This window comes from Peromyscus eremicus, chromosome 7, assembly GCF_949786415.1.
Source record: "Peromyscus eremicus chromosome 7, PerEre_H2_v1, whole genome shotgun sequence".
NCBI classification, from domain to species: domain Eukaryota; kingdom Metazoa; phylum Chordata; class Mammalia; order Rodentia; family Cricetidae; genus Peromyscus; species Peromyscus eremicus.
This window is the reverse complement of record NC_081422.1, coordinates 111,966,080-112,038,168: the sequence shown is the minus strand read 5'-3', so window position 1 is coordinate 112,038,168 and position 72,089 is coordinate 111,966,080. Positions and strand designations below refer to the sequence as shown.

At 43.3% G+C, this 72,089-nt stretch overlaps 1 long non-coding RNA gene across 1 annotated transcript; it reads right to left on the bottom strand.

Annotated features, from left to right (window-relative positions):
* Nucleotides 1–40,388: 40,388 nt before the first annotated feature.
* On the bottom strand, nucleotides 40,389–44,116 carry LOC131914533 (uncharacterized). Its single transcript, XR_009380156.1, has 3 exons — nucleotides 44,000–44,116; nucleotides 41,379–41,475; nucleotides 40,389–40,804 (listed from the first exon to the last, which is right to left on the bottom strand). It is a non-coding gene; the product is annotated as an uncharacterized LOC131914533 (long non-coding RNA).
* Nucleotides 44,117–72,089: the final 27,973 nt, after the last annotated feature.

Here is a 72,089-nt window from a genome sequence, read left to right as displayed (position 1 = left end):
CTCACACATGCTAAAATTTGAGAGGTATTGGGTAATACCCCACAACCACATTTACCCCTCTCACAGCAGAAATACCTTCTTTATGAATCTCTATAAAACAATTAGCTCTTAAGGCAGTGGCTGCGGGACACATGTGGCTACTGAGCACTGCACGTGTGGTAGGTCCAAATAAAAATGTGCTGGGATTTGATACACTCAGGCTTTAAATATATAAGAAAGAAATGTTGGGTTTGAAAAGATGGCTCAGCAATTAGCAGCATGGGCTGCTTTTGCAGAGGACCAGAGTTCAAACCCTAGCACCCATGTCAAGCGGCTCAAACCAACTGTAACTCCAGCTCCGGGGTTCTGATGCCCTCTTCTGGTACCAGTAGAAACTGCACCCAAGAGTACCCAGCATGGCAGCACCAAATCTTTTTTTAAAAGGGCATGAAGAAGGGCATATAAAATACAGTGTACCTTGTAACACTTTTTGTGTTGGCTAGATGTTAAAACATTATCATATATATTGGAGTAGGGGGAATATATTACTTAATTTCAGCACAGTTGTCTTACTTTTTGTGTGTACGTGGTGTTTGTATGTGTCCATGTGCATGTGGAGGTCAGAGGTCAATGAGCATCACTGTCCACTGCTCTCCACTTGTTGTATGAGACAAAGTCTCTTTCTGAACTCACCAACTTGTCTAGATGAGCTGCCCAGAGGCACTGGAGTGTCTTTCTTACCCCTGCTTCCTCTATTAATGTTGTCTGTAAACACCCTCCCAGACACACCCAAAGGTGAGCCTCACCAATATCCTAGGCACTTCTTAATTCGGGCAGGGTCACAATCAAACACCATAGTTATATTAAGCTTTGTCAGTTCACTATTAAAATTTTTGGCTAATTGTACTAACGAAAAATTGATGTCCTATAGATCTGTCACCTGCAACCTACTTCAGTTGGCCACTGACAAGTGATGACAGGTGTTCCCAACCTTACTGGAGTTTACACAAAGATTGGGGATGATCCCTGTGGCTTTGGAGTCAAGTCTCCTCGAGTTTCAGAATCAACTGGATCTTTCCCATCAACGGTGTTACAATAACGGACATCTACAATAATGGGCAATAAGACTTCGTCCACAGAGACTTCTGGGTGGAATCTGCCTTACAATGTTAGTTCCAACCACAAAATTCTCAGGGTTCAACTTCATAAGGGAGGTATTTAAAAACCACGGGAAAATTTCTAGAGATCTTCCAAACAGGGCTGGACATGGACGTGGGAAACAACAGCTGCTTGCACATAAAGTACTTTTGCAGCGTTCCCTCAGGTGACGTCATGGAGGATACTGCCCGTGGGCCTTTATCATCTCTTTAATTCATCAACTCTTCAGGAAAGCCAGTTTCAGTTGACACCGAAGAGTTCCCAGGACTTGAAGGTGCCTGTCTCTGTATTTCCATAGCTTACTTAGAATCTCACCTGACAGGAAATGAAAAGACCTGATGTCTAATGATCGTCTTTTCTACCCAGGACACACTAGCTTAGAAGGTTTAAGCTGAAGAGAGAAAAAACCTTCCTCTTAGTAGTAGAAATAATGTAGGGAGATGACACCCCAACCCCCAAGCCTAGCCAGCAGCCAAAAGCATCTACATGGCTCTAGTCTCAGACCCAAATTAAAAGCATCAGCTCAGCCTGCCCGTGATAAGATTTCACTACAGTAAATGTGTGGTAGCCGCATGCAGGTAATGCGAGTTGACAGTGCTGCTGTCACCATGGAACTGTCGTGTCTGAGCTGGTTTCTTAACTCCTCAATGATGTCCACTATGACTCTTCACTCTGGGTCACACTGATTGTGATGGTAATGATATACATAACAACAGATGATACAAAACACAGGCAGCAAATTCTTATCTGAGTGTGCACTGTGGATCTGCCACAGAGACCCTGTGACTCCCAGTCCCCGTGGCTCACACTTTGGTGTGTTGTCTTCCTTGACTGTGTGCACAACCTGTGACTTGTGCCCAATCAATGCAGTGTGTCAAGAGTGATGGGATGCCACTTCCTCCCTCAGGCTACCTTACGGGGCAAGAGGGACAGTCACCCAGCGATGACACTGTTACAGAAACTTGTTCTTAGCAAAGGTGTTCCTTGTTTGTTGACCCTCCATGATGAGACACGCCAGGTAAGGAGTGTTCTGTGTCATGTTCCAGGGATTTCCCAGGGGACAGAGGCTCAGGTTTGCACAGTGAAATCTGCTCCCTTAACACACCTGTAATGGTCTTTTTTCTTTTCTAGGTTACCTCCCAAATTCATCAGTGATTCCTAGCATTTCCTCCCAAATAAATGACCTTTTTCCCCCTCAGGGTCTGCTTATGGATGAAACCTGCCAATGGAGGAGACATTGTCCATATTAGATGGACGCAGAAACTAACCAAGAAGGACAGAAACAATCACAGAGATTGGCCTTTAATTTCTTAAAATTGAAATGTATTTTTAAAATATGTGTGTGTGTGTGTGTGTGTGTGTGTGTGTGTGTGTATTGGATCTCCTGAGCTAGGGTTCCAGGCAGCTGTGAGCTACCCAGTTAGAATCAAACCCCAGTCCTCTGCAAGAGCAGCAAGTGCTCTTCATTCCAGAGTCATCTCTCCAGCCCTGTAGCCACAAAGATCAACCACAGCCAGGTTTTGGCTGCAGCAATGAGGAAGGGAGGGAGGGAGGGAGGGAGGGGAAAGAAAATCTACACCTGTAAGAGCAGCTTTGTCTATGTGAAGTGTTTTTTCTTTGTCCTGTCTGCAGGCAAAGCTTGATGAAGGTGTCAGGAAACTCTTGGGAGGCGAGCTGCCAAATACTGCACATTTTGGCTCACAGCGTGAGGTGGTACGCGGTCTATCACAGCGGGGAAGTTGTGGCAGAATTCCCGAGTGCACGCAGCTGGGAGGATAAGAGCGCACACTGTTCTTACAGAGGCCTGGGGTGCAGTTCCTAGCACCTACCTTGGGGGACTCAGAATAGCCTACAAATCCAGCTGCAGGGCTCTGATGCCCTCTTTTGGCCTCTGAAGGCTCCTGCATACACACACACACACACACACACACTCGCACACACAAATAAAAAAATAAATCTCATAAAATGTGATATTCAACAAAACTATAGAAGTTCAAGGTGGGAAAATGGTATTTAACATTAAATATATGATGCTTAAAGTCTCATTCAAGCTGGGCCGTGGTGATGTACACCTTTTTATCCCAGTGCTTGGGAGGCAGAGCCAGAACTCTGTGAGTTCAAGGCCAGTCTGGTTTACAGAGAGAGTTCCAGGACAGCCAGAGCTACACAGAGAAACTCTGTTTTGAAAAAACAAAAACAAAAACAAGAAGACATAGCAAAACAAAAAGTCTCGTTTACTATCATTTTGAATGTATCTCTTTGGAATAGGTATTTTACATACCACACCCTATTTGGTCCTTACTATTGCCTTGTAAAGCATTATGACCTACATTTTTCTTTTTCTTTTTCTTGAAAATATGTTGTTTTGAAACGTGCTACAAACCACAGACCCAGAAAAGGTAAGTAGCAAGGAGGGCTCAAGGGGGGAACGCATGAATCTCACTGCGAAGGGGAAATAGAATAGACATTGCCGATGGATGGGGGAGGGGTCTGGAAGGGGGACAGGGGATGGGAACAGAGGGATCGGATGGGGGAGGATGGAGGGAGAGAGCACTGGGAGAGACAACTGAAATCAGGGGTATCTGCCAGATGAGCTAGAAACCTAGAGCAACAGAAACTCCTAGGAATCTGTGAGGGTGACCCTAGCTAAGACTCCTAGCAATGGGGAACATGGAGCCTGAACTGGCCATCTCCTGTAACCAGGCAAGACTTCCAGTGGAGGGTCTGGGACACCAACCCGGCCACAAACCCTTCAATCTATAATTTGTCTTGCCTACGAGATGCGCTGGGGTAAAGATGGCACAGAAATTGTGGGAGTGACCTGTAGATGTAACCGTCTTTTTAAATAAGAAACACAGAGCCAATTCAGAGATGAAAGCCAAGAGGTCAGAGCAGTAGCTAAGAGCTGAGATTAAAAACCTTACCCTTCACTGCCGCTGTTGTCCTACCTCTCCGCAAGAGAGCTATTTCCTGTGCGTTTGTGCTTTTTATTGACTTTCTATTCTGCCTTCTCATTGGTTGTAAACCCAACCACATGACCTCCTCATCACTGCCCATCTGTACAGACCTCCAGGTCTTCTATGGTTGGTATTGAGATTAAAGGTGTGTGTCTCCATGCTGGCTGTATCCTTGAACACACAGAGATCCACCTAGTTCTGCCTCCCAAGAGCTGGGATTAAAGGCGTGTGCCACCACCGCCTAGTTTCTGCTACGGCTTGCTATTAGCTCTGACCCCCAGGCAACTTTATTTATTAACATACAAATAAAATCACATTTCAGTACAATTAAAATATCACAACAGTGACCAGTTGATGACTGGCACAGATGGAGACCCATACTCTGAGAGGAAGCTCACCCCTGAGGGCCAGGACCCAGAAACAGGATACCCCAGTGACCTAGGACAGAACCAAACACAAGTGGGAAAAAAAAGGTCAATGAAATGATTCCTAATGATGATCTGCTGTACTCATAGATTGGTGCCTAGCCCAGCTGTCATCAGAGAAGCTTCACTCAACAGCAGAAGGAAACAGATGCAGAGATTCACAGCCCAACATTAGGCGGAGCTCAGGGAATCCTGAAGAGGGGGAGGAAGGATTGTAGGAACCAATTGTGTCAAGAGCACCACAAGAAAACCCACAGAACCAACTAACCTGGGCTCATGGGGTTCACAGAGACTGAAATGACAACTAGAGAGCCTGCATGGGACTAACCTAGGCCCTCTGCACATATGTTACAGTTGTTTAACTTGATCTTTGTGTGGACTCCTGGCAGTGAGAGGGGGGGTGGGATGTCTCTGACTCTTGCCTGATTTTGGGACCCATTCCTCCTGCTGGATTGCCTCATCCAACCTTAGTGGAGGTGTGTGTGTGTGTGTGTGTGTGTGTGCCTGGTCTCAGTGCAGCTTGATATACCATAGCTGACTGATACTCATGCCTGCCTATATCTGAAGAGAAACAGTGGAGGAGGAGTGGATGGGAGGAGCTGAGGGGAAATGAGGGGAGAAATTGGGAGGAAGGGAGGGAGAGAAAACTTTGGTTGGGATATAAAAACAAATAATTAAACAAACGAAAAGAAAAAATATTTTTTCACACAATATATTCTGATCAGTTTCCTCTCACCTAACTCCTCCCAGATTTTTCTCACCTCCCTGTCCACTCAAATCCACAGCCTTTTCTTTCTCTCTCATTAGAAAACAGGCATTAATAAAATAAATAAATAAAAACAAACCAGAATAGGACAAAATAGATAAAAAATAAAAAAGAGCCAAAGAAAAGCACAAGAAACACATACAAATGCAGAGATACACACATTTGCACACACAGAAATCACATAAAAACATGAAACTGCAACTGTAATATATAAGCAAAAGATCTGTAAGATAAAAAAAACCAAAAAAAAAAAAAAAAACCAAAAAAAGGACATTCCAGACAAAGCATTATGAGACAAACAAAACAAAAACAAAAAACCTTTCAAAAATACCATTGGTTTGTTTCGTGTTGGCCATCTACTGCTGAGCACGGGGCCTCCATTAGGTGTGGTTTATAGATCCAGTGAGATGCCGTTGGAGAAGGTCAATTCTTCCTTTGCAGTGGTTATCAACTGGAGATAGCTTCTGGGTTAGGGCTGGAAGTTGTTCACTTCCCCTCTCAGTGCTGGTCCCCATCTGGCTTAGACTGGTGTGGGCCCTGTGCATGCTGCTACAGTCTGAGTTCTTGTGTGTCAGTGTTGTGTCTAGAAGGACTTGTTGCCTTGGTGTCCTCTGTCTCCACAGGCTCTTACAATCTTCCCACCTCGTCTGCAGAGTTCCCTGAACCCTGAGGGGAGGGATTTGATAGAGGCATCCCATTTGGGAATGAGTGTTCCAAGGTATGACTTCATTTTTTAAGATAAGAAAATAAACTGGGTGGTGGTGGTGCACTCCTTTAATCCCAGCACTCAGGAGGCTGAGGCAGGTGGAGCTCTGTGAGTCTGAGGCCAGCCTGGTCTACAGAGATAGTTCCAGGACAGCCAAGACTACACAGAGAAATCCTGTTTCAAAACCAAAAACTAAAAACCAACAACAAACAAACCCCAAAACAAAAAAACAAAGAGAGAGAGAGAGAGAAAATAAAGTTAGAGTCAGGTGACCTCCTCAGTGTCACAGCTATGATATCAACAGGGTAAGATTTAGAATTCATTCCTGCAAGTTCCACTTGTCTTTTTATTTCTTTGAGCAGCCACACTGTTCTAGTTCACTTTCCTGTTGCTGTGATAACCACTCTGACCAAAAGCAGCTCAGGAGAGGACAAGGTTTATTTCAGCTTACACTTCCTGGTCATAGGCCATCACTGAGGGAGTCAGGACAGGAGTTCAAGCAGGGAGGAATGCTGGTTACTTGCCACTCACCGGCTGGTGCTCAACCATTCTCAGACCTCCCCACCTAGGGATGATGCCGCCCAGTGGAATGAGTCATCCCACATCAACTGTCTGTTAAACAACTGGCCACAGACACGGCTACAAGGCCGATCTGATGGAGGCAAGTCTTCAGTTGAGGTTCTTTCTTCCTAGGTGTATCAACTACTTATTTATTTGCTTATTAATTAATTAATTAAATGCTGTAGTAAAACACCATGACCAAAAGCAACTTACAGAAGAAAAGTGGTTTTGGCTTACAGTTCCAGAGGGATGAGAGTCCCTTGTGGCAAGGAGATGACGGCCGTTAGCGGGCATGGTAGCAGGAGCAGGGAGCTGAGCAATTACATCTTGAACTGCAAGAACAAAGTAGAGAGAGTGAACTGGGATTGGTGCAAGACTAGAATCTCTCAAAGCCTGCCCTCCAGTGAAGCACTTCCTTCAGGAGGACACCAGTACCTCCTCAAACAGCACGACCAACCGGGGACCAAGTGTTCAAATGCCTGAGCCTGTGGGGACATTTCTCATTGAAACCATTATACCAGGTGATGTCAGATTGTGTCAAGTTGACAGTAAGACCAAACAGGACACTGTGGTTAATATATATATATATTTAACTCTTTGGGCCCACCTCCAAAAAATAAATACATGGAGACTTTATTCTTACTTGTAATGCCTGGCCTTAGCTTGGCTTGTTTCTAGTCAGCTTTTCTAACTTAAATTATCCTGTTTCTCTTTAACTACATTTTGCCTCTGGGCTTTTTACCTTTCTTTATTCTATATCTCTTTCTTTCCTTCTTACTCCGTGGGTGGTTGGGTGGCTGGGTGGCTGGGTGGCTGGGTGGCTGGGTGGCTGGGTGGCTGGGTGGCTGGGTGGCTGGGTGGCTGGGTGGCTGGGTGGCTGGTCTCTGCCTCTCCTTCTTTTCTCGGTCCTCCTCTCTCTCTTCTTCTATTTATTCTCTCTGCCTGCCAGCCCTGCCTATCCCTGTCCTGATTCACTATTGGCCATTCAGCTCTTTATTAGACCAATCAGGTGTTTTAGAAGCAAAGTAACACAGCTTCACAGAGTTAAACAAATGCAACATAAAAGAATGTAACACATCTTTGCATCATTAAACAAATATTCCACAGCATGGATGAATGTAACACATCTTAAACTAATATTCCATAACAGGACACTATCCCCCAAATAACTTGGAGGTAAAAAAGGTAATGCCTGATCTCCTCTGGGATTCCTTCTGGAATTGTTGGGGGTGACTTCTTTTCTTTTTCCATAGTGTGTCTGTTGGGATTGAGTTCTGTGGTAGGATGGCTCACTGGACTTGAACAAGGTGTAGCTCTAGTTGATTTTGAACAAAACTAGAACTGAGGTCCAGCGGCTGTGAGGACCTCCCAGAGGAGCTCAGGAGTTGTGTGTCTTACATGGAGTTATTTGTTCTATATTTTCTGGGCCATAAACTTCTGCCATACAGTTTGTGGGTAAAGTTACTTGAACAAAGAAAGACACCAAGAAGCAACTGGTGCCACATTGAAGTAATGACCTAGCCTTCCTAGTTCAGGGATTACAGACGTGTACTACCATGCCTCCTCCCAAGCCATTTTCTTTTAATCCCTGCTTCCTACCTGATGTCTAAATAAGTTCAGCAAGAGAACACAGGTATTTCTTTGGACCATTATTTACTGTCTGTCTACTATTCCCAGTACTTGGTATTGAGGATCTTAGACCCTTAACTTTCAAGGCATCTGTCTACACACTCACCCAACCCGAAATATACTAAAAAACCTCCCAATGGGTTATAGACAAAGGGCAGTCAGGCACTGCCTGACAGACCCCCTCCAAGCCCTGCATATCTTGTCACCACTGACCAGCAGGATGCCAGTGTGTCACACATCATTCTGGGAGCAGAGCAAGACCCCTCAGGTTGGTGGGTAATCAAGAAACAGTGTTATGAGAGCTGACATCTTATGAATAATTATTTTAAAAATCTGTTCCCTGCTCTTCCTTCACCTCCAGATGGGCGAGTTGTTTCTATCAAGCTGCACAAGCTGCGATGAGTTTGAACAAGGCGCCAGTTACCTCATGCTTTAGTATGGACTGTATGGTGCAGTTTATGGCCCAAAGAGTGCACAACTCGGTGTAAGACAGGTGACTCTTGTCCTCTCTGGGAGTTCCCAGAGTCTCGGGGCCTCAGTTCTTTTTCTGATTTGCGGCAGCGTCTGTTGGCATTACGTTTGGTGCCTAGGATGCTATGCTGATTGGTGTTGGCCATCTTGACACAAGTTGTCATCATCTGGTGGATGGAACCTCAACTGAGGAGCCGCTTCGATCAGACTGGCCCATAGACATGTCTGTGCAGCATTGTCTCGGCTTTTGGTTGATGTAGAAGAGCCAAACCCACTGTGGGCAGGCGAGCCTGGGAGGTATAAGAAAGGTGGGTGAAGGTGAGCCCGAGAGCAAGCAAGCTCGTGAGCAGAGCTTCTTCATGGTCTCTCCAGAGATCTTCGCAGAGATGGTGGTTAAATCATAAGGAAGATGTTGATCTCCTGAATATTATTCTCTTTATTCAGCATATGATATGCAAGGAATTAAGGGGCAGCCGGGGAAGAAAGCAGAAACAGCACCATAAAAATACATACATTGCGTATAGCATTCATGTTTATTCAGAAATAAATGTGAAAAATTCAATAAATCTGTATAGTACAGTAGATCTCAATATGTTGCCCGAAGATCATTGGCACAAACAGATCCCTGGTCCCCACTGCAGAATTGGAGGGAGTGAGGACGGGAGGGAGAGAGAGAGAGTATGTGAGTGCATGTGCATGTATGCACGCTCGGGCATGTTTAGGACCCAGTCCCAGGAGCTGGAGCTTGAGGCGAATTGAGCTGTTTTCCAAATGGATTCTACACAGGTGATAATGGTTCAAAATAAACAAAAATCAATAAAACGCACAACTGAAGGGGGCACGTGGCAAGCATGTGGCTTGCAGGTGGTTCTATGATCAGCCCCCGGCTGAGTGTTGTGATTCCCAAACTCATGGTGTGATGGGAACACCTCCCAGAGTCGACAGTGCAGCTGGAGTTGAAGCAGCCTGTCACTGGAGGGGGGATTCCTCCCTACCCACAATGCCCCCAACGCTGCCATCTGTCCTCCTGTGTTTCAGTGTCCTCTTGGGCCATCCGAAGATCCCTACAGTGACAGGGCAGTGTCATGATGGGATCTGAGAGACTCAACATCGAGTCACACAGTGGCTCAAGAGAGGCTTTACTCAGGCTTTAAACCCAGGGCCTGGGGCTGTGTCCTCAGAATGGTTATAAAGTCTGTGAGTGACTCAGGCCTTCTCCGGGAGGCTAAGAGACTTTCGAGTCCAGGGTGCTCAGCTGTTCTGCTTGATCTGGGACATGAGACCCTCAGGGTATTTAAAAACTCTTTAGCCTGGTGTACACATTAATTATTTTATCAGGGCATCTTCACATGTGTGTCATTATCCTTGGCTCTCGTTCACGCTTCTCTCTCACTGCCCTCCCCGTGTATGCGCCCCTTGCCCCTCACCAGCTGGTTCCCTTTCTTCTCCCGGTTAGCCCCAACTTCTGCTTGTGTGTGTGTGTGTGTAGGCTTATGTGTGTATGTGTTCCTGTGTGTACAGAGAGATGTGTGTGTGTGTGTGTGTGTGTGTGTGTGTGTGTGTGTGTGTTCATCTCTGTGAATATACTATGCACGTGCATATGTGTGCATGTAGGGACCAGAGGACAATGTCAGGTGTGTTTCTCAGGTGCTGTCCACCATGTTTGTTGACATAGGGTCTCTTCCTGGCCAGGAGGCTGGCTGGCTAGTGAGCTCTAGAGATCCGCCCTTCTCAGCCTTCTAAGGGCTGAGATTGCAGGCATGTGACGTCATGCCTGGATTTTTAAAAAATGGGTTCTGGGGATCAAACTCTGATCTCATTCTTGCAAGACCAGCCCTTTACTGTCTGAGCTGCCTCCCTAGCCCCTTCTGCTTCCTCGTTACTCACACTCCATTTCCTTCAAGACTTTTCAGCTTCAAGTCCAGGAAACTCTGGCAAATGAGGACAGGTTGAACACTGTAGTCGCTTATCGGGCTTTCCGCTGTGGTTGCAGAATCAAATCACCTGCATATTTTGAAAATATGATGCTTCAGCCCCACCCCAGCAAACTGAATCTGGGAGTGTCTATATTCTCAGAGTATATTCCACACTGTTTCCGTGCAGAATGCAGCGTTGGCAGCCTCCTCCCTTCAGCAGGCCACAGAAAGGTCATAAACTTGTTTATCACTGACAGCTATAAGGAAAAATAGCTGAAGAAAGTCATCCTGAAAGGTGGGTTGGAGAAGGTTGCTTTCCTCGGGGATGGAACAGCTGGAGTGAAGGCAAACAGTTGCGAGGTGGTGGGGCTCCGCGGACCAGCATGCCAGCACAGCCCCAGGACCTGTTTGGGGAGACAGATGCTGCTCCCAGAAACCATTTCCACAGATCAGCATCCAGTCCCCACGGCTCCTCTGAAGGAGGAGGCAGAGTGTGCCAAATATGGTGTGATGAGAGCAAATCTCTGTGGAATCAGGTCTTCCTTCGAGCTGCTGGATAGAGTTAGTGCATTCTTGGAGGTTTAGCAGGGCCTCACTTGCCTATTCAAAGAACTGAAGATTTGGAAAAACTAGGAGAAAGAAAACAATGCCTGAATTAATGTTCAGAAGAAACAAAGAATGTGGTTTAGTGGTGACAGGATCCGGTGTTTCTTCACCCTCTGAGAATGGATCAAAACTGACAGTAATTCTCACTAGTGTTTGAGAACTGCACATTAGAGTTCTTCCATGACGTGCTTTTCTCACATCCATCTACAGTGGCCAACAATCACTCAAAGCAGGAAAAATATGTGTGTGTGTATAATATATATATATATATATATATATATATATATATATATATATATATATCTCTAAAACCACTATGGGATTTTTTTTTGTAGTTGAAAAAAACAATAGTACTGAATACATTTTGTGAAAAAAATCTGCTATTCCTAAACAATTTTCACTTTTTATTTCCACCTTGATTTAAGTTTCTAAGGACAGGCACCGGTGTGAAGACATCTGGTCCATGTTTACAAGGCAAGCACTTTGAGCCAACTGAGCCTTGGAGTATCTGATTTGAGGTGTAAATCTCTCTGAACACATTTGATGTCATGCACGTGGGTATGTATGAGACACAAGCAACTAAAACTTAGAATTCTGCACCACTTTGCTTTTGTGGGTCAAAGTAAAAATGGACATTTTTACTTTTGCAGGTAGGAAGATTCAAACTGGCTTTACTCATTCATGCAGCCTGTGAGAACCTAGAGGCAGAAGAGCTGCTGCCACCTGTTTGGGCCAGTTTGGGATGTGTGGAGATATGGGGTGGGGACCAATGTTCTGGTATCTAATTCTGTTGTAGTTGTCAGGAGACATTTGGGCTCCAGTGCTGGGGGAGCTTCAGTGACTAAAAAAAAAAAAAGATTTTATTTTTATTTTTAATTATTTGCATATGTCTGAGGGTGGGTTTGTGCACAAGAGTGAAGGTACCTTCAGAGGCCAGAAGAGGGCATTGGATCCCCCAGAGCCAAAGTTACAAGTGGTTGTGAGCCACTCAGTGTAGGTGCTCCAAACCAAACTTTGGTTCTCTTCAAGTGTAGTATATGCTCTTACCCACTGAGCCATCTCTCCAGCCTCATCCTTGTTTCTAGACACAGGGTCTCTCACTGACCTGGAACTGGCCAAGTAGGCTAGGCTGGCTGGCCAGCGAGCCTCAGGGTCCACCTGGCCCTACCTCCACAGCACTGCGATTACAAAGCACTTGCCACTGTACTTAGCATTTTACTTGAGCTCTGGGTATCAAACTCACATTTTCATGCTTGCAAAGCTAGCACTTGACTCAGAACCTCATCCCCCCACAAGTCCTAGTAGGAGCTTTCTGTGGCTAGTCCCAGATAAGGATACTGTGCTGTAGGATGGTCTGTATGTCAAATGTGTTGCTCTGATTGGTCAATAAATAAAACACTGATTGGCCAGTAGCCAGGCAGGAAGTACAGGCAGGACTAACAGAGAGGAGAACTGAGAGAATAGGAAGGCAGAGGGAGACACTGCCAGCCGCTGCCATGACAAGCAGCATGTAAAGACGCCAGTAAGCCACAAGCCACATGGCAAGGTATAGATTTATTGAAAAGGATTAATTTAAGATATAAGAACAGTTATCAAGAAGCCTGCCACGGCCGTACAGTTTGTAAGCAATATAAGTCTCTGTGTTTACTTGGTTGGGTCTGAGCGGCTGTGGGACTGGCGGGTGACAGAGATTTGTCCTGACTGTGGGCCAGGCATGAAAACTCTAGCTACTGTACTGTCTCCCAGCAATAAACATAAGTGACTCAAAAAAGGCTCCAGTTAGAAGGGCAAGGATCCTAAGAGTCAGGGTTAGGGTTAGGGTCATAGCTCTTCACATACACCCATGGTCTCTCTGGCATGTTCCTGCTTTGATTCCAAAATCTATCTGCAGAGACAGTGAGCACTGATCTCTTCCCCAAGAACTCATTCTAAGGTTTTTGGAAAGGGATGCAAACGTAGCCATATACTATGGAGTATTTTGAAAATGTCATGTTTTTCAAAGAGATACTAGTATAAAATTTCTTGTGATTTCTAAGCCTGGTTACCAGCTTACCACGATGGTGACCTGTCACAGGCTGTGATGTTTAAGGTTGTCCAGGAGAAAGACGTCTGGAACCAGAAAGACTGACATCCAGATGCTTCGGAAAGGTTCTGGGGAGACTAAAGCTGGCTAAAGAGCAATAAAAACAAAAGCACAAACAGAAAATGGATGGAGAGTGTTCCGTGCTGACAAATTGGTGTGAAACCCTGAAGGTGAGGGGGCTGAAGATAAACCGGGCTCAGCTCACACCAACAAAGGTGTTATAGCCAGAGGAGGCTTCACCCTGGGTAAATACCAGATGAACTAAAGGCCACTGCCAGCGGCTGTGAAGAATGTCACCAGGATGCTGTCTGATGGACCAATGAGTCCTATGAGTGAATGGTGTCCGAGGGAAGGTCAGCCACATTACAATGGTTCACCTGCGGGATGTGGCTGGAGGCACCCACACATGCGCAGGTGCGGGGAAATGTCTCTTCCCTTGCCGTATGCACCAGGACAGCTACCTCCACGCTGTCACGACAAGTGTTACACAGACAGCCTGGACCATGCCGGGAAAAGACAGGGAACTGGGGCAGGCAGTAGTGCGTTCTGCAGAGAGAAGGGTACTGTGCGCACGGACTTGTTTTTATTTTACCCTTTTCTGTTCTTGTTCCCAAGACAGGACAGCCTATCCTGTCACCCTGCCAACTAATTTTATTCTGTACTTTGTTTACTTATTTTTTCTTTTTAGACAGGTTTCTCTGTGTAGCCCTGGCTGTTCTGGAACCCAGTCTGTAGACCAGGCTGGCCTTGGACTCAACAAAGATCCATCTGTCTCTTCTTCCTGAGTTCTGGGATTAAAGGCATGTGCCACTACACCTGGCTTATGTTTTATTTTTAAATTTTAATCCGTGAGTTTTGTCCTTTGACAATTTCATACATGTACACACTGTGTTTTGGTTACTTTGTCTCCCTCACCTTGTGTTATCTCCATTCCTACCAGTCCCTTTTCCCGATTCACGGCTTTTGGTTTGGTTTTGTGACCCACTAGGTTTAGTTCTTTTTGAGACATGGTCTCACAGAGTCCAGGCTGGCTTCAAACTCTCTGCGTACAAGGACAATCTTAAACTTCTGCCTCTTCTGCCTCCACTTCCCAAGCACTGGGATTGCACACATGTGCCAGCACGTCTACCTGGTCCTGGGGGTGGACGTTAGGTCTCTGCAGGCTAGGTACTCGCTCTACACGCTGAGCTACATTCCCGTCTCCTATTCTAAACATTACTAAGAAGAACATCACCGGCTCATTCAAGTGGATTTCCTATTTGGTCTTGGAACCCTGTTGGAGGCTGGCCTGGTGCAGTGCCTCTGCTGACCTCCTCAGGCATCAGGCACACCTGACTCTCCAGTGGGGAAGTCAGGCTGACTGGACCCCTTTGTTCCTCTTTGTTCTCACTGTTGGATTTCTTTCTTGTTAGACATGGATTCAGAGTGTACGTGGCACCCCCACGATGTGACAGGAAAGCAACCCATCGCCATTTCATGGGTGCTTTTCTGTAGTGAGAGCCACTGTTTCCTGATAAAGTTGAAAATGTTAGCTGTTAAGAGGTGATCCCTTTGTTCAGAACAAACCACCAAGCAAACTGACCACGGGGCTAGAGCTTCTCATCTCCAGGCTTATAGGGACCTCCTGTGAGTTGTTAAGCTGTGGAAGGCTGAGGCCTGAGGCTCTGCCTTTATAATTTGGTTCCAGGAGAACTTCTTCTGGTTTTTTTTTTTTTTTTTGACACATAGTTTCTCTGTGTAGCCCTGGCTGTTCTAGATCTCACTCTGTAGCCCAGGCTAGCCTCGAACTCAGAGATCCACCTGCCTCTGTCTGAATGCTGGGATTAAAGGCATGTACTATCACCACTGGGCAGGAGGGTTCTACCTTAAGAGACAAAGACCACAGGGCTTCAGAGACAGATCAATGGTTAGAGTAGAGTACTGACTGCCTCCCAGAGGACCTGCTTAGATTCCCAGCACCCATCTGGTGGCTCACACCCATTTGTAACTCCAGTTCCAGGGGATCCCTCTTCTGACCTCCTCAGGCACCAGGCACACATATGGTGTACGTGCATATAAGCAAGCAAACACTTATGCACATTTAATAAATAAATCTCAAAAAAATTTTGAAAAAGAGAAAAGAACCTATATAACCTTTCTGAGTAAATATCTCTAGAATATTCCCTTGAAAATGTAAATAGGCTAGAATATCCAAGACACAAACTCACCTATTAGATACCACATTATAAAGGAAAAATTCAGAAATAAGATAGTGTAATAATGAAATAAAAACCAAAACCAGTCAGTGGAGAACAGAGAAGCGAGGATCTTACTCACAGGCAGTGAGAACCAAGTGCCTATTAACATGGAGGACGATCAGACAGTTTAGTCAGAATATTGCTAGGACGCCTAATTATACGGCCAGAAAAATGTTGTCACAAAGACACAAAAAAGTCCAGATATCTATTAGACCCAATTGTAAGTAATGAGCATGTGATACTAACAAGAGAGAAAAAAAAAAAAAATCAAGATGCCTGGTGCTTCTAGCTCTGTGCTGTCTAAATACTGTATTTACATGTCCATTTCTCATAAACAAATGATCACTAAAGGTATGATATATAGATTGTAGCTGAAATGCCCCATTGAGAAAAGCAAAAAAAAAAAAAAAAAATCTGATCCCCCCCCCATTCCTTCTCTTCCTCTTCTTTTATTGAGACAAATCCTCACTCAGCTCAGGCTGGTCTCAGATTTGTGGCCTTCCTCCTGCCTCTGCCTCCCAAGTGCTGGGATTAAGGAGTGTATCACCAAACCCATGCTTCCTTTTTAAAAATCAGACTATATGTTTGGGACAATTTTAATTTTCACAGGCAGATACTACCCTCCTCACATGTAACCTTGTTGTGGAATACGTTTGTTTGTGCTGTGAAATATTTGTTTAATGATGCAAAGATGTGTTGCATTCTTTTATGTTGCATTTGTTTGACTCTGTGAAGCTGTGTTACTTTGCCTGTCTAAAACACCTGATTGGTCTAATAAAAAGCTAAACGGCCAATAGCTGAACCCAGGAGAAAGGATAGGTGGGGCTGGCAGGCAGAGAGAATAAATAGGAGGAGAAATCTAGGCTCAAAAAAAAAAAAAAAAAAAAAAAGAAGAAGAAGAAGAAGGGGGAGGCCAGGGCCCAGCCACACAGCCAGCCACAGAGTAAGAAGAAAAGAAAGACATATAGAATAAAGAAAGATAAAAAGCCCAGAGGCAAAATGTAGTTAAAGAGAAACAGGATAATTTAAGTTAAAAAAGCTGGTTAGAAACAAGCCAAGCTAAGGCAGGGCATTCATAAGTAAAAATAAGTCTCCATGTATTTATTTGGGAACTGGGTGGCAGGCCCCCAAAGAGAAAAAAAAACCCAACTTATAGCCTTCAGAGTTCCACAGTTCCCCACCGAGGAGGAGCTTGCACTGACATGGTCTTAGCATTTGTTAGTTTACTTTAGGGGCCACCGTGGATTGTGTATAACTTTATATGATGCTGCCTATCACTGTCACAGCATACAGTCTCTGTGCAGCACCTGTAACACTTCCTTGCACTCTGCTTCTTCACGCCCCCCCCCATTCCCCATCCCCTGCCCCTGGGGACACTAGGCTCCTCGTCATCTCAGCTTTGACTTCTCTAGAATGTCGAAGTGTTGGCTCCCCATGTGTATGAGTGGTTCAGGCTGGCAGTTCTCTCCCTGTCCCCTGGTCACTCTGCTGCAGGGTGCATTTCTGCACTAGCTAACCACTCTGAAGTCGTGCCCTTTAAAGGCCTCAGGAGATGTCAGGCTGTTATCTGCCATTGGCCTGGAGTTAGTGTGTGCCTGACCCCTCTGCAGAATCCCTTCCACTTCAGACCCAGGCAGGCTGAGATGTGTACCTTACTAAAGACTGACAGACTGCACAGCCACATCCCGGAGTGTGAGAACGCATCACTTCCACGTGCTCCTGAGTGTGGGGGTATTTTTCCCAGCTGTTTTTCTTTACAACAGACAGCCTTGGGAAAGTGGAGCCCACTAAGGAATGGGTGGTGCAGGTAGGCACAGCTCAACACTGCATTAGCACAAAGTGGTTCTTCGTTCTTCCCTACCTCTGGGCTCTACATAGCTTATATACCCTTAGTCGAAGGAGCTTGCAGTCTTTGGGGGTAACTCTTGCTGATTTACACCCCATCCCATTTTCTTGCAGAAAATAGGACCAAGAGCCCAGGAATCCTCAAGGAGAAACAGAATTTTACTTGTGTCAGTAGTTAACACTCTCTTTCCTTCTCTTTCTTTTCAGCTACAGAGAGAGAGAGAGAGAGAGAGAGAGAGAGAGAGAGAGAGAGAGAGAGAGAGAGAGAGGAAGGGAAGGGAAGGGAAGGAAAGAGAGAAAGAGAGAAAGGAAGGAAGGAAGAAAGAAAGAAAGGAAGGAAGAAGTGAAGGAAGGAAGAAAGAAAGAGAGAAAGGAAGGAAGGAATGAAGAAAGAAAGAAAGGAAGGAAGGAAAGAAGAAAGAAAGAAAGGAAGAAAGAAAGAAAGACAGAAAGAAGTATTGAGAGAAACTTCTTGTTGCCCAACTCCCTTGTTAATGCCAACGGCATCACTGTTTCCACGTGGGTGGCACCTTTTCCAGTTCTAACCAGAAGTCGAGTGTGGCTACTTCCACACCTCCTTGGGAAGTTCTTAGATGAGTGCGCCATATCCTGGCCATCGTGGCTTCTCTGGCCAGAAGCTCCTTTTCCTAAGCAATTTAATTTTTTTTTCTTAAAAGCATGTTTTAATGAGTGACAGTACAAGATGCAGTATGGGCTCCAATTAGCTTCTAACTGAACCTGGGGTAGACTCTACTGAGCATTGTTTGAGGGTGAGGCTGGTGCCTCTGAGAAGGACAACACAGACTTCAGTGTGAGCTGCTAACAGACAGCTGCTGGCTAGTCTATGGTAGAAAACCTCAAAGCAGAGAAGATTGGCACATACAAGGAAGAGCATCTGTGGGAACTGGGGCTGTGTTCACAGAAACAGCTCCCTCCCCCGCATCCCTCCCCCCAGCTCTCTCCTGTCTGTTGTTCCTTCGGTCTGTGGAGCCCACGACTTGCTATGTGTCCAAGCTCTTCTTGATTCTGGCCCCAGTCTTCTGAGCTCTGAGATTACAGGCGTGCACCACTCTTCTGGACATCTCAGAGAACCACTTCTAAAGCTTGGTGTATTAACTGAGAAACCCTTGTCTTATGATCACCTGTCCTTTTGCTCAACACCATAAACATGGAGGGATCGACGCACACATGTGTTCTTTCCTTACCCACAGGAAATTATAACGTCAGAGCTCCCCATCCCAAACTCAGACCACAGTTCTAGAATTAATACAGATAAAGAATAAAAGAGGCCAAGAAGTTCTGTGTAAGGCAGAGTGTAGTTCACATCTCTGTGAAATGCTATGTTAATAGCTGTCCCACCACAGACTGAGGAGGAAGCCAGGTTCAAGGCTAATGGTAGGGCTGGAGCCATGGTTCAGTGGTAGTTGTACCAGCTGCTCTTTCAGAGGACCCGTGTTGGAATTCCAGCACCCACGGCAGTTAACAATTGGCTGTGTAAATCCAGTTGCAGGGGATCTGATGCCCTCTTCTGGCTGCAGAAGATGCTGCATGCATGTCCTGCAGATATTCACGCAGGACTAACAGCCATACACATAAAAGAAACAAATAAACCCTAAAACAACAACAACGACAACAAAAATCAGGACCTGACATGAACAGATACACTGGGCTGTGGATGTAGCGCAGGTGCTAGAGTGCCCACCTTGTATACGGAAAGCCTTGGCCTGAACTTCCAGCTTGGCAGAAAAATCAAGCATGGGAGGGAGGGAGCCCCGTAAAGCCAACACCCAGTAAGATATAGAAGGAGGAGGATCAGAAGTTCAAGGTATTTCATGGCTACATAGGGAGTTTGAGGACATGGGCTACATGAGACCATGCCTAAGGAAACAACTGATTCCCCCTTTCCTTCATCTTCAGTCTTCAATACTGGTTCTTCCGTAACGTTGTCATTCTTGTTTTTGTTTTTTCTGTTGTTTTTCTTTCCCCTAAATTTCCCTAAGAGATAAATCAATGGAAAATACACAAAGACCTTACAGTGAAAGCCAGGGAACCGTCTTGGACCTTGAAGTAGATTATTGATTGAACCAGAGGAGGGTGTTCAGGACACAGTGGGCTTTCTGGGAGAATCAATAACGATGGCAGAGCTTGCTGGGGCTGGGGTTTTGCTAATAAAATGTTCCCTTTCCGTAGCCACAGGGGGACAATGAATTGGAAAGGGTACCTCACCATAGACTCCTCTATTCTAAACATCTTTCTTAATCAGTCTCTGAAAGAAGGGATGTCCTTTTGCATGGTCCTTACCCCACCAGAGTCAGGGTGACGGGCTAATTGCCTCCCAGTCTCATGACAGCCATCTGAGACCCTCATTTGTGTCTAAGTTTGGCTTTAGGGGCATGAAGAAAGCACAGGAGGTGCTACCTAGGTGGGAGGGCTGGACATTTTCTGTCACAAACAGCGTTTGTTTCCTCCAGAGTGTGGGTGGTAGTGGTAGAGAAATAAGCATTAGTGGAGAGGGAAAGGCTGTGAACCCAGGCTCCCTGACCAGGTGTGAGAAGAGTCGAGCTTGAGAAACATCTCGTTATTAGTTGAGTGTTTTTGTTTAACCTGAAGTCATTTAACAAATGGAACATATCCTAACCCATCCTTGAGTTCCTTTCTAGCATCTTCTCATTTGTTCATTTACTATTTCAATTCTCTAAAAGAGTTCTCTGTGTGTAGGTGCATATGTACTTGCGCCCATGCCTATGAAATGGGAGGAGGGCACAGCAGGTGTCCGAAATTTCCCTCTGTGCTCCCTGCCTACTCCTTTGACACTGATTCTTGAGCTTGAATCCAGCCATCTTGGCTAGCTGGCTGGTCACCAAGCGACCAGGATCTACCTGTCTCTGTCCCCAATGCTGGGTTTACAAGCACATGTAGCCATGCCTGGCTTAGTATATATATATATAATATATATATATATATATTATATAATATATTAGTATATATATATATATATATGGGGGAGACTGGGTCTCACTGTGTAGCCCCAGCTGGCTTGGAACTCATTATGTAGCCATGTAGACCAGGGTGGTCTTGAACTCACAGAGATCCAACTGGCTCTGCCACTTGAGTGCTGACTTCTAAGCACTTTTAACTGTGTATGAGTGTTGATTTCTTAGTACTTTTAACTGCATGTCCTTAACCACTGCCAAGCATTACTGTTACATTGTACATTTACTGGTCAATTGTATTTAATGTTTTGTGAACTGTCTATTCAGATTTATTAATCAATTTTTGTTAGATCTACATTTTCATATTAATTTACATAAAAGTCTTATTTCAAATATTAAATACTTGGTTTATTTATTTATTTGTTTTATATTTATTTGTTTTTTAATTTCAGGTTTCCCTGTCTGGGTAACAACAGCCTTGGCTGTCCCGGAACTTGCTTTGTAGACCAGGCTAGCCTTGAACTCAGAGATCCACCTACCTCTGCCTCCTGAGTGCTGGGATTAAAGACATGTGCCACCGCCACCCAGCTAAAATTTTATTTGTAATATATTGTATTTTCTCTTTATTTGCCCCTGTGACTTTCTTGCCTTGTGGTGGTGGGGTTGAGCCAGAGCCTTGTATTTACCAGGTAAATGCTCTACCACTCTAATAGTTTAGTTTTGCATAAAGTTAGTTTTAAAAATATTTAGACAGATATAACTACCAAGTTTGTATTGGGATTTTATATTTTAAGTTTTTCTAGTTCCAAGCCTCTTCCACACATTTAGTTCTGATTCTTAGCTTTCATTTTTATCTTGTTTCTACATTTCGATCTCTAGTTCAGACAGGCTCATTCATGTATGAGAAACACACATCTTTGCATAGGGGGTCCAGTTGCCTTCACGCAGCTTGCTTCTGTTCCCTTCTTGACGTGAGAATATTACATTCCCACGTACTCATTTCCAAAGTTCTTGTCTCCAGCCCCACTTCTGGAATTAGTTTGTCAGTGTTAATCTTGGTGGCTTCTTCAACTATCCTGGCTGCTTTTACATATTGTCTCAGATGGACCTCAAGTCAGTATGTCGAGTAAAAATTAGATGCACATACGAAACAACTGATGTCTGTTGAATTACCTTGAATGTCATATTAGTTCTTCCCATTTTCAGAATACAGCATGTCTCAGTTCAGACATCATCTCATGCTCTTCTGCGGAATCTCGAGGTTCCCTAGATGTCATAATGTTTTCGTTGGCTTTGTTGGCATTGTTTCTTAGCAATGACTTCTCATTTAAAATACTACAGAACTAAAAATGTGTTAATGAGTTTTCAAAAAGTGAAACATTCTTTTTAAAAAATCAATTGCTTTATTTATGTATTTTAATGGTTCTTGCTTCTTTAATACCAGAAAATTGAATTCACTTATTCACCATGAAAAGAGAAAGAAAAAATGAAGATGGATTGGAAGTAGAAAAACAAAATTAGCTTTTTATCATCTTTCACTCTTGGAAATGAGATATTCCATAATATTAATTTTTTTCTGCATCTGATTCATTGAGGTTTGGTTTAGGAATGTTTTAAATGTACATTGGCGAGTGATGATTCACGAAGTCTGTTCTCTGAGTATCATTACTATCACTTTTGATCTGAGTGCCAAGCTGGCTCTGAGGGAATAACCTGATATCGCCTGTGTCTAGAGTGGGCTGTGTGCCCTGAGCCTGGCAGGCTTTAACAAAGTCCTCAGGGCACACAGGGCATCTTCAACAAAATCCTCAGGATTCTCCTTGGATTTTGGTCTATTTGGCATTTTTATATCTTTTTCCTTTTTTTTAAATGGGCATTTAATTTTTCAGACAGGGCCATAGTGTCTTATGTACCCAAACTGGCCTTGAACTCTTATATAGGTGAGACTGACTTTGACCATCCTGTGTCTACCTTCTAAGTGCTGGGGCTGTAGGTGTAAATCACCAAATCCATCCCTATACTCTTTTAAAAAATTGTATTATATTTTATTTACATGTGTTTGTGGGCACATGCACACAAGGGTGTGGAGGTCAAGAATAATTTGCAGCTGGTTCTTTCCATGCACCATGTGGGACCTGGGATCAAACTCAGGCCATCAGGCTTGGCTGCATGTGCCTTTACCTACTGAGGAGCTGCATCACTGGGCTCCTAGGTTTTCTTGAGCATCTCCTCCACTTACCTTCGACTATAATAATGCATTTAGTTTCTAAGTACTTACTAAAATAGGGGAATGTAATAATTACTTAGGCTTCTTGGCTCCTCTCACACCTTGTATACTAGTTGTCCCTTGCAGCTGCTTGGTCCTGCTCTTACTAGAGTGTGAGGGGCTGAGGGGCTGAGGGGCTGAGGGCCTGAGGGGCTGAGGGGCTGAGGGGCTGAGGGACTGAGGGGCTGAGGGGCTGAGGGGCTGAGGGGCTGAGGGACTGAGGGGCTGAGGGGCTGAGGGACTGAGGGGCTGAGGGGCTGAGGGACTGAGGGGCTGAGGGGCTGAGGGGCTGAGGGGCTGAGGGGCTGAGGGGCTGAGGGGCTGAGGGACTGAGGGGCTAAGGGCTGAGGGACTTGCCCATTATGTTCAAGTATTTAAAAGAAATTTAGCTTTCTAAATCAAGCTAACCAATTATTTCTTTTCTTTATTTTATTAATTTTAACTTTAAACTTGCTTTGAAGTTATCTGTTTATTTTGTTGAATTTTACTTCAGCTGTTTTTCTCAGAACGTGAGTCTGCTTTTGTTGAGTGATGTGCTCCCTGTGCCTACTGTGATGCTGGAGTTTTAAAACTACAAGTGTGGTAAGTTACTGATATGTGTGTCTCTGTGTGGGTGTGTGCATGTGTGTGCAGGTGCCTATGGAGGACAGAGGCATCAATCGGATCTCCTAGAACTGGAGTTCCGGGCAGTGGAGAGCCACTTGACGTGAGCTCATGGAACTGAGCTCCAGTCCTCTGCAAGCGCTGCACGTGTTCCTAATGCCTGAACCATCTCTCCAGTCCCATTGCTGAGTTTTAAATGTTAAACAAACATTGAAACCCTGGGATTGGCTGAGGAATGGCTATGTTATATTTTACTTTAAAATGTTTTAACTAAATATTTTAAATACATCAATATATTCAATTTTTTTTTTAAAAAATAGCCTTTCCCTCTGGAGACAGGAGTAGTAGTTTCTTTTTCCTATAAATGTGTGTCTGGTAGCACACTGATGCTCGCTTCATAGAGTGAATTGGTAAATAAATTCTCCCTTTGAAACTCTTAGAAAAATTTGGAAAGGATTGATGATACTTCATCTTTAAAAGTCGGGAAGAATTTGCTAAGATGTCATTCGGCCCAAATTTTATGAAATTGATGCTATGACTCTTCTCAGTTGTAGATGAAGTAAAAGGTTAGGGTTAGTCCAGCGAGGGTCCATTACATATCCACCAAGGAATGAAGGCGTGATGCTTATGTCTTTCCTTCTCTGGTCTCTGCGTCTTTTAACCACAGACTGGCTGTGTTATCCTATTAATCAGTGTAGGAAGCTTAGTTCTAATTCATTCATTTATCCATTCACACAAAAAATTGTTTATTTGTGTGCGTGTGTCAGCAAGAGCCAGAACAAGGCATCAGATCCCTTAGAGCTGGAGTTACAGGTAGTTGTGAACAGCCAGACATAAATGCTGGGAACCAAACCCCAATCTTTTTCCATAACAACAAACTATAACCACTGAGAGATCTCTCTATCTCCTCATCCAGTCATTCTTCTCTTCCTTCCTTCCTTCCTTCCTTCCTTCCTTCCTTCCTTCCTTCCTTCCTTCCTTTCTTGAGACAGGGTTCTACTATGTAGCTCTGGCTGGCCTAGAACTCACCATGTGGAACAGACTGGCCTCAAACTTATGGAGATCTACTTGCCTCTGCCTCCCAAGTTTTGGAATTAAAGGGATAGGTCACTGTTGTAGAATATTATTTTAAGATGTGTTACATTTGTTTATGCTGTGGAACATTTGTTTAATGATACAAAGATGTGTTGCATTCTTTTATGTTGTACTTGTTTAACTCTGTGCCTGTCTAAAACACCTGATGGTCTAATAAAGAGCTGAATGGCTAATAGCAAGGCAGAAGAAAGGATAGATGAGGCTGGCAAGCAGAGAGAATAAATAGGAGGAGAAATCTGGGAGGAGGAGAAGAAGAAGAAAGAGCAAGAGAACAAGGAGTGAGAAAAGAGGGTCAGCCACACAGCCACACAGCCAGCCATGGAGTAAGGGTGAAAGTAAGATTACAGAAGAAAAAAAAGGAAAAAGCCCAGAGGCAGAGGTAGATGGAATAATTCAAGAAAACCTGTCTAGAAACCAGCCAAGCTAAGGCCGGACATTTATAACTAAGAATAAGCCTCCATGTGTGATTTATTTGGTAGCTGAGTGGTGGACCACTCAAAAGAGCAAAAGAGTAAAAACATCCAACAGGCCACCATACCTGGCTGCATCCTTTCTCTTATTTAACAGGAACATTTACTATGAGGGTCTACCATGGCTTTGTAGCCTACATGGCCTAGGCTCTGTGTATGCAGAGCCTAGTTAAAGACTGAATATAAAAGATAAGTTATTGAAGATGAGTACATGTCTCCCAGGTGAATTCGGTGAGAGATTTCTTCTCTGTATAGAAACCCTATCTTGCCCAGCATGGCAGCAATTTTGAAGAATCTTTCTGCAAACAAGCCCCCTTAGCACACCTTCCCACTCAAGATCACATGGTCTAATGCTGTCAAGTGCTCAAGAGACCTGCTCCCTGATATAATTCACTTGGTGCTGCTGCAGTTGGCGGCTCCTTAAGAAGTCTACATGGCCGGGCGGTGGTGCCGCACACCTTTAATCCCAGCACTCGGGAGGCAGAGACAGGCGGATCCCTGTGAGTTCGAGGCCAGCCTGGGCTACAGAGTGAGTTCCAGGAAAGGCGCAAAGCTACACAGAGAAACCCTGTCTCGAAAAACCAAAAAAAAAAAAAAAAAAAAAAAAAAAGTCTACATGAGCAGGAGACAACTTTGGCCTCAACCTCGGCCCCCATATGCCAGCTGCCCCACAAGGCAAGCCAAAATGCCCTGGTGTGGAATTTTCAAGAAAATATTGAAATTAAATTCACATGACTTCATTAGCAACTAAAAAGGCAATATCCATTCCCCAATCCTGTCCATCCAGTGCCTTTTGGTTCCTCATCAACCGTCCTGAATGATCACACACAACTTTGCAAGTGTCCCAGCATTTACATGTTTATATGACAGCTAGAGACACCATGAAGTCATCTTTGTCCTTAAAAGATTTTCAATTATATTTTCCTTTTTTTTTGTTTGAAAGCATTTTTTTTTCTTCTCTGAATATTTTTTGGTTGGGTTAAAAGGAGGCAAGAGTTGAAAATGTTCTTAGACTTATAAAGAATAGTTTTTTTGCCTTGAAGGTTTTTCCCAGTTTGAGAAATAATGTGTTGTGTCTCCAAATAAACAAATGTGTCACAAGAACTGGTAGGCAAGAGGCTAAAAACATCAAGACAGAAGAAACACAGCCCTAACACCTGCTGAGAGGTAGGTCAGGGCTTGGTGGAAGCCGAAGGCCCCATTTGAAGTGGCTGTATAGACTCCTACAGCAAGACAGGCTTCATAGGTCTGGCTAGGAAGCAAGACCGAGGAAGAGTCGGTGTTGACTGTGAGCCAGTGATGGTAGGAATTGTCAGATACTTGGTGTGAAGTCTCAAAACCTACTCTCAAATCAGACTAAACTATCTATTATCAGATGATGGCCCATGCATTCTAAAGTAATTAATTTGGTTGATAGCTGGCTGCTTGGTTTGGGCAGAATTCAGAACAGACCCCTAGTACTCATGATCAGGAGAACATATATATATATATATATATATATATATATATACACATACATACATACATATATACATATATATGTATATATATGTATATATATGTCTATGTGTATATATATATATATATCTCCTCACATTATGTGGCTTTTATACAGATAAATATTTATAAAGACCAAAGCTTGAAAAGAACTCACTGATAGAATAGGGAAGAGGAAGCTGAAATCCCACAGGAAAGGGGCAGAGTGAGGAAGGCAGGTTAGCAGAATTCTCCTCTTTCCTATTAAGAACAAAAACTAGGGGTTGCGGATTTAGCTCAATCGTAGAGCACTTGCCTAGCAAGTGCAAGGCCCTGGGTTCGGTCCTCAGCTCTGGAAAAAAAAAAGAAAGAAAGAAAGAAAAGAACAAAAACTACTTACTTCCAGACTGGAAGTATAGTCCGGGAGTAAGTGTTGGAGCCTGTACATCCCATGTTCTATGAAACCATAAGGAGACAACAGAGAGAAAATATTCTCTGCTGTGCCCATGTGTTGGAGTCAACACGGCAGTCAACATGTATTTCCAACTCACACAGCTGTGAGTCAGGTTACTGTCCCTTGGCTCATAGCCACTCGGCTGATCTGCCTGCAGTAAACCACAAACTCCACTTCTGTACGATAGGCGATTACTGAACCCACACAAAGGACCTGTGAACATGTGACACATACATTTGGATCTGGGCCTACATATGGCCCCCAACATCAGGGAGTTATTTCAGGCACTCCCCTCAAAGACCCATCATAACCTGGCTTTCATGGACTGAAATGGGGCCTTAACAGGACAACCCAGTTCTCTGTCTCTCTGTCTCTGTCTCTGTCTGTCTGTCTGTCTCTCTGTTGATGAGTGTTTTGTCAACTTGATAGAAGCTAGGAAGAGGGAACATTAACTGAGAAGACACCTCCAGGAGACTGCTTGTGTACATGTCTATGAGGCACTTTCTTTTATCAATTAATGATTGATGTGGGAGGGCCCAGCCCACCATGGGTGGTGCTACCCTTGGGCAGGAGATCCTGGGAGCCATAAGAAAACAGGCTGAGTGAGCCATGAGGAGCAAGCCAGGAAGCAGCACCCTCCATGGCCTCTGCATCAGCTCCTGCCTCCAGGTCCCTGCCCAGTTTGAGTTCCAGTCCTGATATCCTTGGATGATGAACAGTGATGTGGAAGCATAAGCCAGATAAAAACTCTTTCCTCTTCAAGATGCTTTGGGCCATGGTATTTTATTACAGCAAAAGAAAAATAAGCTAAGGCATAAATATTTATTTTTATTTATGTGCATCTGTGTGAGTGAGTGTCTGGTATGTGTGTTTGGGTCCTGTGGAGACCAGGAGTGGGGATAGGATTCCCTGGAGCTAGAGTTATGGATGGATGTAAGCCACCTGTCATGGGTACAGGGAATCGAACTCAGGTCCTCTGCAAGAGTGCAAGTGGTTTTACCCACTGAGCCATCTCCCAGCCTTTTACATGTTCTTCTTAAAGTTTATTCTTCTAAGTATTTCATTTCATTTTGAGTGGTTCTCAACTGGTGTACTATGTTCTACATTTTGTTGTTATTTTTTCAGACAGGTCTCACTATGTAGCTCTGGGGATCCTGGAATTCACCATGTAGACCAGGCTGGCCTTGAACTCACAGAGCTCCACCTGCCCCTGCCTCCCAAACGCTGGGATTAAAGCAGTGTGCCACCGTGCCAGCTATACTTTCTTTACTACATGTTTGCTGTTGGTATAAAAAGTCAATTGATGCACTGATATCTGAAGAAGATGATATTTTAACATATTCATCAGAATCTTATTTTGTCTACACTGCATCATATCTTGGGGAACACTGAAGTGTTATCAGTACTTACATTTTAACAATGTTCATAGCTTGAATTGACCTCTAGACAAGGTTTAAGAAGTGAAAAATATATTATTTTAGTTCATGGATTATATAAGCTATACCACATATTTGAAGCACTAATGAGATGTTTTGCAAAGCAACCAGGAGAAACTATTTGGTAGAATGAATTTGAAGACTACATAATGGAAATGTCCCAGACCTAGGATTTGATGTCCTCTGACCTCTGCTTGTTCACCAGATATTTTCTGTGGCTTAGGAAGCTCTTGAGGGACTTCCTCACTTGCAAATGGTTCATATCACATAAGTGCCTTTTATTTCCTGCAACCATTTTTAGAATTCATAACATAATAATTCAAAGTGAAGCAGACATACTATACCAACATAAGGTTACAAGAGTTTCTCTCTTTCTGTGTTTTATATACTTAAGACCCATTTTCAACTTGGAAAATGCTTTTAGATTTTTAGCATCAAGGTGAGATGTGTATTGTCGAGGTAACTCTCTAGCCACGATTCTGGCGAACAGGAGTTAATTATGTCACACCATGCAGGAGTGAGTGGCCCTTCCATCCAGGCCAACTGGGCATTATTACAAGAACAAGTAATTGCCCTGCCTTTCATCAGTCGCCTAAATCATTAGAACACAAGATTATTAAACTAAGACCCTACCAATTTAACTGCTCAATGATGGAGCCTATTAGGCCATCTGCTGCCTTATCAACAGCAGGCACGCAGGTCCAGGCAACTGTATACCCAATGTGCGGCATCGGACTGCTCCCAACTGGTCCATATACCATTCTTAAGTGATTGGTATTTAATTGCTGGGACTAACAAGCAACCCAACAATTGCTCCTCAGCTGTTAGTAAGACTTGCCAAAAATGAACTGTTTGGTTTAGAAAGAGCCACCTCACACTGCCAGGTTATTTCAAATCATGTTGTGCAGGTCAGATTCTGGGACAGATCTTCGCCCCCCCCCCCAACCTCTCAGGAAAACATGATTCTTAAAAACACAGGACTATGACCTCATTCTCTTATCTGCTCAAGTTTTCTCAGCAAGTGAAATTTAGTTAATTTGATGAATAACTGAAGAGAAATGTGGAACACAGAAAATACATGCCTTTATATTTATTTATTCTCTCCAGGCCCTTCCTTTCCACTTATTTTTTTAAAAAACTCTCCAAGATGGCATAAGTAATTTTTAAACATTTATCTTTTTGTGTATGTGTGTGTCTGTGTACCTGCAGAGGCCAGGAGAGGGCGCTGGATCTCCTGGAGCTGGAGTTACAGGTGCTTGTGAGCTGCCTGATGTGGATGCTGAGAATTGAACTCAGGTCCTCTGAGGGAGCAGTGCTTACCTGCTGAGCCAGAAGTGACTTTTGTATTGTCCACTATATAGCCAGCACCTAACAGGTACTTAACAAATGTTTTGTAACCAAAGGAAAGGAGTTTTGCCTTAGAGATGGATATAAATACTTGTATACACATATGGAGAGAGGGCTTGGCAAGGAAGTATGCCCAGAGTTTCATAGGAGAACAAGACTGGCGGGTCCTTCCAGCATTTCATCATGCACACACTTATGAGAGTCACCCAGGGTAGCCCATCCCTGGAGCACGAGGCAGGGGCTTGAAGGTGAAACGGGGGGGGGGGGGCACTGTTTACGGGCTTGCCCCTGTGCTTCCTCAGCTACCTGCACTTTCTTTTCTTGCTTTTAAAAAAGATTTTTTGAAGCTGGATGATGGTGGCTCATGCTTTTAATTCCAGCACTAGGGAGGCAGAGGCAGGTGGATCTTTGTGAGTTTGAGGCCAGCCTGGTCTACAGAGCAAGTTCCAGGACAGCCAGGACTACACAGAGAAACACTGTCTTGAGAAACAAAACAAAACACACACATGCGCACACACAAGGATTTTGAAAACTTATGTGTATAAATATTTTCCCTGCATGTATGTATGCATGTGCACCCTAGTACCTCCGGGGTCAGAGTCCCTGGAACTGGAGTTATGATTGTTTGTGAGGTGTCATATGGGTGCTGGGAACCTAACCCAGGACCTCTGCAAGAGCAGAATACCACTCTTACTCACTGGGCCATCTCTATAGCTCCTCAGCTACCTTTTTTTACAGACCAGGCCCACTACCAAGGGAATGGTGCTGCCCACAGTGGACTGGGCCTTCCTCTATTGATTACCAATCAAGAAAATGCCCCATCCCCCCCCCACATGCTCAAAGGCCAATCTGATGTCAAGTTGACAACTGATGTTAACTATGACAACTCATTAAAAGATTTTTCCCCCTAATATAACTAATCAGATTGCTTAAGAATACAAAATTTATCTGAAACATTTGAAACATATTAGTGATATAATAGAAAGGATATTCTTTGGAATTAGACAAACATGTTAAATATGGTTTCATTCTATAAAACCCATGAGAACAAATGCAAACAAAAGTTTTGTGTTTTGGAGAGCTGGTTTGGTAGCTAAGAGCACTGACTGCTCTTCCAGAGGACCCAGATTTGATTCCCAGCACCCACATGGTGGCTTACAACCGTCTGTAACTCCAGTACTTGGGGACCTTATACCTGCTTCTGGCCTCATGAGCATCAGTCACACAGGTAGAGCACAGGCATACATGCACAAAATAATAATTTAATAAAAAGTCTTGCTTTTACCTCTGTAAAAGTGTTGATGAGGTGATTGTGAGAAGGTAATATCTTTAAGACAGAGGTGACACTTTGGTGAGTGTGGAAAATAGAGGCAATTATCAGCTATGTTCAGCCTCTTAGATGCTTGTCATGACCCATGACTACCTCAACATGGTGGTCATATGAGTTTTATTAAAAAACAGCCCCAAATTTCAGAAAAGATTTCAGCTTGGGCTGAAAACGTTCATTTAGAACTAACCACTAGATCTGAGGAAGCTGTGTTCACTCCATCCAGGTCTTAGGGTAGTCTGGAGGAACAGTTTGAGAGGCAATGTGAGAAAATGATTGGTAAACACTACCGTCAGGAGCTACCCAGTGAGCATTGCTGCTGTCAGCTAAGTCTCCTCACAGTGGCCAAGCACCAGACATCACATCAAATACTGGACAGGCAAGGTTCCTCAGCACCTGTACTGCAGCTCCCACCCACACAGTTCCCACTCACACAGTTCCCACCCACACAGCTCCCACCCACACAGTTTCCACCCACACAGTTCCCACCCACAGCTCCCACCTACAGAGCTCCTATCCACACAGCTCCCACCCACACAGTTCCCACTCACACAGCTCCCACCTACAGAGCTCCTATCCACACAGCTCCCACCCACACAGTTCCCACTCACACAGTTCTCACCCACACAGTTCCCACCCACACAGTTCCCACCCACAGCTCCCACCTACAGAGCTCTTATCCACACAGTTCCCACCCAAACAGTTCCCACCCACACAGCTCCCACCCACACAGCTCCCACCCATAGTTCCCACCCACAGCTCCCACCTACAGAGCTCCTATCCACACAGCTCCCACCCACACAGTTCCCACCCACACAGTTCCCACCCACAGCTCCCACCTACAGAGCTCCTATCCACACAGCTCCCACCCACACAGTTCCCACCCACACAGCTCCCACCCACACAGTTCCCACTCACACAGTTCCCACCCACACAGTTCCCACCCACACAGTTCCCACCCACAGCTCCCACCTACAGAGCTCCTATCCACACAGCTCCCACCCACACAGTTCCCACTCACACAGTTCCCACCCACACAGTTCCCACCCACACAGCTCCCACCCACACAATTCCCACTCACACAGTTCTCACCCACACAGTTCCCACCCACACAGTTCCCACCCACACAGTTCCCACCCACAGCTCCCACCTACAGAGCTCTTATCCACACAGTTCCCACCCAAACAGTTCCCACCCACACAGCTCCCACCCACACAGTTCCCACCTACAGCTCCCACCCACACAGCTCCCACCCACACAGTTCCCACCCACACAGCTCCCACCCATAGTTCCCACCTACAGCTCCCACCCACACAGCTCCCACTCACACAGTTCCCACCCACACAGCTCCCACCCACACAGCTCCCACCCACATAGTTCCCACCCACACAGTTCCCACCCACATAGTTCTCACCCACACAGCTCCCACCCACACAGTTCCCACTCACACAGTTCTCACCCACACAGTTCCCACCCACACAGTTCCCACCCAAACAGTTCCCACCCACACAGTTCCCACCCAAACCAGGCATCGACTCTCAGGGAGTCTGGACAGCCCTGAGCACTGTGTGGCTTCGTGGGTTTAATTCCCTTAAGGACACATTAGGCAGATTTTAGTAAGTCTCTGGAGGTTTTAAGTGAATTTACATCTACTTAGGCAAAACACTCGTACACATGAAATTAAAAAGAAATAAATCTTTAAAAAAATAAAGCTGTTCCTCATTGGCCTCTCACATAAATTATATTACTTTTGTTAAAGAGAGAGAGAGAACTTCCTCTTTTCCCAATGTAGGACATTTTGAGCAAAAGTATCTGTTTTTTAGTATTCATTCAAATGCCAGTAGGCATGCTCTCTACCAAAGGCCTCCAGCAAAGGCCATGCTTAGAAATAAACCAAATTACCCATTTTCCCAGCTATAAGCAGAAAATTCTACAATCACAAAGAAACAGTCCACATTGATTCTACTTTTCCCCCAAGTCTTTTTTTTTTTGTTGTTTGTTTTTTTGTTTTTGTTTTTGTTTTGTTTTTTTGAGACAGGGTTTCTCTGTATAGCTTTGGTGCCTTTCCTGGAACTCACTCTATAGCCCAGGCTGGCCTTGAACTCACAGAGATCTTCCTGCCTCTGCCTTCCGAGTGCTGAGATTAAAGGCGTGTGCCACCACCACCTGGCCCCCCAAGTCTTAATAATTTCTGTCCTGAGGACTATTGAATTTTCAGTTATCAAAACAATGATTAAAATAATGCCCATTTCCACTTACATTGAGAGTGTTGAACAACTCTATCCTCTTAATGCTTAGCTGGCTTTACTGAATGTTACCACACTTTACTCACTTGTTCCTTAGAAGAACTTAGATATTATTTTAAAATAATTTTAACCATAACCATAATTGTACCTTCAAATCTTTCCCCCAGAATTATTAGACTAGCCAGTTGCTGATTCAGGCACACACCTTTCAAAGCCCTGGGTTAGAGGACTCAGGTTGAAATACATGACCAGGAAAAATACCTGTTTCTGACATCGAGAGCAGACACACCTATGTTAATGTCATGTGTTTTCTGAAGCTCCTCCAATTTGGTTAAACAATGGCAGTTCCCAAAACTGAAGTAACTTGCTTTCCAGAATGGAAGTAACGTCTAAATTCTTGCCCTCTTGTCCTATTGGTCCGAGAAAAGGTGGTCGTGGGAGTGGCCATCTCCTGCCACTCATTAGCTCACTGCTAGCCTTGTTTGCCCAGCCAGGCCTAGCCATGAGCAACCGAGCAACCGCTGGGCAAAAGAAGAAAAACTGTAGCCCCTCCCTCTTCTCTTCTGTCCTCTGCCTCCCTCAGCCTACCGTGGAGCAGGACTCTGGTTCCTTACACACAGGTCTTTTCTGAAGGAAGCCTGTGCTGTCAGGGTCCCTTTGTCTTTCCCGCTCACTGGCCTTGCAGCCAGGCCATGTGGAAGTCTAGCTTTGGCTAGATGCTGTATTTTAATCCTGAAAAATTTCCAAGGCAAAGCAAAAGATGACTGATGTATTATTTGGGACCAGAAATGTCACTGACAGGTGTAAACATCTAGAAGATCAGGCACTGGGCTACAGTGTGTGCTCATTCCTCCTTTCCTCATTTGTGTGTTGAAATCCTGACCCCAGTACTGCTGAATGGGACTATATTTTGAGGCCTTCGTGACTGTATCTGGGGCTTCAAGAGGTGGCTGGGGTCAAGTGAAGTTTACAGTTGGGCCTGAATCCAATATGACTGATGTTCTTGTAAGAAGACATTAGGGTGGTGATGTACACAAGAAGCTCTTGACAACATGGGGAGAAGATGTCTTACCTGCAAGTCAAGAACCCCTCAGAAGACACCAACCTCACTGACACCGGGGGCTTGGATTCCTTGGCCTGAGGGACGGATAGACAACAGTTATCTGTCTATCCTAGTTGGGTCCTTTATTTTGGCAGTCTTAGCAAAGCTACGTGTCTTAGGGAATCTGAAGAAGAGGTGCCTGATTAGGGCAAATGGGAAGGTTAATGCGAAAAGTGAAGCTCTTTCAAGTCCCTGGGGTAGAAGTCTGCAGAATGAACCTAGAGATGGTTGCCTGCTTGCTGGGGTAGAAGTAGACTTTAATGATGATGAGGAGCCTTTCTTTTGGCTCAACTTACTTTTAGGTGAAAGCTAGATTGATTTCCGCTTTGTTCCCAAACAGCTTGCATTAGGGACTGGCTGGTCACTGCCAAGCTGGGGCTGGGGAGGGAGGGGAGGGAGGTGGCTTTGTGAGTATGCACATGAAGCCCTTGGGGCAGGCTGCTTACCAAACACCCTTGTGTCAGCAGCCTTTAACCCGATGTAGGAATTCAGCCTCATTTCTGGCCGGCAAATCAATTCATCCTTGAGAGAAGAAACCTTGGGGATAAAAATTCACACACCATCAGGAATTCAAAACCTCACCTCCTGCAAGACTGCCTTCCAACAATTTGGAATAATGATAGACCTCAGCACAAAGGACTTCTTAGCAGATGGTCAGCTCTGTCCCCAGCTGAACAGGCTGCAATGGACCTATCAAAACACATGTGAGCACGATGCTTTCATCTTTCTCCCAAAATCTAAGGCTCACTAACAAGTCTCATTTCACTCCCATTTGGAGAAAGATGCAAACCAGTCATCTCCCGCCAGTGTTAGTGAGTAACCATCTCTGTAGTTCCACAAGCAATGGTTTCCCTGAGCTCCTGTGCTTCCTCCGATGGCTCCCCACCGACCTGACACACAGCATGTCTGAGTACCTCCCTAGCCACCAAAATGATTTCTAGTGATGGTCATGAAAAGAAGTGAGTACTAACGCCAAATAGACACAAAGACTACAATCTTTCTTTTGTTTAACTTTACTATCTAGTCATTTAGTGAAAAAGAATAATAAAATACCAAAGTTTAAAAAAATGAGGGAAGAATGTGTTAATACTGTCTAATTAAATAAAAACACCACATTTAGGTAACTATGGTGTCACAGGATCAGCTTAACCTTGTCCTTTCTGCATTCATTGATCTCTTTCTCTTCTTGAAAAACAAACTCATTTCTTAACTAAAAATCACAAGGGAAGGGCTAGGGAGATGGCTCAGTCGGAAAAGTGCTCGCCATGCGCACATGAGGACCTGAGTTTGATCCCCTGAAAGCATGTAAAAACCCCTGGCCTGACAGTGTGTGCCCGGCGTCCCAGCACCGGCGTGGCGGAAATGGTTGGATCCTTTGGTCTTTCCCTGCCAGCCAGTCTAGGCTACTGATGAATTCCAGGTCAAGTGAGATGCCCTGTGTCAAAAAACAGGGTGGGGCCAGGCGTTGGTGGTGCACGCTTTTAATCCCAGCACTCAGGAGGCAGAGCCAGGCGGATCTCTGTGAGTTCGAGGCCAGCCTGGGCTACCAAGTGAGTTCCAGGAAAAGGCGCAAAGCTACACAGAGAAACCCTGTCTCGAAAAACCAAAAAAAAACAAAAAACAAAAAACAGAAAACAAAAAACAGGGTGGGCAGAGTGTGGAAAAGGATACCTGAGGTCCCCCCACTACACACACACACACACACCACACACACACACACACACACACACACACACACACACCCACACCCACACACATTATGGTTCCATCTGAATGACCCACAGAAGTAGGGAAAGTGGTCTAACCTGCCAGGAGGAGAGGACTGTTATTCATTATCCTGGGCAAGGCAGGAGGAGTGAGCAGGAATATTCTAGGAGGATCTTTCTGGTAAATTCTATCTCCTCTCAGGACAGTGACTGTACAAGCTTGTTCCTTGTGAAAAGGGAGTCCACATGCTGAACACTCATGGGTTTCAGTAAATGTACTAATTCAGCAAAAATATTTTTCTCTTAAAAAAAACAAAACAAAAACTAAAGAAGCCGGGTGTGATGGTGCATACCTTTAATCCCAGCACTCGGGAGGCAGAGCCAGGTCTACAGAGTTCGAGGCCAGCCTGGTCTACAGAGTGAGCTCCAGAACAGGCTCCAAAGCTACACAGAGAAACCGTGTCTCAAAAAGCAAAAACAAACACAAACAAACAAACAAACAAACGAACAAACAAACAAAAAACAAACCCAAAAACCAAAACCAAAAGGATGTTATATACGAAAGAAGAAAGATGCATTTGAGCACATAAAGGAAACAAATGGAAAAACCGGGTGGTGGCTGATCTCCGTTGTCAAATTCACAAACCTGGGAGGTGGCACTTTTAGCTGAGGAGTTTGTCTCCATCAGATTGTCCTGTGGGGCCATTTTCTCGATTGATAATTGATGAGGAGGGCCCAGCCCACTGTGGGTGGTGCCATCCCTAGGCAGGTGGGCCTGAGCTGTAGAAGCAGGCTGTACATGAGTGTGAGAGCAAGCCAGTAAGCCCTCCACGGCCTCTGCTTCAGCTCCTGCCTCCAGGTCTGTGCTTGAGTTCCTGCCCAGCTTTCCTTGATGACAGACTGTGATCTGTACGATGGAATAAACCCTGTCCTCTCTTCAGCTGCTTCTGGTCATGATGTTATCACAGGACCATAAACCAAGCTAGAAGAACCTTCCTTAGAGTTGAGCATATAATCTGCTTTCTCAAACCTCCCACAACCCCGAAGCCTAAGGTTTTATTGCTTTATTTAGACTAGTTATTTCTCTCTGGGGAAGTAAAAACAGCTTCACAAATGTGCTCAATGACATTCTGGGCTTCAACACGTCTTTCGTATCTACAGAGTAGTCTGATTCTAGAATGATCTTCTGTTGTTAAAACAGCAGGATATTAACCACTCTCCATGCTTCAATCTCTCCTGTCATAGTTTCTTTTATCTTACACTACTTCCAGATGCCATGCTTCTCTTTGAAGCACCTAGGTAAATACAGAATTGTCTCACTTGCTCTTAAATGTAGACAATTGGTTCTTCTTTACCATGCAGGCCGCTCTGAACCTGGTCAGTGACGCTCTTGAATGTCTGAGTCCCCTGGGGCCCTCTTCAACCTAATCTTTGGCTACTTTTCCACTGGATTTCCTGTGGATTGTGTTCTTTCCTGAAAGGAGGAGGATTTAGAAATGAAGATCCTCTGTGAAGGGTTAGATGGACACTGCAGGAGGAGGAGAGGAGAGAGAAGAGAATGAGTAACAGCTGTAGGTGAGCCCCAGTGAGTCACAGGCCTGTCACACTTAACACAACAGTAACTGACAAAAATGCCCTACCGGGGTTCCCAGGAGCAGATGCCAACAGAAGCAAGGGCAGGGTTACCTTGGTAAGTTTATAGGGGGTACTCCATGCTAGGCCCTGGGCTCATCACCTTGTCTTTGGTTCTGTGTGGTCAGAACATTAATAGTGTGAGGGTTTCCATCACTGTCTTGCAGAGGAACTGAGATGGCACTGAGTTGGAATCCACATTTCCTGTGAGGGTCACTATCACTGCAGGGAGAGCCAGACATAAAACACAACACAGGTGAGAACAACACAGAAAACGAAAGACAGCTAGAGCACAGGAGGAGCCTGCGCCCCAGAACCCATCGGAGGAACTATCCGCTTCGGGCCCGGGTAGCCCATGCTCTCACGGAGCTGCTAACTGATCTTATTTTTTAAAAATAATATGTTTTAAAATGATTTATTTTAATTTTTGAGATTATAATCATACCATTTCTGCCTTCTATTTCATCCCTCCAAGTCTTCCCATATACCCTTGCTTGTTCTCTTTCAAATTCATGGTTTCCTTTTTCACTGATCATTGTTACTCTCTCTCTCTCTCTCTCTCTCTCTCTCTCTCTCTCTCTCTCTCTCTCTCCCTCCTAAATACATAAATATAACCTGCTCGCTGTGTCTTATGTTACTCATGCACATGTTTTCAGGACTGCCTACTTGCTCTGGATAATCGGTTGGTGTGCTCTTCCCTGGGAAGCCTTTTCCTTCACTCTGTGTTCCTTAGCTGCCTGTAGTTCTTCGTGTAAGTCTTGTGGTGTTTCCCCATCCACATTAGCATGTCTGTTGCTGGTGTCCTTGTTCAGTTCATGTGTAGGCAGTCATGTTAGAGAGAGCTTCTGACATTCTTAGAAGACACAGTCTCTCAGCAAACTCCATGTTTTATTAGTTCTAATAATCTTTGTGACCCCTCTTCTGAAATGTTCCCCGAGCCTTAGGTGTAGAGGTTTGAGTTGTAGATGTATTTATTGGGATTGGGCAATCTTATTTCTTTATCTTCATGTTGATTTCATTTAACTGAAGTTGTCTGAGTAACTCTTGTGGCCACCTGCAAACGTCTATGAAGACGGCGATTGCACTTTACTGTCTTAAATCTGCAGGCTTGCTCTGGGTGCGTGGCGATGAGATTGTCATAGAACATAATTCTCAAGGGCTTTATTTCTTGACAGCACTCCATATTTAGTTACATCTTGGTTAGTGACAGACCTGCACCTCTTCTCTCTCTCTCTCTCTCTCTCTCTCTCTCTCTCTCTCTCTCTCTCTCTCTCTCTCTCTCATAATGTCTCCAGGCTGGCCTGGAACTCACAGATATCTGTCTGCTTCTGCTGGGATCAAAGGTGTGTGCCACCAACACCCAGATGGCAGATCCACACATTTTTAGTTATTCTTCAAGTTGAATCTAGGACCTGCACAACCACTAACCAAAACCAATAAAGATGATGTTGGACAATTTGCCAAACAACTAGATGGTCACTAGAGCTTCCTTATTCCTGCTTTTTGGTGGTTTAGTTCTTTTGTACTAACTCCATGCCAATGAGTTTCATTTCATCTTCCTTTTTTTTTTCTTTTATTTCAAGATAAAGTTTCACTATGTAGCTAAGGGTGGTCTCAAACCTGTAGCAATCTTCCTGCCTCAGCCTTCTGAGTATTGTTTTGTTTTGCTTAACCACTATGGTGTCTTGCAGACATTTTGCAGTTTATATAATAAGAAAATACACTAAGGATCATTTAGTTATTAAAAAAATGGGTTTCCAGTATCCCAGGCTAGCCTCAACTTTACCCCATAGTTGAGGACTGGAACTGCTGATCCTCTGGCTTCCACTTCCCAAGTGCTGGGATCTCAGCCGAGTACCAACTTGCAGAGTTTATGGAGTGCTGGGGCTTAAATCCAGGGCTCTGTGCATGTTAGGCAAGCATTCTACTCACTGAGCCTCATCCTACACTTGTGTTTTCAATAAGAGATGAACAACATTGCAGAAGTTCCACAAAACAAACTAGTGGCAGTGGATTTATGTAACAGAGTGGAAGGCTGTGTTCATGTTCAAGGAAAATCTTGTTGATAAAAAGTGATTGATATTCCCCTAGACAGCTGCTGGTGAAGGCTTTCAGATCTCCTCCTGACCCAAAAGGAGTTAGAATAATGTCAATCCTTCAGACAGACTTGGGAGATTTCATTCAAAAGTCGAATTCCATGAGAGTTTGTTGTATGGCAGATTTACTATAAATACTAGCAAATAAAAGTTATCTTTTCAATTCCAATCTAGTATGAACTAGGAAAGTGTTAGTTCTGGAAAAGCTGTAGCATTGAAACACTAAGTGGTCCAACTCAGTCCTTTATATAACTAAAATCTGGAACATAAAATATCAAACAAGCTTCTTCATGAACCAAGAGATACATGGGAAAGTCTATGAGAATAAAGCATGAGCTTGGTGTCTGGGTGACCAGCCAGCAGATTGAGAATGGAGCTCTAGTCATGTGATTTCTGTCCTGTCATCTACAAAAGGAAGAGTGAAGTGGATAGCAGGCAGTTAGGACCTGTGTGTAACTGGATCATTACTAGAGAACGCATCTTTTCCAAATCCATTTGCCTCCGAGGCAGCAGCACTGTAAGGGTCTATGTTGGATAAGGTTCTTTTGTTAGCTGACAAAGGATGGTTCTTGGCTCTCTAGTGTGCACAACACACAAAAGTGGTTTTCCTTATCTGGAAACATCAAGAATCTCCATGCTTATACAAAACCAGCAATGGCTACAGGTACCAACCTTCTCACCAAGAAATCCAAAGAGGAAACTAATTTTAGCCTTCATCCTAGCTCTGAGGCTACTAGGACATGCAAATGAAGAAAGATAGAGCTGTTAGTGTTCTTAGGACAGAATTCAAGGAGGTAAAGTGCTGGCCACTATTATAGTAGCCTTCGATCTAGAAGCGTAAGCAATGAACACACACAATAAAATGTTTGTTAGTGTTATATTAGAGTGAATCACATAACCAGCAGCATAGGTGTGATATCTGCAACATGCCCGCCATTGTGCTTTCAATCCATTGTGCTTGCAATTCATAACTCAATGGTTTGTGCAAGACTGCAATGGATGTGGCATGTTCATGCTGCCTTCCCATCAGGTAATGGATGTGGCATGTTCATGCTGCCTTCCCATCAGGCAATGGATGTGCCATGTTCATGCTGCCTTCCCATCAGGCAATGGATGTGCCATGTTCATGCTGCCTTCCCATCAGGCAATGGATGTGCCATGCTCCGGCTGCCTTCCCATTAGGCAATGGGTGTTGCCTGTTCATGCTGCCTTCCCATGAGCTCCAGTGTATAACTCTTCCATAAAAGACCTCATTAGTTTCTGTCTCCAACATTTTCTGGATAAAAATAGAATTTTGAACACATCTAAGAAGACAAGTAAAAGGATTCAGGTTTAGTAGGCATGCAGTCCATGCTACAAGACTACTCCAGTGTTGAAAACTCCCTTTTCCATTTCCTCACCAATGATGATGCAGGAAGATGGAGAAGGGATCTATGGGAATCACTCTACTTTAGTGACTTCAGGTAGTGATTTTCCCCTAATTTTTTGAGGGTGGAAGGTCTGCTGTAAGAATTTTACTCAATGAATCATTTGGTTATGGTTCTAAAATCAGTCCACAAGCTATGTTTCTTCTTCATTATCATATATTCCATAAGCATTTATTGATACCTAAAGAGACTAGAAATAGCTATAGGTGCTTAACATATATTTATAAGCAAAACTAAAACTCTGGCCCATGTGAAACTTGCATCACGATGAAGCAGAGAGTAACAGAGTGCATTGGAAGGAGGCTAGCAATGGGGTAAACATTAATGGGGTAAGAATCACAAGTAGGAAACTGAGGGAGACATGGGTGTTATTACCACAAAAGACTCAGGCCATCCTAAGCAAATGAATGGCTGTCTACTCACTTAGTCAACTTGCTTTCTGACTTGCATGCTGCAGTTGCTGAGGCTTCTTGGATATCCTGACAGGTACCTTACTCTGTTAGCCACACAGAACAGCCACCTGACAAGATTCAAGGGACAGGTTAGATGTATCCAGTTGGATGAGCTTCCTGTACATTGATTTCTAGAAAGAAATGGTCAGCCTTTGACCAACTGGAAGAGGAGGCATACTTCCAAAAGATGACAACCCAGTTCAAGCTCCCACCTACAGAAAGAGCTGCTCTTTGAACAGAATATAATGTACTTCTTGGGATATCTTTGTTGCCAACCACCATCCCTTATCCCCAACCACAATCTATCACACCCTAACACCCGCCATCCTCAAATCCAGAATCCATGTCTCCTATGAGCTGACCTAAGGACAATGAGGGAAGTCCCCTGGAATAAGGCACAGGGGCAGAGTGACCATTGAATATACAGAGTTGTTTTTTCTTCTTTTAGAAACTGTCATATGGTGAGATGCTCATGGGTCTCAACGCTGTCACCTATTCAGTCAGTCCAGATGAACCAGAATCACCATTTCAGTTATATCATAGCTCCAGGCAAGAACATGTCACTCTCTTTATTCCCAGCTTCCAACAAGCTGCTTAGGCAGATGCTAAATGTGGTCCTCCCTGCCACGGTGGGTAGAGTGGCCTTTGTGTGGGTTAATTGAGCCCCCACTCCATTTAATAGGCTGTTGAAGTCTTATTGAAACAGAGCTAGTGCTGCAGGTTAAATACATTGCAGCGCTCTTGTTAATCCGCTCATTAACAAGGCTGGAAAGCTTGTTGGGAGCTGTGAGTTTGCATATATTAACAGGGAGATCTCCACCCAAGTGCTATCAATAAAACGACAAAGCAAGTTTGCAAATAGTGAACTAACGGCAATACCAGGCTAGATGCCTTAAAAATAAATAGATTAATAACTGGTAAATCTCATATTCATACCCAAGAAATAACAAGGGTGAGCTAGGAAGAGATGTCTGTGTATGGAGCAGACTTAATACAGAATCCAGACTGATGGTACCTTACTGGAGAGAGGAGAGTGTAGGCTTGAGCTAGGAAATGGCGTGAATGAGCTGAGGTTAGCCCATGATTGTACCCAAGACAGCATAGTGAGCCGCTTTTTATGAGGGAGTCAAACATAAAATAAAAGTCCACACTAGGTGGGACAGATAAAGGAGTGTAGGGTTGCCAGGTCCTCTAGGGAAACAGTGTCGGTCTGATCATTTTAGAAAGTATGTGGCACCAGAAGGGTTCTCCCAAGTAGAGAATGTCCAGTGCTAGCAGGGGTAGGGGGCAAGCGACCTGTGAAAGGGAGGGAGGGCTGCAAGTGTGTCCAGATGAAGGCTGCTCATCATCATCTGTTGGTGTGACACACAGGAGCCCTGACAGAGGAAGTGGCAGGAAGGTCTTTACAAATGAGTCCAACAAGGCTCACTGGCATGGCCCAAAGACAAGAGCTGCTACCAGCTGTCCTGACTCACAGCCACACATCTGATGCTCAGTTAAAACACACGCTCTGAGGTACTAGAAGCAAAACAGGGCTCTTGCAGCTTTTGAGTTTATTGGGTTGTGGTGCAGCTACATTTTAGCAGGGAAAAGACTTCCTGTATGCCAACTGGTCAAGTTGAAAGAGTTTGTATCCTCTACTAAAGTTGAAAAATAAATTTTGGTTGGTAATGCGCTCGCCTAGCATACATGAGGCCCTGGGTTTGATCCCTAGCAGAGCATACAACCAACTGGGGTCGTGGAAGCAAAAGGATCAGAAGTTCAAGGTCGTCATCAACCACGTAGTGAACTGGGGCTCAGCATAGGCTATATCACAAGACAAAACAGTTTCTGCTTTGTCCTAAAGTCACAGTCTTCAACGTAAGTTTTCACCTTTACACGACATCTTTGCTGATACTAGGTAATACATTTCATTTACTTTCCATGATAGCTTTACAGGCAAACTTCAATGGGGCTGTGTCATATAGTTTGGGGGTTTTTTGAAGGTTCCTTGCAAAAAGGCTTCACCTAGAAAGGGAACAGTAGAGGCCTTTTAAAATTGGTGGAATGATATATACAAGTAACACTAAATGTATCCCCCATGTGAGTTAGAATTGCTACTTACAGAAATGGTTGATGGTGCTGGGGATGGAACCCAGGACCTCACCCATGCTATGCATGTGCAGCTATACCAAGCTACATCCCCAGCCCTTCAGAAGTCTTAAAATAAGAGTAACTGCTGAGTGGTGGCGGCTCGTGCCTTTAATCCCAGCAGAGGTTGGGGGTGGGAGGGAATCTCTATGACTTCAAGGCCAGCCTGGTCTACATAGTGAGTTCCAGGATGTCCAGGGTTACATAGTAAGACCCTGTTTCAAAAGACCATAAATAAATAAATAAATAAATAAATGAGAATAACTACTGAATTCATCATTGGCTACTGAAGAATTCCTATGTTAGATTTTCTTTAAGTCAGTACCTGTGGTAGGCAAATGGATAAGAAGGAGTATCTAGATTCTCAAGACTCAGATAGGCAAGAGCACACAGTGAGATGAAGGCAGAGTGGGTTTGGAAAGACTTAAAGTGTGGCTTACATAGCAGGCATATCACTGTCACCTGGCAATTGATGAGGAATGCTGAGTCTCAGGTACATTCCAGATCCACTGCACTTGCCAGGATTCCCCAGTCTGGTGATGTGCACATCAAAGTCTGAGAAACTCTCCTCACAGACCATACTGCTAGAAAAGAGAGAATTTTGTTAAAGAAAAGGAAGTTAGTATGTCAAAGAAGTATCTGCACTCTCCTCTACATTATAGACCTGTTCACAATGGGGACGTGGAATCAATCTAAATGTCCATCAGCTGCTGGTAGATAAGGAAAATGTAACATACAAGAGAATACTATTTGTCACCCCAAAAGGAGCTTCTCTCATTGTGACAGTTGGGTGACCTTGGGGACCTTGTGCTAAGTGTCACATGACTTTACTCCTAGTGAGGCAGAGAAAGTCCATCTCTGGGTTACATTTCCCCCACCTCGGTTGAAATACCCAGCATGTATGACTAAATGAATCATAACTCAATAAAGGTGAGTTTTACAAAGGAACACTTAAACACAGATCTTTTTAAAAAGTTCATTGTAACCAAATCTCATATATTTTCATTAACCCATAGCTGTTATGAAGGCATCATAGAAAAAAATCAACAAAAAGTATATTGTTAGCATATGCTCTGTCTCTTTCTCTCTCTGTCTCTGTCTGTGTGTATGTGCATGTGCATGCATTCATGTGTAGCATACATTCTTATTTGTTCAGAATCAATGCTTATTATAGCATTTGAGCTCATAACAGAACCTCCTCCGCCCCCCACCCCCAGTTTACTTGAAGTTCATCATCAATGAACAGTTGTTTTTCCTGGTCTGTCTAAATATTTTTTATTCTAGCTTAGGCAGTCTTCAAGGTTGCACTAAAGACTTTTGGCCACTCTACAAAGTGCATCATTTCTGATTAAGTACCTGACATAAAAACGCCATCACTCAGCTCAGGTTCCAGTCCTCTAAGATATACATGCTCGACTTCTCTTTATGAAAATTGAGGTTTATTCTGGTCTACAGTCATATTCCCAGATTTGCAGAGCACTATTTGTACCAGTAGTTGTAAAAAAAAAACCCAAACACATGGAACTTTATAGCAAATAACAAACATGAGCCACGTTGAACGGAAGCGGAAAACTGGCTTGTTTTTTTTTTCTCTTCCTCATATCCTCAGCTCTTCTACGACTCTTTAGAAAACAAGACCTGTCAGGGAGTTTCCCTGGAGAAGTACCTTGCCATCTCACCACTCTTTAAGATAACTGTGGAATGGAAGAGGGAAATTCTGACCTAAGATTTCCCCAGTATTGTGTTGTCCCAGTTAAAACTGATCACATTTATCCAACACTACAGATGTGCTAATGTTATGCATTGTTAGCCACAGTTAATGCAATCAAGGGAACACCTCTCCCTCTCCTCCTCCCCCTCCCCCTCCCTCCCTCTCTCTCTCTCTCTCTCTCTCTCTCTCTCTCTCTCTCTCTGTTTGCATGTGTGCGCGAGTGTGGTGGACATGTGTGTGAGAACGGGAGAGCAGGAGAGGTTACTGTGGACTTCTGCCCCTTTAAGGAAAGACATGGGGATGCTGGGGTCAATTGGGCTGCTAACAGTTCCTGACAAAGCCTTTCTCAATATTCAATGAAAATTTGTGTTTGTGTGTGTGTGTAGAAAAAGAGACTAAAACACTTCTTAAAGTGGAAAACAAAACAAAACAAGACACCAAGGCCACAGGCAGCCGTGATGGCAGGATTTCTATTTGCTCTAACGTGTGGTCACAGACTGGGTTAGGAATATTCATAAAACTCCCAAGGTATTGTTTCAGCCTTGGGTTTGGTGTGTGCTTCTAAAAGACACTGGCATCTGAATCACTGGGCTGAGTGTGGAAGATTTGCTCTCACCCTGTGTAATCCAGTACCATCTAGTCAGTGAGGGCTGCTTGGAACAAAAAAGCTAATTTTCTCAGTCTCTGATGGATTAGGATGCCCTGCCCATCTGCTCTTGGACATCAGAACAATAGGTTTAGACTCTGGGACTTTTGCCAATAGTCCTACAGAGTCTCAGGTCTTTGAGCAGAGAGCTACACTATCAGATTCCCTGGATTTGAGGTCTTCCCGATCAGGTACGGGCATTCTACTGGCCCTTTGCTTCTCCAGCTTGTGGAGAAGAAATCCTGTGGAGAACTTTAAAGCCTGTTACAATCATATGAATCAATCCTAGTAAATCTATATCTATCTATCTATCTATCTATCTATCTATCTATCTATCTATCTATCTATCTATCTAGTCTATCTGTAGTCGTATGTTTCTCTGGTCCCACCCAGCCCTGTGGTCCCACAGCTGCTTATAAAATAATCACTCAGAGGCTTAATATTAATTGCAAATTATATGGCCTATGGGTCAGGCTTCTTGCACGCTAGCTCTCATAACTTAACTCAACCCATTTCTATTAATCTATGTGTTGCCACATGGCCGTGGCATTACTGGCATCTTGTTGCTCCTTCAGTGGTGGGCTGGCATCTCCCCAACTCCACCCTTCTTCCTCTTGCTTCAGTTTGAATGTACCACCTAACCTTATCCTGCCCTGCCGTAGGCCAATGCAGCCTTATTTAGCACCCAATCAGAGCAACACATATTCACAGCATACAGAAAGACATCCCACAGCATCTATTACCTATCTAATCTATTCATCACTCATCTTCATCTATCTATTTTTATCCCTTATCCTTTTTTATTCTCTTTTCCATCCATCCTTTCTTTCTTTCTTTTTTTTTTTTTTTTTTGGTTTTTCGAGACAGGGTTTCTTTGTGTAGCTTTGTGCCTTTCCTGGGACTCACTTGGTAGCCCAGGCTGGCCTCGAACTCACAGAGATCCGCCTGGCTCTGCCTCCCGAGTGCTGGGATTAAAGGTGTGCGCCACCACCGCCCGGCCCATCCATCCTTTCTACTGGTTGTGTTTCTCCCTGACTAATACACTAACCACAACAAATAGTTTACCCCAGGAGTACAAAAATAGTTTAACCCAAGACACCAAAAAAATGCATTTGCATTGTCTCAAGCCATCAGATTTATGATACAGTTTTACAGCAGCAACCATGAACTAACCCAAAGGACAAGGACAACATTTCTTCCTCAATGTTCACACTTTAATACTGAGTAAAGAAACCATCTTAGTGTAACAAAAGCCAGACTGTACCATAGATAGCACCTTACAGGGCAGGCTACATTTCCAAACAGTTATGGAAGTTTTAGCAAGCACAGTGGAAAGTAAAAGAACAATGGCGGTATATCCATTGGAAAAGAAAAGTGGTTCTACCTAGAACATGAGTGAATTCTGGAAACACTGGATCTGCTGGTCACTTCACCTCAGCAGTCCAAAGTTCTGAAGTTAGACTATTCTGCATGTTAGGTACACACATGCCTTTGTCAGTAATCCTAAGTTTCAGAGAGGTCAGGTTCATTAGCTCTTTATTTGTCCGTTTAAAAATATGACTATCCCAGGCTAGGGAGCTATCTCAGTAGCTAGTGTTTGCCATGCAAGCCTGAGGTCTGGAATCTGTATCCCCAGAACCCTATAAATGACATGTGGGTATGATGGCCTACCTCTAATCCCCACATCAGAGGATAGAGATGGAGATCTCTGGAGCAATATTGAGATACTGTACAGACAAGCTCTGTGTCTGATGAAGAGAGCATGCCCCGATGGTAAATAAGGTGAGGGGAGGATCAGTGAAGGCAGATTCTCAACATAAACCTGGGGCCTCCACAAACACATGCACGAATATCCATGTGCAACCTGCATGTGTGCCCACACACATGCAGATATCCACTCACAGATGAAAAGAGAAAAATACATATTTCTGCATGCATTTGAGTCTCTTGAGCAATAGGAAGGAATTAATTAACAAGAATTTATGCATTATTTTGGTGTATGACTACACTAGAGATTTTTAAGAGCATGAATCAAGCCATTGGGTTAAGTCTAACAGTGAATATGAAGCTAACAAATGGCTTTTTTGGGCATTTTTCATAAATAAAGATGTGATCATGTGCTAGGATACTTCTGGCTCTAAGAATAGTAATTTCTGTTACAACATCTTTTTTTAAAAAATCATTTTTTAAAGTTAACTACAGAAAAAATCTTAGTGAACTCACAAAACAGGCCTTTCTATTCTTTGGGAAGACATCTAACAGAATGCAAAGCAGTGACCAGGGAATCAGGACTCAGGGTTGGTTTGGTTGGTTTCAAAGAGGGGAAACATGTAGCCGGATGGCTGGGGCATGCTGTCATAGGGGAGGTGCTGTTTAAGCCTGCAGCTACCAGGAGGAAGAGAATTTCATAGAATCTTCTGGACATGTGGGAAACAAGCTCAAAACAGGAAAGCACCTCATTAAATTATTTCTCCCCAAAAACAGACAATAAAGAAAAAAGTACCAATTATTTCAAATTTAATGATTTTTTTTCCTCTGAAAAAGATAAAAGTGTTAATAGATGAGATTAAGGTTAATCATGAGGGTGACAAGTCACTTAAAAACTCTAGATAACAGCTGGGCTTATTTGGTAACAAGGTTAAATCTACCTTGTTCGGCGTCTTAGCTTGTTCCTGACATTCCTACCCCTCATTGTTCTAAAATCTGTCACACAATGCCGGGGACCATCTCATCTAACACAGACAGTGAAAGAGAAACGCTCTGTCTGGAGGCAGTATCTCCCAACATCCTAATCTCAGCTGAATGGTATTTAGTTTTCTTTTAGAGGCCTGAGAGAGACCCCTACACCTTCCATGTCTCAGACATAGCAAACTGGCATCGAATCATCTAGGACCAGAAACCTATCCCTCATCTGACATCAAATTTACTGACTCTTTGATCTTAGGCTTTTCTGATTCCAAAATTATGAGGAAGAAACTTGTTTTGTATCAAGTTCATGGTATTTAGTGTAGGAGACAGAGTAATACAGGACATTGTAGACATCTTCTGTTATTAACATCCCAGAACCAAGACTTGCTAAGAAGGTTGTGATATCATTTACTCATCTGCCCATATTACCTAGGGTAACACTTAGCCTGAAGCAGAAACTCAAAATATTCCCCATGAGAGAAGGAAATAAATATATTTCTAGATCAGAAAAGTCCATTCAATGAGCCTACCTAAGGTGTATTGTTACCATATTTCCCAAGAAGTGTGAAACACACGCACACACGCACACACGCACACACACACACAGTGGGGGTTAGAGATAAGTTAGCATGACTTTGGGATTTCACAGAGCAGTACTAAATGCTAGAAGACACTGGAGAAATTACTTCAAGTTTAATAATTTATTAGCTTTTTATTGTTTATTCATTATCAAGACAGGGTCTTCCTAGGTAGCTCAACTTAACAGCCACAAACTCATGATCCTCAGGCCTCAGACTCTTGAGTTCTGGGGTTATAGACATGAACTACAACACTTGTCTTTCAGCAAAGTTGTAAGGAAAAAATTTCCAATTGAGAACTCAATATTCAGTTAAATTATTGTTTATTAAATATAAAACTAATATGCAGATATTTTCAGAGCTCAACACCTCCAAATTTACCTCTTAAAAATATTTTCTTAGATAGACATTGGAAAACACGTTTGACCAAAACAAGAGCGTGAGCTAAAGAATAGTAAGGTATGGGAGATAAGACGTTGATCATCAGGCTCAAAAAGAGATGAAGAGGGGTATTGGCCTGTGAGCTGTCCAGTGGAGGACCACAGCTGTGAGCTGTCCAGTAGAGGACCACAGCTGTGAGCTGTGCAGTAGAGGACCACAGCTGTGAGCTGTCCGGTAGAGGACCACAGCTGTGAGCTGTGCAGTGGAGGACCACAGCTGTGAGCTGTGCAGTAGAGGACCACAGCTGTGAGCTGTCCAGTGAAGGACCACAGCTGTGAGCTGTGCAGTAGAGGACCACAGCTGTGAGCTGTCCAGTGGAGGACCACAGCTGTGAGCTGTGCAGTGGAAGACCACAGCTGTGAGCTGTATGGTAGAGAACTGCAGCTATGATGTCTGTGGTAGAGGACTTCCGTAGGGAAGCAGGCCAGAGCTCCTGTTTCTACATTCTTCTATAGTAATAGGAAACTGGCAAGTGCTATATATATCTAAACATCACAAGGAGACTTCAATGACCAACAGAGTGAATGAGGATTGATGTACTGCTTTCTTTCACTCAACCAACAAATAGCAAATAAGACTGCTATTAACTGTAGCAAAGCAAAATTCTGTACAGAGAAACAAACATTAGCACAGGCATTCTATGACTGGGCTGTAAAAGAGATTTACAGTAACACAGGGAGGTGGTGGTGGCAGGGGGTGGTGGTGGTGGGTGGTGGTGGTGGGGAGATAGCACAGTCGAAGTGCTCATCTTGCAAGCCTGAAGACCTGAGTTTGAGCCCCAGGACCCACATTAAAAGCCAGGCTTAGGAGTTTGTGTTTGTAATCCCAGCACCACAGAGATGGGGGCAGGCAGGTACTTGGGGCTCTCTGACCAGCCTAGCCTAGTTTACTGGTGAGTTTCAGGCTGGTCTAGAAGAAAGGTATATGGTGTGCGAAGAACAGCACTCAAGGTTGTCTTCTGACACTCTCCCGCCCCCCCAACTTAGAGAGTAACATGAACTCTGCTGTGGTGTAACTTGTATTCTAATGCACAGGTGTAAGACATAAGAAAGCAACATGAACAGTGAGGTAGGAAAATGGGGTGAAAGAGACCCCGATCCTTTGCATCTTACAGGAAGCAGGGGAAACAGAAAGGAGACAAGGCAATGTACGCATATTATTTAAGTAAAGGGATTTCAACGTCAACTTACAAAACAAAACTCCACTCAGGTGGGTTTCTGATTGTTCTTACTGCACTGCTGCGTTCACAGTTACACCAGAGTGAGGGGCCCTGGACCCCGCTGACAACGGCAGTTGATGACTTGTTTTTCAAGTAGCTGGTTAGACACGAGCTGCTGGGCACTGAGTACTATGATGGAAGGTACTAATGTGAGGGAAAGGGAAGGATGGAGGCCGGGAAGAGTCTGTGCTAGGTTTGGTTCTGAGCTAGGTTCTCTGCATCCATTTCTCCTTTCACCTGTTTGTCGGAACAAGCGTCACTGCCTCTGACACCTTTGCCTGAAGAACAGAGAGTTTATTTTTAAGACGACATGTGTTGCAAGTGTCTGCCACCGAAGCTCATCATGCATAAGTTTTACATTATGAACATCTCAACGGCGGGTACAACCCCCTGGAACACTGTGGGTTACAGAGGTCCAAGTCAGTGTCATTAGTGCCTATGCCTATTAAAGTCATGATCCTTTAATAAGATGGATTCGCTGTTTGTACAGAATTTGTCCTGGAGACTACATCATGGGAGGAGGGTTGGTTAGGATGAAATATAGTTTTGGAAAACATGAAAATGCTCCAGTCTAGAAAGAGGAAAGGGAGAGAATTTGCTTACTTGAAAATATTCTAACCTTTGAATGTTGTTTAAGAATATGCTCCACAGAGCTCTGAGCTTAAAGAGAAGAGAACCATTAATTAGACTCCGTCCATCCAATACCAGCATGCTTTGTGATCACTGTATCTTGTGTGCCAATCTAATTTTAATTTTCTTGAAAGCAACACCTCCTGGTGAAGTGAATCAGAAGAAACAAAGTACTAGTCAAACTGAGATCATAAAGCACTCACGGGGTGTGGATTTTCCCGACAGCTTTTAATGGGGGCCGCTAAAGAGAATCCGGTTTTCAACATTTCTCTGCATCTTGGTCTTGCTTTGAGGCCCACATGACTCCAACCAGTTTCTGTTGCTGCGTGAGAATCAGATTAGGTGGCAAAATTACAATTTTTTTTCAATATCCAGGGGCAGAAATGGTGCCCACATCAGTAGTGTGGGGAGAGAAATGGGTGGTTATAGAAACTCTCAACAGCAGTTCCAGACACATTTCAAAGGGAGAAGTAGACCTGTCCATGTCAGTCCTCTGGCATATGCTTTTACCCACCGAGTCGTCTCACTGGCCCCAACAACGCTCTTATGAACCTCTAAGTTTGCCATTATTCCCTGAAAGGGAAGAGTTTCTGGACTGAATTTCTACAGAGAATCAGCACTCTTACTTTTGAGGTGTAGGAAGTTGAGCCCCTTTCTCAAGGCTACACGATCCTTACAAAAGAAGCTGACTTTTAAGCCAACAGATATGTGATCCAGTGTTTTAATGAATGATTTCATTCAATCACTAGGAAAAATTGATCAAAAGAAAGTGGGACCTACCCCGTGCTGCAGGCCTGGAACCCTGGTTACTTTGGAGGCTGCAGCCGAGACATCACAAGGTCAAGTCCTGTTTGGGCTGTGGAGTGAGGGCTAAGGCAGCCTAAGCAATTTAGCTAGACTTCGTCTCAAAATAGAGATAAGAGCAGGGTTGGGGTAGAGCTCGGCAGTGGAGTGCTTGCCTAGCACGAACAAGGCCCTAATTCCATCTGAGCACTGAAAAGAAATTGTGGGAGCACAGAACATCAAGACTGAAAAAAATAAAATAAAAAGGGAATTATCTGCATCAGAGAAGTGAAAAGAACGATGGTCCTCTTTGGTTCTTGTCCACCCTCACCCCATTCCAGTGTGCTCTGCTCTGCAATGGTCCCTTGGGTGACCTCTCTCAGCCTACTCTCAGATCCCCTGGAGGACCTCCACTTTTCCCTGAAATAACCTCTGCCTGTCTTTCATGCTAAGCTCTGTATGTCTCATGTGGATTCTTTTGATGACACTCACAAGGACTAGGGTCCCAGCCAGCATCTCTAGAGAGATCCTAGTGAAAGCTTTGGGTACTTCCACTTGCTATTAACCGAATTTCTCACATCTTCATTGTGGTAAGGTGTGGAAACCTTGGGCTAGGACCGTGGGATTCCTTGCTCTTTTGCTTACACACCGTTTTCTTCTGTGTGTGGACTCTGCACCTGCTGTGGGATCTTTATTACCTTCCTGTTTTCAGGACCACATGTCTCAGGCTACAGTTCTTGTTCCACTGTACTTCTGCCTCCTGTACATCCACACTGACTAAGTTAGTTGTCTTTTTCTAAAGGAGAATGGTTAGTGTTTTCTGAGTGTCCCTAATGTCATATATAAGGTCAGCACATTTCTTATATTGGATTAAAGAAGTAATATCAGACCTCAAACAATATGCTCTTCTGTTTTTAAAATACTTACTTTGTAGAATGTGTGAACTGGTCCTGAAGGGACCTCTAAGGGACTTAGAGATTTCTTCATGATCATTAGCTTATGATGCATTGTGGCCAAAATAATCCTGCTCTTTCTAGATCAGTGGTTCTCAACCTGTGGGCCACGACTCTTTTGGGTTTGCAGATCAGATATCCTGCATATTAGATATTTACATTATGATTCACAACAGTAGCAAAATTACAGTTATGAAGTGGCAACGAAATAACTTTAGGGTTTGGGTCACAGTGTTAGCAAGGTTGAGAAGCACTGCTCTAGATCCTTCTAGAAGGAAATTCTGTAGTTGAAGAATGATGCCACTTGCATTTGAGGATGACACATGGCTTCCATGTACATCTACACAGATACACAGACACACTATACCAAATTACACATGTGCATGCACATGTATGTGAACACACACACACACACAGAGACACACAGAAATGTGTTAAGCTAATTACAATCTTAGCAGTGAGTCTATTAGTCTTTGGCCCTTATGTACTTGACTGATGCCTTAATTTTATTGTCTTTCATTTCCTGTTGATTCACTTTCAGATGACCCTGAAGTAACCAAACTCCATCTAGTTGATTCCATTAATGATTCTCTAAGGCCTGACAGTCAGGAAGAATGGACACACTAAACCCTTCCATAGCCCATTTCATCCAAAAGTAGCCAGACTGACACATCTCTTAAATGATTTTAGGGTCTCAATTCTTGATGGGAGATTGTTAGTAGCTACACATTAGTAGGCTTGTAGGTCATTAGATAGGCTTCTCCTTGGCAAGCAACAATTTGAAAAACCAAGAACTGAAAGATTAAGGCACAAATTACTGGTCAAAAGAATGGGCTCTAACCCTGTTTCTAGCTCTAGGTTGAGACATGATAATCTCCACTTCTGAGGAAGGCAAGTGTATTAACTATCTAAAACTTGTAGGATCACAAACTTGCTGGTAAAGAACAGGACACATTGTTGTTCCCTCTCAAGAGTCAGTCAACTGGGTACAAAAATCCCCTTCAGGAAGCTGTTAGTTGTACAGCTTTAGAAATAGTATAAAGCCCGCCTATGATGTAGATCAGCGCAACTAACTCTTTAGCCATTGACCTCTGCTCTCACCCCTTCAGAGTGCATTCTTTATTCCCTACTATGAAACAAATTGACTAGCTTCAACACACACACACACACACACACACACACACACACACACACAAAGAGAGAGAGAGAGACAGATGGAGACATACAGACATAGACAGAGAGAACAAATCTAAGAAGTGAATAGGCTGGTGGAAAAGACAAAAGTCCACCAGAGAACGCTGACCATTACATATTGGCTAGGCTAGCAATGAAGAGGAGGGGTGAAGTTGCTGGGGAGTGAGGGTGTGAAGAGGAGAGGTGAAGATGCTGGGGAGTGAGGGTGTGAAGATGGGGGTGAAGATGCTGGGGAGTGAGGGTGTGAAGATGGGAGTGAAGATGCTGGGGAGTGGGGGTGTGAAGAGGAGAGGTGAAGATGCTGGGGAGTGAGGGTGTGAAGATGGGGGTGAAGATGCTGGGGAGTGAGGGTGTGAAGAGGAGGGGTGAAGATGCTGGGGAGTGAGGGTGTGAAGATGGGGGTGAAGATGCTGGGGAGTGAGGGTGTGAAGAGGAGGGGTGAAGATGCTGGGGACTGAGGGTGTGAAGAGGAGGGGTGAAGATGCTGGGGAGTGAGGGTGTGAAGAGGAGAGGTGAAGATGCTGGGGAGTGAGGGTGTGAAGAGGAGAGGTGAAGATGCTGGGGAGTGAGGGTGTGAAGAGGAGGGGTGAAGATGCTGGGGACTGAGGGTGTGAAGAGGAGGGGTGAAGATGCTGGGGAGTGATGGTGGCTTGGTTAAGTTAGTTAGTGAAATTATGGGAGAGAGTGAAGTGGAGGAGCCAGGGACCAGGTCTGCTGGACTTCATAGGCTGTGATGAAACTCTGTAGTTTATTTCAATGGGAAGTTTGTAGAAAGTCTGAACATGTGATGTCCTCAGTTCCACTACATCATGCTACTTCTCTCAAACAAGCTATAGCATCGGAGACACACATATGCACATATACATGTACACATATCTGGACACATAGTACATATTTGGCTTAATATTTTGGCTATGTTTTCCTTTACCTAATTAAAATAAAAACCTCATTTTCTTCATCTACTTTTAAATGCATGGATCTGCGTCTTCAAGAAAGATTCTTTTTTTTTAAAATTTTTTTATTTTTATTTTGCAATACAATTCAGTTCTACATATCAGCCACGGATTCCCTTGTTCTCCCCCCTTCCGCCCCCCTCACCTTCCCCCCAGCCCACCCCCCATTCCCACCTCCTCCAGGGCAAAGCCTTCCCCGCAGACTGAGATCAACCTGGTAGACTCAGTCCAGGTAGGTCCAGTCCCCTCCTCCCAGGCCGAGCCAAGCGATCCTGCATAGGCCCCAGGTTTCAAACAGCCGACTCATGCAATGAGCACAGGACCCAGAAAATTAAAACAGCTGTATCCACTCAACTGTTAATCTCAAAATACTTTACATTGATATGGACTGGTTTATTGATATAAATTTAAGGTCAAATTTCTTATACTGTATGTATATTTCTATTCTTGTTTAAGGTATTATGTTTATGCAATTTATTTAAAATTGCAACATATAATTAAGAAGTACAGAATAATAACTAATCAGATATCACAATCAAACATATAATCTTGTTAGTTTTCTAGGTATACAAAGAAATATTTTAATTCAGCAGGCAATCTTCAAACACTTCAAAGATCTACAGACTATGGCATTTAAAATGTTTTAAGAACTTAGACTTTTCTGGACAGTGAGACATGTCTGCTCCTGGCAGCACCAATTATTTCAGAAAGGATGAGGGGCATTGAAAAAACACATTATGAAGTTCACTTACAATGTGGAAAAAACTAGCTGTTTGGGTAAGGAACTACTCTTGCCTGGACTGCTTGATAAACTGGACATCGGAAGGTGACCACTTAAGTTTGCCAAAACAAGGTGATATGGCCCTTCAGGTTTCTGCTTCACAAAAGAAACGGCCAAACATTCTGCAGGCCACAGAGAAAAGCAACTTACCAACTTTGCCAGTAGGCAGAACAGTCCTTCAAATTTCCTGCTTCACTGAAAAGTCTGTCAGACACTCTAGGACTATAGGCTGAAGATGGATGCCCCAATGTTACAAAAGAACAATGGGTGAGTGTCCAGGCAGACAGCTGCCTGTCATTACTTGCATTTTTCAGAAGTTGCTTACAATGCATTTCCTGTTTACTTAGGTAATATTATATTATTGTGGGGTCTTTGATGGAGTTGAAGACTAGATAGTTATAATTATAGATTTCCTTAATTATGATAAAAGGTAAATTAGAAATAAAACTTTAGACTCACAAAAAAAAGAAAGAAAGATTCTTTACTTGTAAAACGAAGGCTGCAAGCGAGCTAGACAGTATGCTAGAGCTACAGGTCAGACACTGTAGTTCTTTCTTTGAAGATCTAGGTTTCTTCTAGGTCTTTCTCTCGTGCAATCTAAGTCTTGTTTCCTCTTGGTCATCCTGTCTAATGACATTCGAAGAGCGGTAAGGAAGGACGGACTTCAGCGGTCCTATGACAGCATCATTTAGAAGACACAGTGACAACAATGCTCTACAAAGAAAACTGGAAAAAAGCAAGAAAAGCTGGAGCTTGCTGTTCTGTAGAGTATGTACCTTGGACTCTGTAGAATGATCCAGGCTTCAAGTGTTCTCTCTCTGTATTTGACAGGTATTTATTCTCATTATCTCTTGTTCAGAGTAGATGGTCACTATACTCATGCCACATTGTACAAAGACATGGACAGAGATTTGCTCAAGAGTCTTCAAGAGTTGCCTTGGAAATGAATACGATTTGGGGCTGGAGAGATGGCTCAGCGGTTAAGAGCACTGACTGCTCTTCCTAGAGGTCCTGAGTTCAATTCCCAGCACCCACATGGTGGTTCACAACCATCTGTAATGAGATCTGGCACCCTCTTCTGTATACATAATAAATAAATAAATCTTTAAAAAAAAAAAAGAAAAAGAAAAAAGGAAATGAATACGATTTGATAGGCTCCCATCTCTTCAGAGCTCAGTAAAGAACTGGCCACGAGAGATGCAACTGGATGAGCTTTGGCAACTGCAAATTCTGTCAGTTTCAGAAATGCATGTTCAACTTTAGTCTTTGGTCACTTAAAAAGTTATGTTAGTTGTTTTATTTATTATTTTTGTTTCATTAATATTATAACATAAAAATTTCGAAAGAGAAGAACATCTAAATATCCAAAGAGAATCATAGAATGAATAGAAGGAAGGGGAAAAAGAAGGGGGGGTAGGGTGGAGGAAGGAAGAAAAAGGGGAAGGATAGATGAAAATACCTTTCCTAAACATGCGAAAAACATTTTAGATATATTTGAAGGCTCGATATATCACAATTAACACATTTTTAGGCAATTACATCCCCCAAACTGCAACTTTATTCTTCTTTTCATTAACACCCAGGCAGAACTCTTGGCTTCAAACATACTTTGAATGTTGTAATTTGTTCGTCTTCTTATTGGTCCAACATGTACCAATAACAATAGTATGCTATGCTCATAACCACCTAGCAAAATGTGTGACAATTTAACCAGATACTTTAAAGCTTTTATTCTGGGTTTTAAGAATTATCTTGACAGAGAAACAACATGTATTTATTTAAATATATATAAATGACCTATAGTTTCAGAGTCAACCACAGTGGCAACGTTTAAGGTCCTTCTTTTTATGAGAGACATTTGTCAATGAACAACAGTCATGACAGGACCAACTGAGCACGCAGTAGAGAGCCTTCACTAGACCTGCAAACTTGAATAAATTAATATCTGTTTTTCCACCTGTAAGTGGAAAAGAGGTGTCATATGTAGGATGTTTAGTGCCACAACTAGCACATAGTAAGTTGTAGATCTCTGTGAAGTATTTGTTGTTAACTTGGTCCCAACATCCTCCTCGTAGCCTCACTGTCCGGGGACAGCTGCCTTGAGGCATAGGAAACACACAGCTGTCAGGGACCACACCTACTGTGAGCTGGAAAGCACCGTGGAGGTCATCAAGTTCAGCCTCCCACCATTCACAGGTTGGAGAGCTGGCTCAAAGACACATCCTTGGTTATGAAATTTCCTGACTTCTTACTCAAACTCAAACTGATGGTGTCTGAATCTTAACACTGCTATGTCTGGAGAGTGAAGTGATCTTAGTGCTGGGCTCTAACTGGTTTCAGGATTCAGCTCACAGTATGGGGTGCAGTGGGGGTGATTCTGAGGTGAAGGCTGAAGTTGTGGAAACTGAGCCTGGAGATGCTCCTGTAGCACAGAAAGGTCAGAGTTGTGTATTATTATTATTATTATTATTATTATTATTATTATTTAGTTTAGTTTAATTGTGTTGAGGACTGTCTTTGGGATCTATACATGCTAAGTATAGATAGATAATGGAGATAGACCCCAAACTCCAATGGCTCTTCTTTTGAAGTATGCATCAGGTCATATTTCTGCTATACCCAAGTTAACAGTGCTCCCCATCTCATTCAAAATAAAATCTTAAATAGAGACCATAAAGCTCAGAACAACTTCCCCAAGACCCAAATGCTCCCCTTTACTCTGGTCCCCACCCTTACTCGGCCTCAGATACTTTTTGGCTATCTTCAGAGGATAGCTGGAACCTTCCAGATACAGGGCCTCCTTGGCCCCTCTGCCTGGACTGATCACTCTCTCACAGACATCCTTGTGGATTCACTTTCAACTCACTAGAGCCAGCTCAAGTATCTACTCAAAGGCTTCTGTGATTCACCTCATACAAAATGACACTCTGCCTGCTCACTCTTCATTGTTCGTAACCTTATCATTGGCTGGTAATGTGGTGAGTGATGTGTGTGTACAGTATATACATGTGTACATGTGTTTAGGTGGACATGTAGAGATCAGATGTCAATACTAGGCATCTTTGTCTACTGCTCTATATCTTTTTTTTTGGTGGGGGGGGCAGGATTCCTCACTGAACCTGGAACTTACACTCAATTAGGCTGACTGGCTGGCTGGCTAGCAAGCTCCAGGGATCCTCTGGCCACTGCCCCATCAGACCTGGGATTACAGGCATGTACCACTGAGCCCAGATTTTTATATGGGAGCTAGAGAACCAAACTCAGGTCTTCAAGCTTGTACAACATACATTTAATTGACTAAGCCATCTCTCCAGACCTTGGTGATTAATTTATTTGCTAACTGTGTTTCTCACGACTAGAATGTGGGGTCTGTTTTTCTGGCATTAATGAGGATTTAAATGTGAACCCTGGCAATGTGAGGCAAATGCTGTTCCACTGAGCTGCGTCTCCAGCCTTGGAATTGGTCCTTCAAGATCAAGATGCTATCCACAGAAGGAGAGATGAATGGGGTTCTGTACACTTAAATGACTCTATTGAATCTGGGTGTGGTAGTGAACATCTTTAGTTCTATCACTGGGGACGCAGAGGCAGGTGGGTCTCTGTGAGTTCAAGGCCAGCCTGGTCTATATGACAAGTCCCAGGCCAATCAGGGTTAAAAAGTAAGAACACGCCTTAAAAAAATACCAAACAAACAAGCAAGCAAACACAAAAGACAGAACAAGAAAGCTGTGTGAAAACTCTGTTTGCTTCTCTACGATAACACAGCACCAGACCAATCATTGGTCTATAAAAGCTCAATAAACTCAATTAATAAGTCAATTTTAAAGCATTTTTAAATAGAGAGAGCCAGCCATGGTGGTGCACACCTAGAATCCCAGCCCTTAGAGGCAAAGGTAGAAGAAGACCAAGAGTTCGAGGCCAACTTGTGCTACACAGTAAGATCCTGTCTCATAAAATCAAAAGCAAGAGGCTGGGCTATCTCTCAGACTTGGTATGATGTATTCCCCCTGTAATACCTGTGCTCCTCTGATGAGATGGGAAGTGGAAACAGGTGAATACCCAGAAGCTTGCAGGCCAGGTAGCCTGGTGTTCGCAAAAGCAAGCATCAAGAGATCCTGTCTCAAACTAGGTAGAAGGTGAGGACCAACACCCACATTTGTCCAATGACCTCCACATGCACCATGGCACACATGCGCTCATATGGGCATGTGAACACACACACACACACACACACACACACACACACACACACACACACACACACAATTTTTAAGAAAGAAAAACAAAAATAAGGGAGATGGGAAACAATGTAGATTGATGATGTCCAAAATAGGTTTTGAAGAAGAGCTAGAGATCTCAACAAGCACTTTATACATTTAGTCTGTTAAATTTTTAAAAATGCATAAGAAACTGAATTTATATAATGCTCCCCTCCCTCTTTCTTCCTACTCTTCCTCTGTCCTTTTCTTCTTTCCGTGTATCTTGTTTACCACGATAGGCCTCTGGGATGGTATTTCCCTAACACGTCTTCAGCCACTAACAAATAGCTTTTGAGGCTCCTTACGAGTTGGACACAGTGTTAGATACTACAAATGGGACTGTGGGGTACATGGTCCTTACTCAAACTATATGTACTTGGGGTTACAGGGCAGGGTACTGAGCACACTAGTGGTTTAATCTTACTGCTGATTGACTGGGTGCTCCAAGGAAGAAGGAAAGTACAAGAAAAGAAAGCCATGAATTTCTGTCAGATTTCAACCTAGCGGACAGCCCTGGGCTCCAGTGTATGCCTTCCCCCTTGTTTGAGACAGGGTCTCTTTGTTCTTTTTCTGCTGCGGTCTGGGCCTCCCTTCTCCCTATAAAAGCACCAGCAAGGCATGTGCTTATACCATGCCTGGCTTTTATGGGGTTATTGGTTATGGGGATTCAAACTCTGCTCTGCCAGCTTCTGTGGCAAGTGCTTTTACCCATTGGGCCACTATCCCCATTCCAGGAAGCCTTGTTTATCCTGTACCCTGAACAGGGCAGTGTTCTCAACTTTTAATGCATATTCATTAACTTATTTTTGTAAGTTATTTACTATAATATCCTCATTTTATAGGTAAGAGACAAATGGCTTTCTCAAAGTCATATGGCTCTTCAGGAGGCTGAGTCCATTCAATGTCTTTCTGTCATTTGTCTTTTATAGTTTAGCACTCTTGAATTTGAGAATGCATAGAGAAACTGAAGATGCCCTCTTTCATCTTTTTCTATATATTTTAACTCCAAACAAGTTTCCATCATCCACTGGGCAAGCAAAGGTCTTTCCACTCTGTCGCTAACAAAGGAATGAAGGTTCTTGCTAGAGATGTTAGCCCTGCTGCCCTCTGTCTCCAGGCTCAACGCTGAGGTATAAACTGTGAAATGTAATTCTCTCTCTCTTCTTTGCCTGGCTGTGTGGGAAGCACTGGCAGAGCACAAGAGGCTAACACGTTTCTCTGTCTCCTGCGAAGTCTCCACGGACCACAGTGGGTCCCTTGGAGGGGCCACAAGGAGGAAAAGTGCTAAGTGAGGCAGTGTTCCCGTCAGTGAAACAATTTTCCAAGAGAAAAATCCCCCTCGAATGCTCCGTTGTTTTCTTTAAAGAACCATTGTAGGCAGAGAGAGAAAAATCATAGTATATGCACCCTTTGAGCACCTTACCTCATATAGTCTTTGAACGTATATATGTTCTTTGAAAGCTTGCTTTTTGTTTGTGGTATGGGGGAATAGACCTAACCATAAACTAGCCAAGCACTGTACTACTCAGTTACATTACTAGTTCTTTTTATATTTTTAATTTGAAACAGGGTCTTGCTGAGTTGTCTAGGCTGGTCTTGAATTTACTATGTTACCCAGGCTGGCCTCCAACTTGGGATCTTCCTCCTTAGCCTTCTTAATAGCTGGGATTACAGGCATGCCCCTGCTGAAAGCTACATTTGTTTTTTGGTCACTACTTTAAAAAAAAGGATAGAAAAAATTATCTGTGAGTGAAACTGAATGTGTGACCAAGAGAGCAACTTGACCATGCATGGTCATTGCTGATGTGCACAACATAGAGTGTCACTGGAATCTAATGGGTAACACCCAGGCACTATAGATAGTAGTAGGCTGCTCTCAATAGTCTATGAATCATACAGAAGTCCCCCACCAACCAAAAGTCACCTGGTCCCAAATATCAGTAGTGATGATGTAGGCACATAATATTATGAGGCTGGCCTATAATAGAATACTTGCTTTTAATATTTTTAAATTGAAATCAAATCAATTTTAAATTGAGTTTCATAGAGTATTTAATATGTCCTAGGATCAAACCCTCACTTAATCTAAAAGATCAAAAGAGGAACTAGACACAAAGACACACAACAGAGTCTTGCTTCTGAGTGAATGGAGTCATGCACCTGTTTCTCATCTCCTTATCTGAGTACCACCCAAAACCCCAGAGAATGCACATAAAATAAACATAGGTGTCTAGAAAAGTGCAAAGAGGAAGGCAGGCTGGAGAGGAAATTTGAAACTCAGCTGACAACCTGGTAGTGAATCTGTGGATTTTCTTTTTGCCTCACATATCTCCAGATCTGGTGTAGACAAATCTGGGGAACCAGAAAAGCTGAGGGGTATGGGTAAAGGGAAAGGGTCAGCCTGAAAAACAAATGTTGAGATAATAACTTCTCTACTCTAGCCAAACACTGCAGACAAGACAATCACAAACCCTATCCCAGGCCAGAAAACAGTGAGTAAGAGTTTAGACTTCCACCATGAAGGCTGAAGAAAGGTGTTTGATGTCCCCCCTGCATGAGGTTAGTCACAGATGGGAAAATACCAACTCAGAAACCTTCTGTTTCCACTGACGGCAACACAGTTCCTTCCCTGATGCCTTTAGTGGAGAATACCTCAGAAACCAAACATCTTCCTCCCCCATAGGAATAAGATTCAGCAACATGTAAAAACACATCAAAAGACTTATACCTCATGACTAAGTAGAATTTATCCCAGGGAATGAAAATCTGGCTTAACTATTTAAAAATTGGTCATTAATCACTGTTACCATGACTAAAGAAGAAAAATCATGTGAATGCATCAATCAATGCATAAGTATTTAATTTCTACAGAGTAAAATGTATCAGAAAAGTAAGAACAGAGAGGGTCTTTCTCAACAGAGGACGTCTACAAAACTCTTATCACTAGCATTGATGGTGCATGGCACCCCAAGATCAGGAACACTCCAAGAATACCTGTTTCCGGTTTTGTATTTTTTTTAGCCTCTTATTCCAAATAGATTGCTAGCCAGGGCAATAAGGCAACACAAGAAAACAAAAGACGTATATATGAGAAAGGAGGGACATCTGTCCCCATCTGGGTGATATGGTTGTCTATGTAGGAAAGACTTAAGCAATACATATAGAATTAACATGAGATTCCATATTTCTATTCTAGAAGTATGGGGTATAAAAACATACCAGTTAAATAAATTTTATAGACTAGTAATAAACACCTGGGCATCAAAGTTAACAATACAATGTTGTTCACAATTGCTCATGAAACACTTGGTTGTAAATCTAATGAGGTATATACGAAACTCGAGTGTTGAAAATTACACACTGCCAATGAAAGCAATCCCCAAAAGGCCTAACCAAATGAAGATGCAGAGGCATCCTGTGCCCTGGGGTGCTGGCTTAACAAGTAAAATGTCAGTTTTACCCCAACACAAACACAGCATTAATGCAGTTCTTACCAATATCTCAGTAAGTTTCTGTTTTATTTTTGTTTTTGGGTTTTTTGTTTTTGTTTTTGTCTTTTTCTTTAAATCAGGGACCTACTACATAGCCCTGGCTGGCCTGGAACTTGATATGTAAACCAGGCTGGCCTTAAACTCAGAGATCCACCTGCTTCTGCCTCCAGAGTGCTAAAATTGAAGGTGTGTGTCTCCATACTTGGCCTCAGCAAATATTTTTTTTAAAAGATGTATTTATTCACGTATTTTATATATATGAGTGCTCTGTCTTCATGCATACCAGAAGCAGGAATCTGATCCATTACAGATGGTTGTGAGCCACTATGTGGTTGCTGGGAATTGAACTCAAGAGTCAAATGCTCTTAGCTGCTGAGCCATCTCTCCAGCCTCAGCAAGTTTTTTAATATAGATGACAATACCTTAAAATGTAGATGGATGAGAAGATGGCCTAGAACAGTTCAAAACAAAAAGAGGAAGGAGAGGAGGATGAGGAAGAGGAGAAAGAGGAGGAAAAGAAAGTGAGCAGAATCTTCTATTCCATTGTACAGTAATGAAGATTGTTATGCTGAGAGAGAGAGAGAGAGAGAGAGAGAGAGAGAGAGAGAGAGAGAGAGAGAGAGAGAGAGAGAGAGATATGAGACATAGACAGATCAATGGAACAAAATCAAGAACACAGAAGCAGAGCCACACAAATATGCTCAGCTGAGTTATCGTCAAGGTCCAAGTGGAACTCAGTGAAGGAACACTATCATCTCCAGTATTTAATTTTTGGGTAATTGGATATCTATTGGCAAGGAAGAAGGAAGAAAGGAAGGGAGGGAGAGAGGGTGTAGCTGAAAGTTTTCCTGTGTCCCATCTGGCCCGCTGTCAGGACAAATCTCTCTTACCTGCTGGTCCTGCAGCCACTCAGACCCAAATAAACACACAGAGGCTTATATTATTTACAGATGATATGGCCTAATGGCTCAGGCTTCTCACTAGCTAGCTCTTACATCTTAAATTAACCCATTTCTATAAATCTATACTTTGCCACATGGCTTGTGGCTTACTGGTATTTTTACATCTTGCTTCTCCTGGTGGCAGCTGGCAGTGTCTCCTCTGTTCTGCCTTTCTCCTTCTTCCTCTCTAGTTAGTATGACCCGCCTAACCCTATTCTGCCTCACCATTGGCCAAACAGCTTTATTTATCAACCAATCAGAGCAACACATATTCACAACATACAGAATGACATCACCAATCATGAGGGAAAGGGAGAAAGATTGACTTAAAACTCAACCTTTACCCAAGAATTAGCCCAAAAGGATAACTCACTCAAATGTAAACCCAAAATTTAAATATTTTAGAAAAAGAAATAAGAGATAATAGAAAAGTCTCAAGATTTGGAGTTAAGCAGTTTTCAGATTGCACACCATGAAGGAATTCAGGGACATAGGTAGCTTTAACTTGGTTTTAACATTACATACTCTAGGAGTATTTGATACATCACTTAATAATACATCAATGTATATGCTTATTAGTTAAATACAAAAGAAAATAGCTATGGCCTTTTTTAATATAAGAAAAGCATGAGCCACAAATGAAAAAACATGAATGCATTGTACTCCATCCAAATCTAAAACTTTTATGAATACATTTGGGGAAAATCTTATGTGTTTGAGATTTTCTGGTCACCCCCTCCCATAGTCTCATATTCTAACCTGGTTCTAGACACACAAATAGGCACTGGATAAATGTTTTGAATGACTATATAAACTTGTGCAAAGTAGCATTCACAATCCAACCTGCTGTATGCAATGCAATCTGTCATACTCACTAACCTGCTGTATACAATGCAATCTGTCATACTCACTAACCTGCTGTATACAATACAATTTGCTGTACTCACTAACCTGCTATATACAATGCAATCTGTCATACTCACTAACCTGCTGTATACAATGCAATCTGTCATACTCAGTAACCTGCTGTATACAATACAATCTGCTGTACTCACTAACCTGCTGTATACAATACAATCTGCTGTACTCACTTACCTGCTGTATACAATACAATCTGCTGTACTCACTTACCTGCTGTATACAATACAATCTGTTGTACTCACTAACCTGCTGTATACAATACAATCTGTCATACTCACTAACCTGCTATATACAATACAATCTGTTGTTCTCACTTACCTGCTGTATACAATACAATCTGTTGTACTCACCTGCTGTATACAATACAATCTGTTGTACTCACTAACCTGCTGTATACAATACAATCTGTTGTACTCACTAACCTGCTGTATACAATACAATCTGCTGTACTCACTAACCTGCTGTATACAATGCAATCTGTCATACTCACTAACCTGCTGTATACAATACAATCTGCTGTACTCACTAACCTGCTGTATACAATACAATCTGCTGTACTCACTTACCTGCTGTATACAATACAATCTGTTGTACTCACTAACCTGCTGTATACAATACAATCTGTTGTACTCACTAACCTGCTGTATACAATACAATCTGCTGTACTCACTAACCTGCTGTATACAATACAATCTGCTGTACTCACTAACCTGCTGTATACAATGCAATCTGTTGTACTCATCAACCTGCTGTATACAATACAATCTGTTGTACTCACTAACCTGCTGTATACAATACAATCTGCTGTACTCACTAACCTGCTGTATACAATGCAATCTGTCATACTCACTAACCTGCTGTATACAATACAATCTGCTGTACTCACTAACCTGCTGTATACAATACAATCTGCTGTACTCACTAACCTGCTGTATACAATGCAATCTGTCATACTCACTAACCTGCTGTATACAATGCAATCTGTTGTACTCATCAACCTGCTGTATACAATGCAATCTGTCATACTCACTAACCTGCTGTATACAATACAATCTGTCATACTCACTAACCTGATGTATACAATGCAATCTGTCATACTCACTAACCTGCTGTATATAATACAATCTGTTATACTCACTAACCTGCTGTATACAATGCAATCTGTCGTACTCACTTACCTGCTGTACACAATACAATCTGTTGTACTCACTAACCTGCTGTATACAATACAATCTGCTGTACTCACTAACCTGCTATATACAATACAATCTGTTGTTCTCACTTACCTGCTGTATACAATACAATCTGTTGTACTCACCTGCTGTATACAATACAATCTGTTGTACTCACTAACCTGCTGTATACAATACAATCTGTTGTACTCACTAACCTGCTGTATACAATACAATCTGCTGTACTCACTAACCTGCTGTATACAATGCAATCTGTCATACTCACTAACCTGCTGTATACAATACAATCTGCTGTACTCACTTACCTGCTGTATACAATACAATCTGCTGTACTCACTTACCTGCTGTATACAATACAATCTGTTGTACTCACTAACCTGCTGTATACAATACAATCTGTTGTACTCACTAACCTGCTGTATACAATACAATCTGCTGTACTCACTAACCTGCTGTATACAATACAATCTGTCGTACTCACTAACCTGCTGTATACAATACAATCTGTTGTACTCATCTACCTGCTGTATACAATACAATCTGCTGTATTCACTAACCTGCTGTATACAATACAATCTGTCATACTCACTAACCTGCTGTATACAATACAATCTGTTGTACTCATCAACCTGCTGTATACAATACAATCTGTCATACTCACTAACCTGCTGTATACAATACAATCTGTTGTACTCATCAACCTGCTGTATACAATACAATCTGTCATACTCACTAACCTGCTGTATACAATACAATCTGTTGTATTCACTAACCTGCTGTATACAATACAATCTGTCATACTCACTAACCTGCTGTATACAATACAATCTGTCATACTCACTAACCTGCTGTATACAATACAATCTGCTGTACTCACTAACCTGCTGTATACAATCTGTCATACTCACTAACCTGCTATATACAATACAATCTGTTGTACTCACTAACCTGCTGTATATAATATAATCTGCTGTACTCACTAACCTGCTGTATACAATACAATCTGTCATACTCACTAACCTGCTGTATACAATGCAATCTGTTGTACTCACTAACCTGCTGTATACAATGCAATCTGTAGTACTCAGCAGGTAATAATTTCCTGATGCATAGCATTTGATCCACATCACTGGATTTTAGGTAGAGATAAAACTATAAAACCAAACAGGAGCTTCAGCTTCTAGATAAGGGATGTCTCCCCCTGGGAAACGAACATAACATTTTAAAACTGTGGCATTTGGATTCTAAGCACATCCTGGTGGCTAGTCAGGCTTTGAGTCTTTAAAGTAATTCTAAGTCTTTCACTGAGATGTGTGAATGGCCTGATGTAACTTCTCTCTCCTTTGTATATAGCAGACATTACTGGTGAATCTCAACACTGTGCCTAGGATTGGCCTCAAAGTCTCCACACAGCCCTGGAGACAGCACACCTCAATGGATCATAGTAGACTCCAGAGGACTCTTCAGAACCTCTTCGTCTAAGGTGATCTTGCATAAGCCATTTCACCTGCCATTTGTGAATCTCACTGACCAGCTTGCGTGGATGGAGAGCAGCCTCGCAGGTGCTGGAGTTCAGTAGGAAGAAGTGCAGGTGTAAGGCTTCAACTGGGTCATCCTGCTTCAGGAGACTGGCTCTCAAACGGAGTATTTTTCCTAGTCCGCAATAGACACGTCACTCGCTCCCTCCCTGCTGGCCCTGGCAGAGAGAAAGGGAGAGACAGGGATGAAGGGCTGCCATACCTTCCAGGTGTCCCTTAATGCAGTCCAATGTGGCCACCACAGGGCCTCTCTGCTTGCCTGCAGATATCCTTTTGAGCGTTCAATTAAAAGGGACATTTGCTGACGTCTGTACATGGTGTGCCTGGTCCTGGTGGTTTGAACATTTTGGCTTCCAGTATCTATGTTTATAACATTCGGGAGATACTGTTTTGTATTTGTTCAGGTGCAAACAGCAGTGTTTATAAAGCCTGGGCAATTTTGTGTTTACTTGAAGCTTCCTTAAAGTCTCCATTTCCTCAGCAACTGAGATAATATTTTTTTTTCAAAACTTTCTTGCAATGACTACAGTTGTCTTAGCATTAAAAAAAATGAGACTTGGAACATGAACAGTAGCTGTCACAAATCCCCCACCAAAAGGTTTCCAAAGTAACACTGAGAAGTTTCAGTTTTTAAATCCTTGAATCATATTCTGAGAAAGGTTAGGAATAAGAGGAACATAATAAGAACTCTAGATTTCTTTGTCCATAAAATGAGCATAATAATACCTCCTCAGGTCTTTGTTGAAGCAATGAAAAGAATGAGTGGATTTCTTGGTGATTTTAGAAGTAGAGAAGACCCACTGACTATTTCACAAAGCCCAGAGATAATCAACACACTCATATAACTTTTATTTTACATTTATGTACTTGTTTATTTTTGAGACAGGGTCTCACTTTGTAGTCCTGGATGGCTTCAAACTTTCTATCTAGACTGGGATGGCCTCCAAATCACCTGCCTCTGCCTCCCAAATGCTAGGACTAAAGGTGTGTGCCACCACATACACATCTTTTAAATAAGCAAAGTAAATAACAGAGAAAATGTGCAAATAGTTGTCACCTTACCAAGAATAAAGAATTAATCCCTTTCATATATAAAGAGCTGCTAGAAACCGAGAAGAAAGATGATTGAAGGGGTCACAAACAAATGATTTCCAGGAGGAAATAAATACAAATAGCCCTTGTATGTATTCATCTCTCCATCTCTCTTTCTCTCTCCCTCCCTCTGTGTATGTAATGAGTCTCCATTTCACTCACAATAAGAGGCAAAGCAAAGTGAAATTACATCGAAGCAGCACTTCTCACCTATCGGATTGGCATAACCCCAAAAGTTTAAAACCACTCTGTTGGCAAGGCTGCAGAGAAGCAGGCGCTACGGTACACTGCTGGTAGGGGTGCAAACGGCACAGCCCATGCAGAGGGCAATTTGGCATTCCTTATCCACACTGAAAATTCATTTACCCTTTGACCCAGTAATCCCACTTCTGGGAATTTATCCTACAGATTGCATACATCTACAGGCATACACATTCAGTCTCTCTCTGTGTGTATTGTGTATTCACACATATACATATATATGCGATCTCTATGTGTGTGTGTGTGTGTGTGTGTGTGTGTGTGTGTGTGTGTGTACATATGTGTGTATCTCCTCCTTTGCCTTTGGGAAACACCATTCTATTCTGTTTTTATGAATCTGACAGTTTCATATTTCAATCTAAGAGAAATCAAACAGTACTGTCCTTCTCGTGTCTGATGCACAATGTCTGTCCATCACCTTCGTTGTCTCAAATGCTATTTTGATAGCACACACTCTTAATCCCAGCACTCAGGAGTCAGAGGCAGATAGATCTTTATGGGTGTGAGGCCAATCTGGTCTACATAGAAAATTCTAGGCCAGCCAGGATAACACAGGGAGACTGTCTTAAAGTGAAAGTGGGATAATATTCCACTGTGTATATTTAATAAGTCTCTCTATCCATCATCTGTGGCCAACATTCAGGTTGACTCTGTATCTTGGCCCCTGTGACTGGTACTGGAACAAGCAGAGTATGCATGGCTCTTTGAGACACGGCTAACATTTCTGTTGCACACATGCTCACAAGTGGTATTCCTGGATTACAGTAATTCTATTTTTAATTTTTTGAGGACTTTTCCATACCATTTTTCAAAAATAGCTTTAGCAATTTGCATCCCCAACAAAAATTTACAAGGACTCCATTCCTGCCACATTGTTCATATCTTTCCTGTAACAGCCATGCCAACAGGCATAAGATGGTACCATTGTGACTCTGATTTCCCTGCTGGTGAATGAAATGAGCATCCTCCTCCCACACACCTGCTGGCTGTCTGAATGCCTTCTTTTAGTCTCTTGGGCTTTTTTTTTTTTTTTTTTTTTTTTTTTTGCTTTACCTTTTACTATCCAGTTGCATGTGTTTCCAAAACATTTTTAATAGCACCCCTTGTCAGATCCATGACATGTTTCCTTCTATTCTGCAGGCTGTCTCTGCACTCTAGATCATCCACCTTGCTGTGCAGAACCTTTCATTAGATGGAATTGCGTTAGCCTCCTTGCTTCTCTCACTTGGACGTGGAGTGGTAAGTCCCTCAGAATGTTGTCTAGGTCCATGTCAAGCAACATTTTCCCTGTATTTTCTCCTTGTAGCTTCATAGTGTCAGGCCTTACATTGAACTTCTAGCTCATTTTGAGGTGATTTTTGTGTATGGTCCGAATTGCAGGTCTGTTTTTGTTCTTCTGCATGTAGCTATCCAGTTTCCCCAACAGCATCTATCAGAGACTGTCCTTTCTCTATCCCGTGTTCTTGCCACATTGTCAAGGATGGGCTAACTATAGATGTATGGATTATTTCAGAGGTCTCCACTCTGCCTTATTGGTCTGTCTAACCTCTGACAAGGGAGTCAGCAACACAATTCCATTTTCTATGACAACAAGAACAAAACACTTCATTTTTCAAAACAGTAATTGTCTAAAGCAGCAGATCCATCTGGTCTTTCCTCTCTTGGCACAGCTTCCCGTCTGCATTCACATTCCCATCCCATAGCAGTGTCTGACCTGAAGTGGTAGAACAAGTCATGTGTGTGGTGATCTATCTTCACCGTCAGTTCGACTGGACTTAGAGTCAGCATGGAAACACACCTCTGTTACGTCTGTGAGGATGTTTCCGGAGAGGTTTAACTCAAGTGGGAAGATCCACCAGAAGTGTTTGGGTGACATCATCTTAACAGCCTAGGCTGCAAACTGAGTAAAAAGGAGAGAGTGATCTGGGCACCGGCATTCATCTCTCCCCGCTTCTTGACTGTGGACACGTGTGACAGCTGCGTCGAGCTCCTGCCACTGTGCCTCCCCTTCCTTGATGCACCAGCCACAAGGTGTGAGCCAGAACAGACCCTTCGTTTTTTAAGTTGTCTCTTAGGAGGGATTTTGCCACAGTGAAGAGAAAAGTAACAAATACATATGACTTACCCGGGAGATGAGTCTGCGTGACCTAAAATAAAGCCACATGGTTCAAAGGCCTAGAACACACTGAGAGGAAAGAACCCTAGCAAGGCAGATGCAGGGCGCTGGGATAGATTTTTGCCTACTTCAAAATTGTCACCCGGGTCAGCCTTCTCTTAGA